Source organism: Lycium ferocissimum, chromosome 6 (assembly GCF_029784015.1).
Source record: "Lycium ferocissimum isolate CSIRO_LF1 chromosome 6, AGI_CSIRO_Lferr_CH_V1, whole genome shotgun sequence".
NCBI classification, from domain to species: Eukaryota; Viridiplantae; Streptophyta; class Magnoliopsida; order Solanales; family Solanaceae; genus Lycium; species Lycium ferocissimum.
This window is the reverse complement of record NC_081347.1, coordinates 63,587,390-63,651,782: the sequence shown is the minus strand read 5'-3', so window position 1 is coordinate 63,651,782 and position 64,393 is coordinate 63,587,390. Positions and strand designations below refer to the sequence as shown.

Sequence of the window (64,393 nt, the reverse complement as noted above, 5' to 3'; positions counted from 1 at the left end):
CTATCTTTCGTTTCCGTTGAATTACAAAACACTCCATAGACAAATATCATTAACTTCCATTAATATTACGTAATTATTCTCTTTGTCTATTTTTTATTTATTATGTATATTAAAAACAAATATTCATTTTTACATATTCAATTTAGAAAATCAAGAAATAAATCTACCATATCATACTTGTTGCCCTTATTATTAATTATTAAAATGAAAACTTCATGAAATTATTAGTAACTACACAACTTTTAAAGTATATTTAATTGAATTTAACTATTAAATAACTTAATAATAATTAGGGGTGATATCATGGAATTGTTATTCTATTTTTTGCTTACTTAAGAGGCATGCCAAGTCAATATAGAACAAGTTAAAATGGATGGTGGGAGTGTTTGTATAATTTTTTAACTCTTGTGGAGTATTTTATTAGGGTTGCTGGCTCGGGGACCACTCCCCAACATTCTTGAAACATAAAAATAAAAAATATTTTCTCCTTTTATTTTTATTTGTCCATTTTTTACTCTGCACGCGCCTTAAGAATTGATAAATGATGTATATATTTTACTGTAATACTCATATTAATTGGCATATGGTCTCCATAGACTTGAAAAATGATTTGAAAATGAGTAATTAATGTTAAGGAAGAAAAAAAGAGTACAAATTTACTCACACCGTATGTTTATACTAAACTAATAAATATATAACATGTGTTCAAATATGTATATAACTATAACCTGATCATGATTAATTAATGTATATATTCACTTCATTAAATCACTTAATCATGATAAATTGCATTTGAGTTGGTGTAAACACCTGCTGTAGGTAAGTATTTACCGGAAAAAAAAGTTTGTCTTTCCCTTAGGACCCGTTTGGCCATAATAATTATTCACTCTTTTCCGGATTTTTTTTCAAAAATTAGTGTTTGGCCATGAAAATTCAAAATACAACTTGAAGTTGAAAAAGTATATTTCAACAAAAAAAAAAAAAAAAAAAAAAAAACTATTTGCAAAAACTATCACCAAACACAACTCTAACTCCAAAATTTCAAAAAAGAGTGAAAAAGTTTTTGATTTCTATGGCCAAATGCCTATTTAATATGTTAAAGTGGACAAATAAAAGTGAAATGTTATTTTTAATATATTAGATAAGTAAAAGTGAACGGCGAGAGTGTTCTAAGTGTAGTTTTTTTTCTAGATTAAATAAAATAAAATATTCTAGTACATTCGTTTCTGTTGCTATCTTCCGTTTCCGTTTAATTAAAAAACACTCCACATTCAACATCATCAAACTTGCAATAATTTTTTTTATATTATGCTGCTGTTCCATTCCCTTCACAATTCTGCAATCCCAAATCCAAAAACACCATTTCTGTAACAAAAATGTCAAACCCAAATCCAAACCCATGTTAGAACAAGGATGATAATAATAAAAGAAATCCAAAATAAATTTGCTTGGCTTAGAGGCACGTTAAGACATTTCTTGAAGATAGTTGGAGTCTCTCCTACGAGCAAACGGAAGAATAAATAACAACTCTATCTTCGGGATTCAACGAAGCCACAACAAGTATTATTCAAGAAAGTTGTTCTTCTATTCTTGAATTGGTGATTTCACCTTTTGATCAATGTCTCTAAAGTTTTTAGGGGAAATTGTTTTCTTGAAGTGCTTGCCTTTTCCAAAAGAATGAAACACTATTTATAGGATAAAAATTACATAACATAAAAGTTTTCATTAAATAGGATTTAAAATAGGTTCATGAATACATGCAACTTTCATGTAACTTTCAAGAACCTAAAACGTAAAATACTAAATGAAGAATGTATCTTCAAATTCACATTCATTTAGTTTGAAAAACTTTTATCAGATGAAATGTTTCAAAATTAATTAAAACATTAACTTAACAATGCCCCACTTGTTTCAAGAAATTTTGAAAATATTTTGAGACATTAATCTAGTAATATGCATCAATAATGGTGTCTTTTGGACTTGAACCATTAGCTAGTGAATACATTCTAAATCATTGACTACTTAGTGAACGAATCTTGAACTGAGTAGATCATTAAATGAAGTAGAAAAATTTCCACGCACCTTACTATGTTCTGGTGAAAATCGTAATCCTTCGACACCTTACGGCCATGTGTCCTGAATCCTTTAAACTAAGTGCTTTAAGATTTCCCTGTTAAAAATCTTATTGAAGCGGCCTCCACTTCGCACTTAGCGCGGTGAATTCATCAAGAGTAACTTTGCATACTCCGACCAAACAGTCTATGAATTCATTAAGAGAATTTAATCTCATCCTCCTTTAAAGCAAAGTGTCGGTAAATCTATCAAGAGGGTTCCTACACACTCCAACCGATACCGGTTTATAGACTTATTAAGAGAATATAATCCCATCCTCCTCTACAGTAGGAATATTGGTAAATCTATCAAGAGTCGTCATACTAACTCCAACCGAGATCGGTCTTATAGATTTATTAAGAGAATAGAATCTCAACCTATGCACATTTACTCACTCTTTGAAGAAATGGAAGTTTTATTGATGTGCTCCACAATTGTAACTTTACTTATTTTTCCCTTTGAACCTAAGATTACATCATTAGGTAGGGTTACCATAAAGTACAATTAATTTACAATAGGCTTTATTCCCATCCCTTTATAAGTTTCCATTACTAACTCTTTGCCTAACCCTTTAGACTAAATCTGGACTTCACATATTGAAGCGATATTATGCCATCCTCCAATAGTCTTCTCACATGATTGTGTTTGAGACGAACTTGCCTCGATTTGCCATTGTAACAATCACTTGAAGCCCGAAAAATAACAGCTTTATTATCACAAGAGATAGTCAAAGGTGGCATTGGCTTACTCTACATAGGAATATCTATCAGCATACTTCAAAGCCAATCAACTTCTTCTCCAGTAGAAGACATAGCTATAAATTCTGACACCATGGTTGAGTGAGTAATACATGTCGCTTCTTTGATTTCCAAGAGATTGCTGCTCCAAAGTGAAAATCAAGCAGTAATAGATTTAGAGTCATTTGGATCGGAATTCCAAGTAGCATCACTATAGCCTTCAATAAGCTGCCGGAAAGGTAGAATAATGTAGGCCATTATTAATCGTGCCCTTTAGATACCTTAAAACACGAATTAAGGCATTCCAATGTTCAACTCCGGGGTTACTGGTAAACTTGCTCAAAGTTCCTACTGCATAACCAATATCTGGCCTGGTACAATGCATGGCATACATAAGACTCCCAACAATCTGAGAATACATCAATTGATCAAGAACGTCACTGTCACAACCCGAACTACGGGCCGCGACGGGTATCCGGGGCTAACCGCCGAACACCGCTCACTTTACTGCTTATCTGCTATCATTCATACTATGTGCTCATATCATATAAAAACTGTCATTTTCTGAAATACATTTACTTTTATAAACATAGGCCCTTCGGCTATCAAGATAATAATATACATGTACATACACAAGAGCCATGGGACCAGACTACCCACACTGCGTATCTACGAGCCTCTACTAGAACACTGAACATATGGACGGGACAGGACCCCGCCGTGCCCGAAATACATGTGCACAAAATAATGTCTCAAATAGCACCTCCGGAATAAGGGAGGGCTTCCGTAACTCTGCTGCTAGCTACTGTAGATCTGCACCGTCTCCTTGTCTACCTGTGGGCATGAACACAGCGTCCAAAGAAACGGACGTCAGTACGAATATTGTACTGAGTATGTAAGGCATGAGCAGTAATGATGGAGAAACATAACAGTAATATATGACATAACATAAAATGGGAGACATTAACCTTCTCTTCATAGCGCTTACCTGCTCTCCGTAGAGACGTTCCATGTTCTACTCCGTACTCGTATACATACATTCATATCTTTTACTTACTTACCTTTCGTATCTATTCAACTGTCATACTCATGCTCGTGTTACGTACTTTGCATATACATAGCCCTTACTCGGCACTTACATGGTATTAGCATATCCATACTCTAATCACTGTCATATACATAGCATAAGCGTACTCGTAAAATATCATATACTTATCTCATTCGTACTCACATAGACGTGATGCATATGGCATAATCATACATATAACATAATCATAATAATGAAAATATCATACATGTATCATAATCGTATTCATATACGTCGGTATCATTCGTACTCGTATTCATATAGATTAGTATCATTCGTACTCGGCCCTCTTAGGCTCGATGAGCTTACTAGTATTCGTACTCGGCCCTCTTGGCTCGATGGCATCACTGGTATACGTACTCGGCCCTCTTGGGCTCGATAGGCGTGGGATTATACGTGCTCGGCCCCCATGGGCTCGATAGGCTTAGTAGTATTCGTACTCGGCCTCATGGGCTCGATACACTTGGTAGCATTCGTACTCGGCCCTTCTGGGCTCGATACATACATATGTACATATACATCACATGTGGGTATCATGACCCTTACACACAACTAGTCATCATCCCGCATTCATCATAACATATACATATACTTACCATCATGTCATATTTACTTATACACATTTGATCATTATCCGTATTCGGCCACGAGGCTCGATCACATCACATATATCTCATATCGTACATGCATATATAGGTTCATTACTATTTCTCGTTTCATAGTCACGTAGTAGCTTTGTTTTACTCTAGCGTCATCATATGCTTATCATCATATCATATATATATGCATAACTGTAATAACTGTCCGACCATATAGGTGCGGTGTAATAGTCAATATCACCATATACTCATTACATCATGCTTATCATAACCTGCTCATCATAATATGCTTATCATAACTCATCGTGGTATGCTTGACATCATATACGTATTACAATACATGCATAGGGACTCTTAGCTATTCATACTTTATCGGGGTGACATAAGGTCGTGGACCCCCGATGTCATTATGAGCATTCTTACGTATTCTGCCTCACCTTGAAGGAACAAGCATAAGGTGAGTGGACAATTTGATCAATACCATTTGATTACATATATATAGCATCATTAGCTTCTTAGGAGCATCATGTCAAAGGCTATAATATTTCTAGACTTTAGCTCGCTATCATAGTCATCGTATGTCTTATCTCGTATAGCTATTCATGAATGAGGATCTTTACCTTCTTAGAGATAGGAACGTTTATAGTAAAAGAGGAAATTCATGTTATATGACTCATGCCTTGGAAAGAAAGGACTAGCCTCACATACCTTTGTCGTTTAGCTATTCTATCGCTTGCTCGTTCTCCTTTAATGCACTCGTTTACCTTCAATGGAATTCGCATCGACATTAGCTATATAATCGTGAAAACATACTTACTAAAGCTATAGAAATTTGGGCAGCGTTTCCTTTGTTTATACAACTTTCCGCCATATTTCATATCAACTCCCAACATCCATAATAATCACTACAATAACATTAACAATAATCGTAGTTCATTCACATGCTTCGCATTCCATAATTTCACCTCAATTTCCCATAATTATGACTAAAAATCCATCGTCGCATTCTTTCATATCCAATACTCATTTCATGCTCTATAGGTCATTTATAACGTATTTATATCATCAACAAACTCATTTCTATGATTCAATCCAACTATTAATCAATAATGACATTAATCATCCATTTAATGACCCATTTGTTGTACTCTTCTACAATCCATGAATCTTAACTCAATAATACTTCAAATAGCATGTAAAGTTCATGAAACTTACCTTAGATGATGGAGGAATAAGCTTGGAGTGGTGATTCACCCTTAGCACCAAAACCCTATTTTATCTCTCTTTGGATTTCTTGACTTGGATGACTTTTAATGGGTTTCCTTCACTTGATTCTCTTGATTTCTTGTTGTTGATCTTAGATTTCTATGGTTTTCTCATGGATGAAATGTTTGGAACACTCTAGAGGCTTCTTGTGTTGTGGAGGAATGAAATGGAAATGAATGGAATGAAAAATGGTCCCTTATACTTAACTTAAAAAGCTGGCCGATCAACCTTATACGGACCAACATACGGCCCGTACTATTTATACGAACCGTATGTGTGGCCGTATGTTTGGTCCAGTAGCTGGTTCCCTCCTTACGGTCCAACATACGGCTGGTACAATTTATACGGTCCGTAGGTTGGGCCGTATAATGCCCAGTGGTTCCATTTTCGTTCTCGACAACTCGTTTGATCTCCGATCCTTGTGGAACCTTCTTAACACTTGTTCAACACTTCAATATCATTCGAAGGGATGTTATAACTCTTCCTTGGGACATCATTAGGACATCATTAACTCAACGCTCATAATTCTCGTCCGATACACTAACTTAAGTCTCGCTTCTCTTAACAACTTTCTTTCCTCAAGTCTAATGCCTTTGAAATTCTTAATTAGCATCATCACATACTAGTTCTCACTTGTCCAAACCTCGTATACATCGTACCCCTCATTAGTCTATTCACTGTACGCTTAAGGGGAAATTTTCAAGGTGTAACAGTCACTAGAGTTTCGCACTAGTTTGATGCTAGGATCAAATGGTGTAGGAGCAGGCTTGTCATAGAAATGACCAAACCTCTCCAGAACTTTCTCAATATAACTTGCTTGAGTAAGAGTCAAACCATTAGCTTATCTCACAATTTTAATGCCCAAAATTACATCAGCTTCTCCAAGATCCTTCATTTCAAACCGAGAAGCAAGAAATGATTTTGTTTCTTTAACTCTTTCAATATCAGTTCCAAAGATCAACATGTCATCCACATAGAGACACATTATAAATCCAGAATTTTCTTGAAATTAATTTACTGAATATGCATGTATCGTCACCATTGATTGAGTAGCCATTAGAAATCATGGCCTTTCTAAATTTCTCATGACATTGCTTTGGAGCTTGTTTTAATCCATAAAGAGATTTACGAAGCTTACAAACTTTATGTTCCTTACCAGGAATGATAAACCCCTCTGGTTGTTTCATGTAAACTTCTTCATCTAGATCTCCATTCAAAAACGCGGTCTTCACATCCATTTGATGAATTATCATATTATGAATTGCTGCTAAAGCAATTAAGAGCCGAATAGATGTCATCCGAGCTACAGGTGCAAAGGTATCAAAATAATCAATATCTTTCATTTGAGTAAAACCTTTTGCTACCAACTGAGCTTTGTACTTATCTATAGTACCATCAGATTTTAATTTCTTCCTAAAAATCCATCTACAACCAATAGGTTTACACCCCAGAGGAAGATCTGACAAAATCCATGTATCATTTGACATGATAGAATGCATTTCATCATCAATAGCTTCACGCCAGAAAGGAGCATCATGGGAAGATCTTTGCTTCAAAGATAACTTTCAGATCTTTTTCAACCAAATAGACTTGAAAATCAGGTCTAAAGTTCTTTGGCTTCGTTGATCTTATACTGCACCCCAGATGGTTTTCTTCCACGGACTCAACTGTTTTCCTTTTAAGAGGAGATGTAAAAGAACTTGCATCTTGTTCTAAAGATTCTTTTTTCTTAGGAAATATATTCTCAAAAAAGTTAGCATGTAAGGATTCAATAATTGTGTGAGGACTTGAAGTCTCAAGATTTAAGAATCTATAAGCTTTCTGTCCGAGAATAACCAATAAACACACAATCTACTCCTCTATAGCCAACCTTAGCCAAATGTTGATCGGTAATCTAACATGAGCCAAACAACCCCATACTTTAAAATAATTTATATTTGGCCTTCGGTTCTTCCAAAGTTCATAAGGGGATGCCTCAAGTTTCTTGGAAGGTATTCGATTCAAAATATGACAGGCTGAAAATAAGGCTTCAGTCCACAAATTTCCAGGCATACCAGTTCTATAAAGCATAGAATTAACCATTTCTATGAAAGTTCTATTTTTCCTTTCTGCTACACCCTTTTGTTGTGGTGTAAAGATGTAGTCAATTGTTTTTCAATGCCTTCTTTCTCAACAAAATCAATAAAATCTGATTTTAAATATTCCCCACCTCTATCAGATCTAATTGATTTAATCTTCAAACTCAATTTATTTTCAACTTCTGCTTTATATGTTTTGAAAGACTCAAATGCTCATCTTTTGTTCTTAATGGAAAGACATATGTATATCTTGAGTAATCGTCAAGGAAAGTGATAAAATATCTCTTACCATGACGTGACAAACAATCCATCTCACAGATATCGGTGAGAATTAATTCCAAAAGTGTGGATGTCCTTTCAACCGTCTTAAAAGGTTTCTTTGTTATCTTGCATTTACTACAAGTAAGACACTTAGTAGTATGATCTTTTCCACTGTCCTTAATTAATCCATTTTTCACCATAAGTTGTATGGATCTAAAATTCACATGACCAAGACATTCATGCCATAAATCTAGAGACTCCATAATATAAGGAGAAATATTTTCATTATCAATATTGAGTTTGAACATTCCATTTGTAGCATAGCCTTTTCCAACAAATATGCCATTTTTAGACAAAGATAAATTTATCGCCTCAAAAATCATTCTAAAACCATGCTTCGAAAGAAGCGTACCTGACACCAAGTTCTTCTTAATTTCAGGAACATGCAATACATCCATCAGCGTGACTATCTTTTCGGAAGTAAACTTCAATTCAACAGTTCCTTTTCCCACAACCTTAGCAGAGGATGAGTTTCCCATATACAAAGCTTTATCGTCCCCCACTAAATCATAGGTCTTGAAAGCATTTCGATCGCCTGATATATGACGAGTTGCGCCAGTGTCTATCCACCATTCCACTTGATTTCCTGCTACAAATGCTTCTGTAACCATTGCTACAAATTCATCTTTTCCATGGTTATTTGCCTTTTCTTTCTTCTTTTCAGCTTTAAGAATTTTACAATCACGCGCATAGTGACCAAATTTGTGACAGTGGTAACATTCAACTGACTTAGAACTGGTACTAGTACGCTTGAAATTGGTACCTCTCTTTGCCTTCGGAATTTTCTTATTAACAGATTCCTTCTTGGTTGATTTTTCTTCAATCACATGAGCTTTCATGACGGGTTCCTTCAAAATATTATTGTCACGATATCGAGTCTCTTGTTCAATTTGCAAATGTTGCAACAATTGCTCAAGAGTCAAATCTTCTTTCTTGTGTAAGAGTTTGCTTCGTATTCTTTCCAAGAGGAAGGAAGTTTCGAGACAATAGCACCAACATGAAAATTTTCATCAAGAGCAATTCCAGAGATAGCAATTTTATTAGCTATAAGTTGGAATTCTTGCACTTGTTCAGTGATTGACTTATCATCAACCATTTTGAACTCCATATAGTTTGAAACAAGAAATTTCTTTGAACTCGCCTCTTCCGCCAAATAGTTATTTTGGAGAGTGTCCCAAATATCCTTAGCAAATTGCACTTGGTATAATATTGATCATAAAATTTGTTGGCCATTCCTCCAAGAATATAATTCTTACATAAATAATCATCATCTTTCCACTTGGCAATTTGTTTTTTATTCAAAGTAGCCTCGTCAGTTGCTACCTCGGACCAGGAGCATTAGGAAAAGGTTGTTCAAGAACATATGCCAACTTCAATCGTCTTAAAAAGAATTCCATCTTTCCACGCCATCTAGGAAAGTCTTTGCCATCGAATATTTCAAAATTAGGATTAGGCAGAGATGGAACACCATTCAATGTTGATGTAGTAGCTATAGAGACAACTATCTTCAAATTGTTAGAACAAGGATGATAATAATAAAAGAAATCCAAAATAAACTTGCTTGGTTTAGAGGCACGTTAAGACGTTTCTTGAAGATAGTTGGAGTCTCTCCCACGAGCAAACGGAAGAATAAATAACAACTCTATCTTCGGGATTCAACTAAGCCACAACAAGTATTATTCAAGAAAGTTGCTCTTCTATTCTTGAATTGGTGATTTCACCTTTTGATCAATGTCTCTAAAGTTTTAGGGGAAATTGTTTTCTTGAAGTGCTTGCCTTTTCCAAAAGAATGAAACACTATTTATAGGATAAAAATTACATAACATAAAAGTTTTCATTAAATAGGATTTAAAATAGGTTCATGAATACATGCAACTTTCATGTAACTTTCAAGAACCTAAAACGTAAAATACTAAATGAAGAATGTATCTTCAAATTCACATTCATTTAGTTTGAAAAACTTTTATCAGATGAAATGTTTCAAAATTAATTAAAACATTAACTTAACAACCCAAACCAAGTTCCGAACCCAAACTGTCTGAAAGAACTAAAAGAATTCGACGAATCAAAAATCGGAGTAAAGCCTAGTCGACAAAGGCCTTACAACCATACCCACTTTCTTCATCCACCCATCAGAACCCGACCCGAAACCCACAACCTGACCCGATTACAAAAAACACTCAATCCCCGTCGTTGACTTTTCTCTCCCTTGACCAAATTCACAGTGCGTCAACGACGCTTGGATTTTTCCAGATTATTAATCACCCTGTTAATGTGGAGGCAATAAATAAAATTGTGGGTTCGGTTAAGTCGTTTAATGAATTGCCTGATGAAGTGAAGATGAAGTATTATAGTAGAGATATGACACGTGGAGCTGCGTATTCTACAAATTTTGATTTGTATAATTCTAAAGCTGCCAGCTGGAGGGACACGTTGCAGATGAGGTTGTGAAAGAATGCAAAATTTCTGTGAATCTTTGAATGCTTTCTATAATTCCCGCAATATGAAAATAGCTAGTAGTATCTCTATTGATTAAAAATTGAATAACCTAGGGTGTGTTTGGTATGGCGATAAATGTTTTTCACTCGGAAAAGAAGTGATTTTTCTACTCATTTTCTTGTTTTTGGTACGCAAGCTGAAAAATGTCATTTTGAGAGCATTTGCATATATTCAAAGCAAAATACTATCAGTCTTTTGAAATCGGAAGGTAACTTTTGGTGGTGGGTAGGCGGGGTGGGAGGTGGGAGATGGCGTAGGCAAGGGGTAGGTGGGATGGGGGTGGTTAGGCGGAGTTGGGGGTAGGTGGGGTTGGAGGGGGTGTTGGTGGGAGGTGGGGTTTTAGGGGGTGTGGGGGTGGGTAGGAGGAGTTGGGGGTAGGTGGGGTGGGTAGCTTTGGGTTGCAGGTGGGGTTGGAGGGGGTGTGGGGGTATTGGTGTGTTCTTATTGATCCAGAAAATATTCTACCAAACATTTTCCTAGATATTAGTGCAACCAACAAAGGAAAAATAGGAAAACATTTTCCGTCATTCCAAACACACCCCTATTCCTATATAATTTTGAATATGAATACTATTTAGACATAATTCTAATATTCCTAACAACTTTGATTTATTTTTTCTAACAGGTTGGGTCCCACTCCGCTAGAGTGGGAGTACGTGTCGGAGGTATGTAGGGAGGCGGCGGTTGAGTGGGACAAAGAAGTGGTGAAAATTGGGGAAGAATTGATGGATTTGTTATGTGAAGGCTTAGGGGTAAATAAGGAGAGATTGAAGGAATTGTCATGTTTAGATGCAAGAATAATGGCTGCACATTACTACCCTTATTGTCCGTATGATTGTATACATTACTACCTTTATTGTCCACATCGAGTTGACGAAAGTGGTTGAACGCGATTGACAATGACAAAGGTAACTTAACATCTACTTTAGTTGCAATGTGCAAATTTATTCAAGGTGACTCCAAATTCTTTAATTCTTTTAAGTTTTCCCCGATTTTATTAGAGTTCCTAGCTGTGTTCTTACAAAAATGGACAAAGGTTGGTGCGATTTAGAGATATATATATATATGTTAAAAAGGTGGTGCATGGGGTTACAAAGCAAATTAAATTTGACAAATGTGAAGATTTGGGTTGATTTGGAGCCAATTTTTTTCCTCGTGGGTTGTCTATTCGTTTTGAAGGCTATTGTCATTTTAACTACGATTGACAATGACAAAGATAACTAACACGTAACTCTCTCTCTCTCTCTCTCTAACGTTTTCTCTCTTCCCTCACTTTTACTCTCATTCATATCCTCTTTCCCACCCTTCTGTCTTCCTCTCCATCTTCTCTGGCGAGTTAAGCCGCCACCATCGAACCACCCTTAAACACTGTTGAAACACCGCCGCCCCCCAACATTCTTGAAACATAAAAATCAAAAATATTTTTTCCGTTTATTTTTACTTGTCCATTTTTTACTCTGCATGCGCCTTAAGAATTGATAAATGATGTATATATTTTATTGTAATACTCATATTAATTGGCATATGGTCTCCATAGACTTGAAAAATGATTTGAAAATGAGCAATTAATGTTAAGGAAGAAAAAAGGAGTACAAATTTACTCACACCGGATGTTTATACTAAACTAATAAATATATAACATGTGTTCAAATATGTATATAACTATAACTATAACCTGATCATGATTAATTAATGTATATATTCACTTCATTAAATCACTTAATCATGATAAATTGCATTTGAGTTGGTGTAAACACCCGCTGTGGGTAAGTATTTACCCAAAAAAAAAAGTTTGTCTTTCCCTTAGGACCCGTTTGGCCATAATAATTATTCACTCTTTTCTGGATTTTTTTTCCCACTTTTTTCAAAAATTAGTGTTTGGCCATGAAAATTCAAAATACAACTTGAAGTGTAAAAAGTACATTTCAACAAAAAAATACTATTTGCAAAAACTATGGCCAAACACAACTCCAACTCCAAAATTTCAAAAAAGAGTGAAAAAGTTTTTGATTTCTATGGCCAAACGCCTATTTAATATGCTAAAGTGAACAAATAAAAGTGAAACATTATTTTTAATATATTAGACAAGTAAAAGTGAACGGCAGGAGTGTTCTAAGTAGGGCTGTTCACGGTTTTGGTTAAAACCAAAACCAAACCGAATAAAAAAACTGACATTTGGTTTGATTTGGTTTTAAATTTTAAAAATCGATAATATTTGGTTTGGTTATGGTTCTATTAAAAAATAACCGAATAAATAACCGAACCAAAACCGATAAATTATATAAATAAATTTTATAATTTATATGTATAACATTAGTTTTTCATAAATAATTATAAATATTTTATACCTTTTAATCATTAATTTGATTCTTGGTCTATTTATTTCACATGATTTGTTTAAGGGCCATGTTTTAAGAATATGTCCAAGCCCATGTCTTTAAGGCTTTTAACTCTTTTAAGTCTTAAGTGTAAACCTACTAACAGAAGCTCACGTTAGAGTCTAATGCCTTTAACTTAAATTTTTAGCCTTTCTTTGTCAGCCATTTGATTTTAGGTCGTTTCTTATTTATTTTTTTTCGAATTTATACCTTTCTTTTTTCTTGTCTGAATGAGTCCTAAACTTCTAATATTTTTCATATGAAAAGGACAGAGGTTGTAGATTTGGAGGTTCCTGTAGAAGATACTTTAGTAACATCGATAGCATTTGTCGCAACTCAAGCACGTGGTAATGCCCTACTACTTCTTCCGTGGGTAATCCTCCTAAAAGCGTAAAAGAACAACTCCTCGTAGTTGAGACCCTAGCCTGGGGATAATGATAGAAAAACATTTGAAGTTTGGGATCATTACACAAAGTTTTTTTAATAAAATGGGAGAATTGAGAGCAAAATGCAAGTACTGCCCCAAAGTTTGGGATCATTACACAAAGTTTTTTTATTTCATATATTTTCATTTTAATTTTATGTAGTCTTTATGTTTAATTAATATGTATGTTTGTAACAACAATTAAAAGTTCCTATGCTCTACTTTATTTCCAGGTATGTGTATTAAGATGACAAAAACTATAAATAATTTTTAGCTCTATATGTAATAGGTTAAATAATAATAAAAAAAACATGTCTTTTTTCTTAAACTATAAATAAAATTATCGTTTGAACAAGTCTTTTTAATATTTTCATAAGGTATCGTTAATCATAAATCGAAAAATCGAACCAAACCGACAATAACAAAACCGGTGGTTATTATTTTATTTGGTTTGGTTATGGTTTTAGACATTTAAAAACCTACTAAATTGGTTTGGTTATGGTTTTAATCAATAACCGACCCAAACCGGTTATTAAAAATAACGTTTCACTTTTACTTGTCCACTTTAGCATAATAACATTTAACTTTTACTTGTCCACGGAGGAAATATTTTTTATTTTTATGTTTCAATAATGTTGGGGAGTGGTTCCCGAGCCAGCAACACTAATAAAATACTCCACAAGGGTTAAAAAATTAAACAAATACTCCCACCATCCATTTTGACATATCCTTTATTGACTTGATACACCTCTTAAGGAAGCAAAAAAATAGAATAACAATTCTATGATATCACCCATAATTATTATTAAGTTATTTAATAGTTGAACTCAATTAAATATATTTTAAAAGTTGTGTAGTTACTAACAATTTCATGAAGTTTTCATTTTAATAATTAACAATAAGGGTAACAAGTATGATATAGTAGATTTATCTCTTGATTTTCTAAATTGAATAAGTAAAAATGAATATTTGTTTTTAATATACATAATAAATAAAAAATAGACAAAGAGAATAATTACGTAAAATTAATGGATGTTAATGATATTTGAGTATGGAGTGTTTTGTAATTCAACGGAAACGAAAGATAGCCACAGAATCGAGTATAGAATATTTTATTTTATCTAGAAATGAACCACTCTAGTACGTAAAATACAATATCTTCATGTTTGAAGAATGTTCTGTTGCTATCTTTCGTTTCCGTTTAATTAAAAAACACTCCACAGTCAACATCATCAAACTTGTAATAATTTTTTTATATTATGCTGCTGTGCCATTCTCTTCACAATTCTCCAATCCCAAACCCAAATACACCATTTCTGTAACAAAAATGTCAAACCTAAACCCAAACCAAGTTCCGAACCCAAACCCAAACCAAGTTCCGAACCCAAACCGTGTGAAAGAGCTAAAAGAATTCGACGAATCAAAAATCGGAGTAAAAGGCCTAGTCGACAAAGGCCTTACAACCATACCCACTTTCTTCATCCACCCATCAGAACCCGACCCGGAACCCACAACCCGACCCGGTTACAAAAAACACTCCATCCCCGTCGTTGACTTTTCTCTCCCTCGGTCAACGCTGGTTGACCAAATTCACAGTGCATCAACGACGCTTGGATTTTTCCAGATTATTAATCACTCTGTTAAGGTGGAGGCAATAAATAAAATTGTTGGTTCGGTTAAGTCGTTTAATGAATTGCCTGATGAAGTGAAGATGAAGTATTATAGTAGAGATATGACACGTGGAGCTGCGTATTCTACGAATTTTGATTTGTATAATTCTAAAGCTGCCAGCTGGAGGGACACGTTGCAGATGAGGTTGTGAAAGGAAATTATTTTTTGAATGCTTTCTATAATTTCCGCAGTATGAAAATAGCCTAGTAGTATCTCTATTGACTAAAAAAAAATTGAATAACCTAGGGTGTGTTTGGTATGGCAAAAAATGTTTTCCACTCGGAAAAAAAGTGATTTTTCTATTGGTTTTCTTTTTTTTGGTACGCTAAGTTGAAAAATGTCACTTTAAGAGCATTTGCATATATTCAAAGCAAAATACTATCAGTCTTTTGAAATTGGAGGGTGACTTTTGGTGGTGGGTAGCAGGGGCGGATTTAGCTAATTATATGGGGGTTTCCGGGAACCCCGATGTATTTGTGCGGATCCTGTATTTGTATTGAAAAATTCAGCAAAGATATAAAAAATACTATTTGGGAACCCATTAATAAAGTGTGTTGTTAGTCCAGTGGCAACAAAGAACTCTTAAAGCTTTGCTTCTTTTGGTCAAGGGTTCGAATCCCTTGGTCACCTGTAGGTCTTTGCTTTGTCTCTTTATTTTTTTAAGTTTGAAATGGGTTGGAACCCACAAGTATCAAATCCTGGATCCGCCTCTGGTGGGTAGGCGGGGTGGGAGGTGGGAGATGGGGTAGGCAAGGGGTAGGTGGCGTGGGGGTGGGTAGGCGGAGTTGGGGGTAGGTGGGGTGGGAGGTGGGGTTGGAGGGGGTGTGGGGGTATTGGTGTGTTCTTATTGATCCGGAAAATGTTCTACAAAACATTTTCCTAGATATTAGTGCAACCAAAAAAGGAAAAAAGGAAAATATCTTCCGTCATTCCAAACACACCCATATTCCTATATAATTTTGAATATGAATACTATTTAGACATAATTCTAATATTCCTAACAACTTTGAATTATTTTTTCCAACAGGTTGGGTCCCACTCCGCCAGAGTGGGAGTACGTGCCGGAGGTATGTAGGGAGGCGGCGGTTGAGTGGGACAAAGAAGTGGTAAAAATTGGGGAAGAATTGATGGGTTTGTTATGTGAAGGGTTAGGGGTAAATAAGGAGAGATTGAAGGAATTGTCTTGTTTGGATGCAAGAGTTATGGCTGCACATTACTACCCTTATTGTCCACAGCCAGAGTTGACGAAAGGGCTAACGCCACATACTGATCCGGGTGTGTTGACAGTGTTGGTGCAGAATGAGGTGATGGGATTGCAAGTAAAATTTGGTGATGATTGGGTTGATTTGGAGCCGATTCTGGGAGCTATTGTGATTAATATTGGTGATATTCTCCAGGTATGCTCTCTTTATTTGCTCATGAATGTGATTAAACTTGTATAATTTGTATTCTTGGAGGACATTATGGTTTGTGTCGTTTTTTGATAATCGAGAAATGTGTTCCCAATTAGGTGTATAATGGGCGCGGTTCACTTAAAAAGGAGGATTGAGTTGACAGCAGGGTTCAATGTGTTTCATGGTGTAACTTAAATCCTATAGTCATATAAATTATTTATAGTGGCTCAAACATAGAGATTAGCGGCAAACATCAATTTGAAGTAACTAATAAGTAGATAACTTTTTAATCCTTTGTTGTTCACCATGCAATCTTGGTAATTAAAGTCCAGTAGGATGAAGTTAATGAGAGAAAAACAAAATCAATAGATAGGTAAAAGAAATAGGAAATAAAAAGGATCAATTTGAGGAAGTTCAAGAACTGTGGTCTGATAAAGTTAAGGAAAAGAAAACGAAAAAGAAAGAAACAAGGAATTGTCCTGGGATTGCATTGAGGAATGTAGGTCTGATGAAGTGGAGAGAAGGGAAAAGATAGAATGGGAAAAGGAAAAGAAAAAGAAATTAGCAAATGGTTTCATCCTGTACAGTTGAAAGATCTACGAAATTAAGGCAATGAGGCACCCAGTGTCTGCTTTTAACAAAGGGTGCACACTGCAATGCAGAACCTACTTTTCAAAAAATTTAAAATATAAAATTCATTCCTGAATTAAACTGGATGGGTGAACGTGCACCATAAGCTCAAAGGTGGATCCACCACTGTGTTTGAGAGATGAATTTAATTGAACCCATGAACTTATAAGATGTCATTAGTGATTGGATCAAAGTTGATCAAAAGATGCAAACTTTTAAGATTATTTATGTTTGGCATCAAATTTTTTAAGACAATACCTAGACCAATTCCTTAACTTTGACGTTCAGGTCAAAAACTTGTCCTATGTGGTTAGTATTGAGGAATAAATTTAATCTAGGTTGTGAACCTACGGGATGAATTTGGTGATGTTCTCATTTGGTCGCATTAAACTCAAAGCAGCTTTAGCTGTTGGACTAGGATTGGTCCAAGAAATGCAATTTTGGAGACTTATTTAAGTTCAGATTCAATTTATTTAGGATGAAGTTAAGATCAGTTCGTAAATTCAAAAGACCATTTAGGTCAAAAGCGCGTCCAAGGTCTATACTGTTCTTTTTTCAGGATATAAGTATGTTTGACTCGTTTTGTTTGTGCATGATTGATAATTTTCTTTCAGTGTGGTTTTTGGCTTCTCATGATAAAACATAAGGATGCATGTTGTACCAAGAACAGTAGAATATGTAGCTGAAGTATGGTGCATTAGGTACTTAATAGCTGGAGTTTTAGGTTGCATTGCTGTGGCAAATGATTTTCCAATTCCGATACTTTGTGAGATGAGTTTAGGATGGAGTTCTTCTTCTTGTTCGAGAATTGTCGTTTCTCATCGAAGAAATCTGTCATGTTTGCATTATTCTCATTTTGACTCTTGTGAGAAAAGCAGGCCTACATGGTCTCCAAGTTTAGGCATCCAAGACTAGCATGTTTGTAGGATTCAATAGATAAAATTTTCAATTTCCATTGCTATTGATCCAGAATTTTAATGTCAATTGCTTAATGTTGACATACATGTTGGTTGACTAGGAAGTGCATTCGCAAGTGAATTTGTTCTTTTTGTAATGTTTTGGTATGGCATTCAGAATTGCTTTAGAACTTCGTCTCTTTCACCTAAAGCACTCCAATACTTCTTCCTTGAATGCATTAATGTGAAATGCCTTCCTGTTTTTTCCACTTGTTCACCTTAAACAATTCTTCAATCCAACCTTCTCGTTTCATCGACCGTTTCCACTTAAAATAACTCTTCAACACTTCTTGTATGTCTGCAAAGTTAAGAGCCATTTTTAGTTCTTCTGCCTTTTTTCCGACTGCCCTAATTATTCCCTTTATGATATGCTAATTTATCCAAACTTAAACATGCAATCTCCAAATTGTGAATCGATTGTTGATCGGGATTCTTTACTTCAATGGAAAGTTCTTGTACCGATCTTGCTCCAGTCCTATCTAAGTATAACTCAATTGTTAAGATCTTCTGCTACGTCCAGTCATCTATGGATTTTAGGCACGAATCTTTCCCTATCTCTCAAGGCTTCCCTATATATTTCTCAAATTAAAAAAAGAAAAAAAAAAGAAAGAAAAAACATATTCCAGATGTCTGAAATTAAAATTTCTAAGACTCTTTTTCACTCGACAATTTCTAGTTACCAGAATATAAAAATTCACTTTTCATACTATATTTCACTTTTGAATTAGAGATACATAGTTCATAGATGTAATATTCTGCAGTAAATTAGCTAATTAATTGTTTAAGAACACCCCTGTAGGAAGAATATAAAAGCATATCTAGGAGATTCACATGCAATAGAGGGTCCAATTATGCTTCAAACTGATTTTCTCTTCACAATGATGCTAACATTTGCTTGAGTATTGTTTGAGCCTTGTTTTTTATTGCAACCGCCTGCGTGTAAACTTGAGTCTGAGTCAAGGTTGAGTGAAATTTGTTTGATTCTCCATGTAACTGCATGTTTGACTTTAGAAGGAAAATACAGATTGAGATAAATAGACGTACAAAGACTAGTTGCAAAAAATATGTCACTAGACAGTTAGAGATTAAACCTCAAAAGTTTATCCCCTGGACTCATGTGTATTTGTGATATTAAAAATGATCGTGTGCCTGTAGTCACTTCCATGGTACACAAGGATTGTTGTGCATGGGGTAGTCCTTTTCCTTCTTTGCTCAATTTTCGGCTTCGATTTCCAGTATCCTTTTCCCTTCTCTTTTTTTTTTTGCCCCCCTCTTAATTGGATCCAGAATCTGACTCTTACGGCCTAGAAAGGATCAATACTTGTGACTGAACCTATACTCATCTTTATCATGACTTTCTACGTATAACTCACTTTGGAGTTCAGTAATCTCAACTGTTGCTTGATACAAATACTTTCTAGCAATCCTTGAAGTTGACGTCATTTACAGCTAAAATCATAACGATAAATGGCTCTCCCATCAACCCATTTAAGCGAATTGCCATAGAGGGGGCAAAAACTTATAAGTAGGGACAAATAAACGAGTACGTGTTTTATTTTTGCTCTTGTGAAGGACAAAGCTGATAAGATTTCCCCTTGTTAAGAAAGGAAGTGACAAAGGTTAGAATATCGATGTGATTTTTTGACTTGTTTAAAATTCAAAATTTTCAAAGTGGGGCATGAAAATTTGTGAATTTCATGACGTGCATAACCATCCCATTATAGAAGACTATTTGAGATATTTCAAAACTATTCGGTCAATAACTAACCAGTGCTACTAAATACATCCTTGGTTATAGGGTTGAGCTGGTATTCATACGAAAATAGTTGTTCGGTACCTTGAGAATGAAACTTGTGGAATTGAAAATGCAGGGTTTACTAAACAAGATGCTTATAATTTCATAGAAAAATGATAGCAGTGAAGATGCTCAAACTTTGGTAGATCATTTGCAACCAAAATCATAACAACAAATGCCTTTTTCATTAATCCATTTAGCGAACTATCATAGAGAATTTTGATGTTTCCAACTTATTGATCTACTCCTCAAATCATGCTTAGCATTCTTGTCTATCTTTTCAAAATGTATTGCTTCAAGAATACCAAAAAAATTCAACACAAAGAACAAAACTCTTAGTGCCACCTTCTCCAAATCCCACTTGTGGAATTACACTGGGTATGTTGTTGTTCTCAACTACAAGTTATGGAATTATTAAGAGAATTAAGCTGGACAACTTACAATTTGCCCATTTTACTATTTAAATTGTGTGTTTATTATAGGCCTTATTAGTTTCAACTTTGATCCCTTTTTTAGTTATCCCTTCCGAAAATTCATGGTAAACCCCTATATAATTTCTTCTTGTGTAAACACTAGTGTATGCTATAACATCCCACAATCTTCTATTGGAAGTTCAGGTTTTCCTCGATATTTGTAATCCTCAGTTGCCTCAATATCACACATTTCATATGTTCATTGCTCATAATGCTTTACAAATTCAGTTATACTATTATCTTGCATGTCATTTCTATAAAGACCCTATTCGTGCTCTCACTTCTTTGAGTTGATTTGATGTCTGCCGTGAAAATAGAACAACTAAATGCAGGTCCCGCTTTTTATTCAAATCATATAGCTTTTGAAGCCAAGGATTACTCCCATAGTCCCAGTCATTGATCATCTTTTTTTTTTTTTTTTTGATGAAACCCAGTCATTGATCATCTTCTACCGTATTAACTTTAATTCTGACTTTGACTTGCACCTACATAAGAGTTTATCAAAAATCAAAATAGTATCTAAATCCCAATTTCCAATAAAGCTGTAGTATGTTCGTTTGGGCATTTCTATCAATTTCTCATTCACATAAACAATGACATGTATTCAAAAAAACATCTTTAATGGAAACGCTATGCATGAGCTTGATTAGTAAAAATAGTTCTGGGTGCTCTTCCTCCCGTTGCCTTCAAAACGCAATTGGTTCGTTTATTTGGTTATTTCAAACATTTTCAAGGCAATCGAATGAAGAGCAGCGAGAACTATTTGTACAGATCAAGCTCATCTATAGCATTTACCATTGTAGAAGTTTTTCCTAACATGATACATGTCATCATTTATGTGAATGGCACATTGATAGAAATACCCGAAAAAACCATATCACAACTTTACTGGAGATTAGAATTTAGGGACTATTTTGATATAATCTTGTAGAGGTGCAAATAAGAGTAAAATTCGAGTTAATACGGCAGAGAATGAGCAGAGGATTGTGAGAGTAGTACTTGGCTTCAAAAGCTATATAATTTGAGGGGAGAGTTGGTCATTCTATTTTCTCTGCTAGACATCAACTTAAACAAGTAAGCACAATGAGTCTTCACATGCAAGACAATGAGTATAACTGAATTTGTAAAGCACTATGAGCAATGGGCTGATGAAATGCGTGATGTTGAGGCAACTGCGGATTACAAATGTCGAGGAAAACCTTAACTTCTCTGTAGAAGATTGCGGGATGTTAAAGAATGCAGCCAACGCTTACCCAAAAAGAATTTATACTAGAGTTCATCAAATTTTTTTTTTGCAAGTGGCAGCCAAAAAAGTGATCAATATTGAAGCTAATAGGTGAAAGTGGGAAAACTAATAGCCTGTTTGGCCAAAGCTTATTTTTCCCCCAAAAATATTTATTTTTTCAATAAGTGCGTATTTTAAAAAATTCTTTTTAGCCAAGGGTCTATCGGAAACAGCCTTTCTACCCTATAAAGGTAGAGGTAAGGTCTAAGTACATCTTACCCTCCCCAGATCCACTATGCGGGACTACACTGGGTATGTGGTTGTTGTTGTTTGCTTATTTTAAAAAAGTGAGGTGTTTGGCCTTGGGAGAAAATAAGTGCTTTTAAGGAGTAGCAAAAGCAGTTTTTCAGAAGCTAAAAAAATAGCTTTTGCCCAAAAGCACTTTTTTGAAAAGTACTTTTGAGAAAAATACACTTAGAAGCACTTTTTAAAAGTTTGGCCAAAATACTAATTGTTGCTCAAAAGTCCTTTTTAAATTAATTGGCTAATCATAAATTGCTTTTCGCCAAAAGTACTTTTTAAAATAAGCTGATTTTGGAAGCTTAGCCAAACAAACTATAAAACTGTCCAACTTAATTTCATTACTGGTAGATCTATATGTTTGAATTCATAGGTAAGCTATGTTATCATGCGCTAAGAGTTTTGTTCTTTGACTAAAATTTTTCTTGTATCCTTGAGCAATACGTTCTGAAAAGCTGGACTAAGAATGCTAAACATGCAAATGGATTTGATGAATAAAAAAGGAAACATCAAAATACGCTATGGTAGTTTTGCTTAAATGGGTTAATGAAAAGAGTCTTTGGTATGACTTTAGTTGCAAATGATCTACCAAAGTTTGAGCATCTTCAGTGCTAATCACGTTTCTCTTTTGTGCTTGTAGGAAGTTATATATGAGCATATTGTTTAATAAACCCTGTATTTTCAATTCCACCGGCTTCATTCTGAAGGTACCGAATAATTGTATTTGCACGAATAACAACTCAACCATAGAACCGATGATGTTTTCAGTAGCACTTGTAAGTTTTTGATCGGATAGCATGAAATGTCTCAAATTGTCATCTATCATGGGATGATTGTGAACATCACATATTTTCCTTGTCCTACTTGCGAATATTTCAGTTTTTAATTTTTTATATTTGATGAAATAAATAGATTCATTGCTGGCATCAAGAAGATGCTAAGTGAACAAAAGAGATACTGTCAGCTTCATGACAATTGTCTATGCTATAGCAGGAAGCTGACAAGCTACAAAACAGGCTATATACTAGAACTATTTAGAATGTTAGCCCTAGGAGGCAAAAAAACTATGTGTATGTGAATGGAGCTAACAAAATCCAAAAACTGTTCAGGGAAGATAACAGGGGATGGTTTGTCCCAGCTTAATAAAAGTAGGAGACATTTGACTTTGAGGGAATGGTTTGGAGTTGATAAACCATCTAAACATCTGCGATTCCTTTCATTCCATATTACCCAAATATGCTGGCTGGTATCATAGTCCAGGCTCTTCTGATGACTTTATCAACTTGCCATTCCAACTTACCACTGCATCTTTCAGATTCAGTGGCATGACCCACCTAAGGCCAAAAATAGTGTAAAACATACACCATAGGTCCTTTGCAACTGTACACTGGAGCAATAACTGGCTAATAGATTCTGCTGAATTTTGGCACATGTAGCATCTGTTTGCAATCTGGAATTTTCTTCTCATGAGGTTGTCTTGAGTCAAACATACTCCGTGTAGCTAGCCAGCTGTAGCATTTAACCTTCACCGGGAACATTGACTTCCAAATCAGTTTCCAGGGCCAATAATCTGCCATACCAGTGTGGGAACAAAAATGATGGTAGCCTTCTCTGTGTATCTCCTCTCCTTTAAGTGACCCCATGTCAAGCTATCTGCAGCATCACGAATCACTGGGGTGTCCTCCAATTTTGAATAGAGGCCAATTTTCAGTTTTAAACGAGTCAAGCAACCATATCTATATTCCGATCTTCGTCGCTTCCTTCACAAGAAATAAACACCTAGTCATTTTTTTGTTCCTGGTATTAGTTTTTCCTCCTCTATGACAGTTTGCTTAAATGAGTTAACGAAAAAGTTATTTGTTGTTATGACTTTAGTTGTACATGATGTCGACTCCGTGCAAATTGCGAGGAAGTATTTGTATCAAACAAAAGTTGAGATTACTAAACTCCAAAGTGAGTTATATGTAAAAGGTTGTATTATACGCAGATACAAATTTCAACTATTAATCCTTTTCTAGGTAGTGTTATTACACATTCTATCCCATATGAAATAATCCGTAGATTGTCGCATAACTTAAAGCAGGTAATTTTTAATAATGTCAGAGTTATGCAGCAATTATGTTTTCTAATGCGGTTAACTAAATACTGTATTATCTTATACTAGGATTAATTCTAACACCTTCAACCAAACGACCCCTTATGGTGTGGATTTACTTCTCCAGATAGTAATGGTAGAGTCAACTGATACCAAAATGCTCTGTCAAGAGCAGCTATTTGTATGTTTAATTTTCGCTTTTGCTGGTGCTATTTTCCTGAACATAGTCTTGTCCAATGCTCATCTTTTGTGGTTCTCATTTTTCCTCAGAACAATTTGTATCATGATTAATCGACTTCCCTTTTATAGATCATATCGAATGATGAATACAAGAGCGTGGAGCACCGAGTTCTAGCCAACCCTTATCAAGAACCACGCGTATCAGTTGCTGTCTTCTTTAACCCAGGCCAAAGAGAGAACTCATTTGGACCTCTACCCGAACTAATATCGGATGAAAAACCAGCAGTTTACCGGGAATTCTTATTCATGGACTATATGACAAGATTCTTTTCGAAAGAGTTGGATGGGAAGAGCTTGACAAATTACTACAGGGTTTCAAATCAAGTATAAAAGCTTACAGAAAGGTAGCAATCTGTTAGTACATCAAAATTTGTAGCTCGTGTAAATGATACTGTCCCTATAGATGTGTTGTGGAAATAATAATAATGTAAAGTAGAAAATTTCATCAAATATACGCTTGTTAAAGTTCTGTACATACCTGCATTATTTTGTTCAATATTAGATAAGTTCAGATATATTGCTTGCTGCGCTTGTTTAAAGTTGATATGGGGTGTGTTTGGTACGGATGAATATATTTTCTTTTTGGAAATGTCTTACAATTTGTCCATGTTTGGTTGGTCGAACAGGTTCTTCCAAAATTGTGAAAATGATTTTTCTAATGGGATTAGGGAAAATAAATTTCATGCGCAGCATTCGAAGCTCATTGTCTTCTTTTCATCCTTTGACCTCCCACCCCCACCACCCTCGACCTCCGCTCCCCCCCCCCCCCCCGGAACCACCTTACTCCCATAGGGCTTAGTGCTTTCCTAAATTACATACAAATGCATTATGTTTTGGCTTACTTACTTAACAAATACCAAAAATAAGTAAGGAAGTTATAATTATTTTCCAAGACAGGAAAACAACCATCATACCCAACACACCCATAATTTATTTTTGTGGTTTAGAAAAATGTTTGGCTTGAAGAAAGGTATTAAACTTAATAAAGCGGATTGAAAAGATATTAAGATATAAAAATGCATTTGTTTTCGGCTAATTAAAATGGCAAGACAGAAATAATTCATCGTCTTTAACATGAATAAATTAAAGGACAACTTACATAAATAACTATCTTTTAACGCTTGCTTTCAATCCGTAGTTATCTTTTTGCTATTTACAATTCGTAGCTACATTTAGGCATTTTCGTTGTATTTGACTATATTTCAGTGTATTTGAATCAACTGTTCAGTTGTATCCAACATTATTTGAAGCCAAATGTACTTGGTTGTATTTGGATACATGCAACCTTAATTTCTCTGAATACATGTGTATTCAAAATGATGTATTTAAGTTCATTTAAATACACGACGGGGGCTGTGTATTTTAGTGTGTTTAAATTTTGATGTATTCTTTTGTTTTGGGTGCAGTTGAATGTATTTGCACAAAATTTCAGATGCAAAATTTCAAATACACTATATTTACTTGAAAATTTGTATACACACACACACACACACACACACATATATATACAATTTTTCAAGTAAATATAGTGTATTTGAAATTTTGCATCTGAAATTTTGTAGAAGTACATTCAAATACAGTCAAATACATTCAACTGCACCGAAAACAAAAGGATACATCAATATATATATTCATTCAAACAACACATAAAGTCAAATACATCTAGTTTGCGCCCAAAATACAATCAGCCAACGACTGTATTTGAACAAAATTTCAGATGCAAAATTTTAAATACAATGTATTTACTCGAAAAATTGTATACAAATATATGTATATAGATCATTCAACCAACATATACAGTTAAATACATCTTGTTTTCCCCTCAAAATAGAATCAGCCAACGACTCTATTTGACTGTATTTCAACAAAATTTCAGACACAAAATTTCAGATACACTCAGATCTAAGATACAAAAAGGAGAAAAAGTCATGAGTTCCGGTATCTGTTAGATCTGAGAAGCGTAATGACAGTGGAGGAAGCGCGATGGCGTTTCTCAGATCTGGTAGTGTCGCTTTGGAGGAGGAAGAGGCGGAGGGGGAGGTGTGCCACCATTAAAGCAACAATATGTGAGAAAGCTAACTTGGTCGCAGAGACTAAGGAGACGGCGTCGGCTGAGGGAGAAGAGAGAGGGAAAAAGGAGAGAGGCACTAGAGAGAGGGAAAGGTATTTGGCCAGAGAGAGGAACAAAGAGAGAGAGGGAGGGAGAAATATAAGTCCTAAACCTAATGTATTTTGGTGTAGCTATGAATGATAATTTGCAAAATCACTGTAGCTACTAAATATAAATAAATTAAAAGGTAACTATCATCAATCAATAATTACCTCTTAAAGTTTGTTATGCCAAGTAATTATTCCTAAATTGTAAAACTCAAAACATATATAGGCTACAAGCTGTTATAATGAAGGACTAGGGCTGAAGAGTTAAAATAAATAAATAAATAAATAAATAAAGAGTAGTGATACACTAGCAGTAAAACTCATTTAAGTAAAGATTAAATAGTTTGTTTGAATCATAGAAAAATTTATAATTGGATGCATTTAAATACATTTGAATTCATTTATAAAATGCTCGCCAATTTCAATTTATTTGTCATGTATTTCATTTTGTGGTAGAACTTTAATAGCTTTTCACTTCACATGTAAGTCAAAATGTTAAAGTTGACGCATAATAATGTTAGTTTAGTAGAATATTTTTGACACGTCCTAGAATAGAAAACAATATCTTAGGTATCAAAATGATTACAAGTATACAAAACAAGAGATGTGTCAATTTTCATCTCCATAAACATAAACAACAAAACAATGCCGTCTTGAGTTTGACATTACCATCAATCACTTAACTCCAAGAATTAAGATAAAGAAAGTATCACAACAGAGAAAAAAATCAAGTGTAATAGAGAAAAAAATCAAGTGTAATAATTGCAACTAATTCTCTATTCGTAATTGTTAGTGCATCAACATCATTAGCTTTTTTGATTTTGAAGAAAGAAACTATAATTGCAAATCAACCAAACATTTTCTAATCATGGTCTCTTTTTTATTTTACTTGCATATATTTCTTTCAATTAATTTATATCTAAAATGACAAAGTAACATAAACGTGCCATTTTCCCTTTTCACGGTACCTTGATTAGGACTAATTAATAAAGTTTTCTGACTTGATGCTCCTATTGCATCAAGCTAAATATACACGGAATTGGTGAAAAGCATTTTACGTACTTAAAAATTTGTTTCATATGTTTCAATCCTATAAATATCTTTGTTTGTCTCGAAAAATTATTGATACAACACGATAAAGTGAAATGAATAATGGATGTTATGTCCACAAAGGACCCACCTCAAAGCCAAATTATTGTGACATTTGCCACATGTATGGCGCAATTTCGCACAAAAGACTTTTACATGCCTAAGTATGAAACATTACTATCTAAGAAAGGCCAAAGTCATAGATGGTACGGCTGATCACCGATTTTCCATCTGCAGGCCCAACCGAAATGTTGATCATCTCAACCAAACATAAGATAAAATGTCCATTTGAACCACTAAATGCACGGTGAAGCGCTGCGTTGATTTGGCGACGTGGAAAAATAGACATGTGACATGGATAGATATGTCATGTATTACCTGTTTTTTTTTTTAAATAAGTCATGCCGTAACAAAAACAATTAGTTTTAACAAAAACTCTATTTTAAAATCTATTTAAATAATTAAAAAAAATTGAAAAAAATCCAACCCATCCTCTCCAATAGCCCGTCTACGCCATGGCGAATTTCTTTTTTTAAATTTTTAATCATTAAAAATTAATTTTAACAAAAAATCTATTTTAAAATCTATTTAAATAATTAAAAAAATTTGAAAAACCCAACCCATCCTCTCCGATAGCTCACCTCGCCTCCGCCACTGCCGCCGCTCCTCCGTCGTCGCTTTCTTTTTTTAAATTTTTAATCATTAAAAATTAATTTTAACAAAACTCTATTTTAAAATCTATTTAAATAATTAAAAAATTTGAAAACCCAACTCATCCTCTCCGATAGCCCACTTCCACCGCCGGCCATGCCCCCCGCCCCGCTTCAAAATCTATTTAAATAAGCGTTTTTTGTTAAAATTAATTTTTAATGATTAAAAATTTAAAAAAAAGCGGCGACGGCGGAGGAGCGGTGAGGGAAAAGGCGATGTAACATGCGGTATGTGGCGGCGGTGAAAGTGGGCTATCGGAGAGGATGGGTTGGGTTTTCAATTTTTTTTAAATTATTTAAATAGATTTTAAAATAAGTTTTTTGTTAAAATTAATTTTTAATGATTAAAAATTCAAAAAAGAAAAAAATTGGTCTCTCACGCTGTTTAAAGCGATGAAGCTTCACGCGTGTCTTAAATTTGCGTAGGGGAATCTAAATGGCGTTGTTTATCTTATGTTCGGGTTGGATGGTCAACGTTTGATTGAAGTGCTAGATGGAAAATCAAGACAAGTTAGGATCCATCATGTTTACTATCTAAGAAATGGGAATAGCAGCCAGCACACCATCAACATGCTTGCCTGTTATTCCCGGGGTTATTTACGTAATTTGACTGAATAATTTGTTCTCATATGTTTATTCATATATTTATTTACAACAGCTTTTTGAAGTAACCATTTTGCCCCTCCTTTTGCACTTTATTACGATATATGCACTTTGGTAAATCTAAAAGAAAGTTTGAGCCTTTTTTTAGTGCCTAAAAAGGTAAGTATTACAGTTGTTGATGTCACATGAAGGTGACAATGTTTTCACACATTTAAAAGTGTCAATGCGTAAAATCATGTTTACTTTGATGTTTCTTGACTATCAAAGTATCGTCATTGAAGTGATTACATTAATCAAAGTTTCTGAAGTAATTACATTAATCACAAGATAGCCCATTATATATGTGTTTCAACTTGAAGACAATTATCTCAAAAGTACTTCATGAATACAATTTCAGTAAAAATAAGAAAAAGGAAATTGTTGAAAAGAAAAGAATATTTTAAGAGAAAACTATTTAATTTTCTTCAACTTTCCGATTCCTTTTTGGTAAGTTGAAGGGTAAATAAGTTTATGCACATTATTTTATAGTAGTAAGGTTTTAATTTTTCCAGTTTAGTTAAATACTCTTGTTAAATTATTGATTAGCCAAGTTTTTCTATCATCACTATTTATATGTATATTTTTAAAGCAATTTGAGTACAATTACAATTTTTTTTGCTAAACGGTATTATTGCACTTTACGTTTGATAAGTATGATTTATAGTTTATCCTTTACAAATATATTGGGCCCGTGCACAAATTGAGTCTATCATTACTAGTATATATAGACTAGATGATGAAAGCCTGTCTTTTTAACACGGGCCCAACACAAAAAATAGTATCACACTTTTTTTTATTTTTTTGCGCGGATTGTCCTTCTTTTGGGGTGGTCTTTAAATTTTGCCCCTTATAGTTGTGGTCTTTAAATTTTGCTCCCCATGTTGTTGGTCTTTAATTTTTGTCCTTCGCGTTGCAACCTTGAGCTTCGCGTAGAAATCATGAGGTTCTGAGTTCGAACCCCCGCTCAAGCATAAATTAAAAAAAAAAAAAAAAATCGCAAGGCAAGGTTTGGGTCGCGTGTATGCCGAACCCGGCATACTCATGCCTTATGGGCAGACTTGGCATAAGTATGCTATATAAATTAGGACAGAGAGAGTACCTTTTAGTAATATAATTATGAAATTTTTATTATAAAAAGTATTATAATTCAATTAATTGAAAATATCTATAAATTATTTTACTTAGCCCGCTTCTTCCATGTATGACTTTCCTGGTTTGGTTCTCCAATTGAAAGATTTGAAATACACTTTCTCCTTCCGAGTTTCATGCCATCATCTCTTTCTACTAAACAACACTGAAAAACGCTTTCATGCGTTAGCATTTGTTGTAGTCTTAAATTTTTAAGCATAGACCAACTTCATCATTTTAAGAAAATATGTGTATACGTTTCTTGACCGTTTATATTTCGTCTTCTTGATGTTATTCCTCATTATTTGTGTGAGACGTATGTATCTAAAATTAGTGCATTTTTATCCTTACCCAATGGTATAAGTTTTAAATCTTTTGGTTTTATGACTTCTTTAGCGGTTTTTGTGTTCAATTTAAATCGTTATTTCTTTTTTTTCGAATTTCTCTTCTTTAAATTTTCTCTAAGCGTACCTTTACCATTTTCTGGACTTATTATCACTATTTAAATGTCCTATTTTTTTATTTTTTATTTTTGCAATTGTCTCCTATTTCTTCACGTGGACTCACCTTCATTTTTTTAAAAAAAAAAAATTAATTGTTATAGAAGAGTGGGTGGACGACGATTCCATTCCCAACCCACTCTTCTATAATAGTAGAATAATATATATAGTAGAAATATGAGGTGAGCCTATTCATGCTTTTGTAACAAAGCTCAAAGTAGTTGCAAAATTTCATAAAAACCAATGGCAGTTAAAGTAATAAAGGCTATAACTATAAGTAAAGGGTATAGCTTAAGGGTGCTGCTAAATGTAAAAACCCCCTTTGTCAAAACTGTTAAAACTGGGCCTGGCCCACAGTAAAATGACCAGAATACCCTAACCTCCAACAGCCAACCTCTCTCCTTTAATGTAGTGTAATGATTAAAGTAGGTCACACTAGAATATAAATGACAATTTTTAAATGAGATACATACACCTATATTATACGGTAGGCCAACCTAACAATATACACAATTTTATTTATCTTTTTTTAATTATACGGTGGGCCAATCTAAACAATATACACAACTTTATTTATTTTTTATTTCATTATACGGTGGACCAGCCTAAACAATATACATAGATTTATTTATTTTTTCTTTCATTATACGGTGGGTCAACCTAAACAATATACAAAAGCCTTAATTCTTTTTTCCTTTTTAGAGACATTTACCCCCTAAACCAATTAGTAACAAATTATATACAAGAAAAACATTTCTTTTTAAAAGTAACATATATAGCACATTGAATAGAAAAAAATATAAATACATTAATAAACTCCGATTAAAGACAACCCTCTCCATTAATTAATGAAATCTATTTTCATTAATACAATTTTACTCATTTACTCTTTTCTCTCACTTCCACAATGAGCTCTCTCCCCACCTTAATTTGATGATTTTTTTTCTTCAAACTTTATTTTTATGATGACATTCTTAAAAGAAACATTTAGTATATTTTGAATATATTATACTGTAACTATTTTATATTATGTTAATATTTCATCAATATATTACCTATATTAAGTTCATACATTTATTATTCAAAATATATAAAATTGTATATATATACAATATTCTATACAATTTTAATGTTCATCAATAATATATATATTGTTCATACATTTATTTTTCCAAATATACGGATTGTATTTACAGAAATAATTTGCATTAATCAAATTCTAATTCTAAGAAAAGAAAATAAATATGGTCCCAATTAGTCCACACCTTTTCTTTGGAAATAAAACAAATTGACTTTGCCCTTAAAATTAGCATGTATTTAATTCATACGTTTTAGACATGGAATATGGGATTTGTTCTAAGTGTTGTCGTGCTTAGTTTTAGGAGATCTTTTTAAAGGTTTATGCTATTTAGGTAGTTTGCTTTGACTGTTTCCTTTACTGAAAATTTAAAATGGAATATTTCTCTAAAAAAAACATTTGATCCAATATTCAATTGCAAAAAATATAGTGTTGCAGAAATTCAATGTTTCAATTAAAATCAATCATAGTGTTAACTACTTGTTAAATCTACTAATTTTGTTTAAACTAATTGAATTAGATATAAACTTGCTGAATATTATTCAGTTATATTTAATACTTAACTAATTGAGATACTTTCATATTTCAATTAAAGTCAACCATAGTATTGACTACATGTTGCATCTAACTTTTTAAAAAAAAAATATTAAATTAAATTGAAAGTTGTTAATAGTTACTCAATCTTATGTAATACTTAGCTAAATTAAAGAAATTCAATGTTTCAATTAAAGTCAACCATAGTGTTGACTATTTGTTATATCCACATTTAATACTAGATAATTTCATGTTTTAATTAAATTCAACCATAGTATTGACTACTTGTTGCATATATATTTTTTTAAAATTTATTGAATTAAATCAAAAGTTGCTAATTATTATTCAATCCTATATAATACTTAGCTAAATTGCAGCAATTTAATGTTTCAATTAAAATCAACCATAGTGTTGACTATTTGTTAAATCTACTATTTTTGTGTAAACTGATTGAATTAGATCTAAATTTGCTTAATACTACTCAATTATATTTGATACTTAACTAATTGAGAGAATTTCATGTTTCAATTAAAGTCAACCATAGTATTGACTTCTTGTTACATCTACTTAAAAAAATTAAATCAAAAGTTACTAATTGTTACTCAATCCTATATAATACTTAGCTAAATTGAAAGAATTCAAGTGTTTCAATTAAAGTCAACCATAGTGTTGACTATTTGTTACATTCACTATTTTTGTTTATGTTGAATGAATTAGATTTAAACTTGCGAAATGCAACTCAATTCTATTTAGTACTTAACTAATTCAGATAATTTTATATTTCAATTAAAGTCAACCATAGTATTGACTACTTGTCACGTATTGTTTTTTAAAATTGATTGAATTAAATCAAATGTTGCTAATTGTTATTCAATCCTATGTAATACTTAGCTAAATTGAAGGAATTCAAATGTTTCAATTGAAGTCAACCATAGTGTTGATTATTTGGTACATTCACTATTGTTGTTTATATTGATTGAATTAGATCTAAACTTGGTAAGTGCAACTTAATTCTATTTAATACTTAATTAATTGAGATAATTCCATGTTTCAATTAAAATCAACCATAGTATTGACTACTTTTCACATATATTTTTTTAAAAATTGAGTGAATTAAATCAAACGTTGCTAATTGTTATTCAATCTTATATAATACTTAGCTGAATTGCAGCAGTTCAATGTTTCAATTAAAATCAATGATAGTATTGACTACTTGTTAAATCTACTATTTTTGTTTAAACTGATTGAATTAGATCTAATTGCTGAATACTCTCTCTGTTATATTTAATACTTAACTAATTGAGATACTTTTATGTTTCAATTGAAGTCAACCATAGTATTGACTACATATTGCATCTACCTTTTTTTTTAAAAAAAAAATGATAAATTAAATTGAAGGTTGCTAGCAGTTACTCAATCTTATATAATACTTAGCTAAATTAAAAGAATTCAATGTTTCAATTAAAGTCAACCATAGTGTTGACTATTTGTTATATCCACTATTTTTGTTTAAATTGGTTAAATTAGATCTAAACTTGCTAAATGTTACTCAATTCTATTTAATACTTAACTAATTGAGATAATTTCATATTTTAATTAAAATAAATCATAGTATTGACTACTTGTTGCATATGTTTTTTTTTTTTTTTTATTGAATTAAATCAAAAGTTGCTAATTATTATTCAATCCTATATAATACTTAGCTAAATTGCAGCAATTCAATGTTTCAATTAAAATCAATCATAGTGTTGACTACTTGTTAAATCTACTATTTTTATTTAAAATAATTGAATTAGATCTAAACTTCTTTTGAATACTACTCAATTATATTTAATACTTAACTAATTGAGATACTTTCATATTTCAATTAAAGTCAACTATAGTATTGACTGCATGTTGCATCTATCTTTTTTATATAAATAAAATGATTAAATTAAATTGAAAGTTGTTAATAGTTACTCAATCTTATATAATACTTAGCTAAATGGTAGAACAAATGACTTTTCAATATTTAATAGGAAACTCAATGCAAAACAGTGTTACCATAGTTACATTCACATATTTATATAAAAATTTGATGAAACTGAATCAGCACTTAGCAGACCTTTTACTAAATCTTAACTAATACTTAGGTAAATTGATTGAATTAGATTTAAACTTGCTAACTGCTTCTCAATACTATTTAATACTTAATTAATTGAAGCAATTCAGGTTAAATTCACTATTTTCGTTTATATTGACCGAATTAGATTTAAAATTACTAATTGCTTCTCAATTATATCTAATTAGTGTTCACTTAGATAAATTGAGACAATTCAATGTCTCATTTAAAGTCAACCATAAAGCTGACTACCTATTAAACACACTATTTTCGTTTAAATTGATTGAATTAGATCTAAACTTACCTGTTAAAAATATACCCTTCTCCGTTTCTTAGTAATTTTGTATGAATATAGCCATTATAACTTTATTTTAGTTAGTTCACTGCTGTTTAACATAATAAATTTGTTTTTATTTATTTAAAACTACACAAGAAAAACATAAATTGTTGTGTCGAGCTATTTGCATCACATATTTCAATTTGGGCAATTAGCAGTAATATCCTTATTTCGGGGTGGTCTAAATTACACCATAGGTCACTATACAAGAATTAAGAACATAAATAGCACAACTTTTTATATTTTACAAAAAGAACACTATTTATTACATTTATAACATTTAAAAATAAATATGTGACAATGGGAATGTCCCATAAATTAGAGAATGATATCTTGTTTTCTTTATTTTCATTTATCCATCATTTAATAGATAAACCATCATTTATCTCTCTGATTTAATGATAAACATCTACCAACTTATCTATTTTCTTCAACCAATATATTCCATCTCCTGTTACTCATTCCTCCATTCTTTCATTTTATTTATAAAAAATATATCCGAAAAATAATTGTTATATGAGGTATTACTGCATACAATATTATTTAGTTCACACAAAAAATTATACGAGGTATATAAAATTAACTATACAAGGTATATAAAATTATTATACAAGGTATAGCAAAACTTTACGAATATTATTCTATGTATAATAATGTATATTATTAATTATACTAGTAATATTATTGATTATATCAATAATATTATGAGTATAATTATAATAATATATATTATAATTATACCAGTAATATTTATGATTATAATAATCTATCTTACTAAGTATACCACTAATATTATGAGCATAATAATAATGATTGAAAAAAAAATGAATATATATTAAAGAGAGAGAAGGTTGAAAGAACAGAAAGAAGGTAAAATTACAATTGTAAATAAAAATAATCATTTTTGTACAAGATTCTTTAGAAGAGAGAGAAAGATAATTCCATTGTGCACAAAATCTGGGACAAACGAGGAAATTGGAGTCATTGCAATTTGTTTACAACAGAACTCTTATTTAATGTGTCATTTGTTAATCACATTTTCCTTCTAACAATATGTAAATATTATCATAATTTTGTCTACTTAAGTTTTTTTCCCTTTAAATTTTGCCCATCAAAATGAAAGTATTTAACTTTTGCCCTTCGCCTAAAACATCAAGATCCCAGGTTCGAACCCCTGCTCAAGTGAAAATTAAAACAAAATCGCCAGGCAGAAGTTGGGTTCGCAAGGCAGAGTTTTGAAAGCAAAACTCTACCTTAAAGGCAGAAGTTGCAAATTCTGCCCCTAATTTGCAAGGGCAGAAGTTGCAAATTCTGCCCCTAATTTGTAATTTGCAAACTACAGCACGCGAAAACCCAAACATCTGCCTTGCAATTTTTTTTTTTACTTAGTTGGGGTTCGAACCCAAAATCTCAGGATGTTAGGCGAAGGGCAATACTTAAAGACCACCAATTTGAAGGACAAAAATTAAAGACCACCCCAAATGAAGGACAATCCGCGCAATTTTTTATTTCAATTTCGACCACCTTAAAAAATCTATAAAAGGTAATATTACATTCCATGACCTTTTCTGACTTAGAAAGTCAGCTAAAAGAAAGGGAATGTCGCTTGGATTCAAATAATGAAATTATCACAATAGCAATCAGCAAATTTAGATCTAATTCAATTAATTTAAACAAAATTATTAAATTTAACAAGTAGTCAACACTATGGTTGACATTAATTGAAACATTGAATTCCTTCAATTTAGCTAAGTACTATATAGGATTGAGTAACAGTTAGTAACTTTTATTTAATTTAATCATTTTTAAAAGAAAAATAGATGTATCCAGTAGTTAATATTATTGTTGACTTTAATTGAAACATTGAATTATCTCAATAGTAACATTTACCAAGTTTAGATCTAATTCTATCAATTTAAATAAAAATCGTAAATTTAACAAGCAATCAACCCATGGTTAATTATAATTGAAACATTAAATTGGTGCAATTTATCTAAGTTTTATACAGGATTGAGTAACAATTAGCATCTTTTGATTTAATTCAAAAAAAAAATTAACATATGTAACAAGTAGTCAATACTATGGTTGACTTTAATTGAAACATGAAATTAGCTTAACTGTATTAAATATAATTGAGTAGCACTTAGCAAGTTTTGATCCAATTTAATCAGTTTAAACAAAAATATTAGATTTAACAAGCAGTTAACACTATGGTTGATTTTAATTGAAGCATTGAATTGCTGCAATTTAGTTAAGTATTATATAGGATTGAATAATAATTAGCAACTTTTGATTTAATTCAATCAATTAAAAAAAATGCAACAAGTAGTCAATACTATTGTTGATTTTAATTAAAACATGAAATTATCTCAATTAGTTAAGTATTAAAGAATTGAGTAACATTTAGCAAGTTTAGATCTAATTTAATCAATTTAAATAAAAACAGTGGATATAACAAATAGTCAACGCTATGGTTGACTTAATTGAAACATTGAATTCCTTTAATTTAGCTAAGTATTATATAAGATTGAGTAACTATTAACAACTTTCAATTTAATTTAATCATTTTATTTATAAAAAAAAATAAAAAATAAAAAAAGATAGATGCAACATGTAGTCAATAGTTTCGCATTTAGAACCCTTAGGTCCGGAGTTCAATTCTAGGTGCGCGCATTTAGTCTAAATTTTTTTTTTTTCATTTTTTTTCTTTCACTTACATGATCATCATTTTTTTTCTTTCACTTACATGATCACCAAACTCAAATAGATCAAGTATCAATGTAATTTATACAATTTATTCCAAATTTTGTTGCCTACCCTATAATTAATTGCATTCCCTCAGAATGTAATTAAAAGTGAGTTGTCCTTGTTGATCAAGTATATTTGATGCAATGTTGGGGAATTTTTTATATTGGGCTGCATTAGATATTGTTGAATATATGGGTTGTGGTTGTTTGGGCCTAACTTCTTTGAGCAGCCCAATGCCCATGCAACTTTATGTTCACAACAAACAGTCCAAAGTTAGGAAGTATTGTCATATAACTTGTACTCCAAATATATGTGATTAAGATATTTCCATTTAGTCCTATTAACATACGACTATTTAATTAAGATATTTTTTAAGAAAATAACACAAAATGTAAAATGAAATATGACGTTGTACTAATATATTCAACAAAAAAGAAAGTAATAAGATCGCATAAAAATGATCATAATCAAAAAGCATTAAGTCATGCTATAATAAATACGACTAATTTATAAGACATGGTATTGAGTATTGACTATTTGTGTCACACACACACGCACACATATATAGAGAGAGAATTGATTGAATTAAATCAACCGTTGCTCATTGTTACTCAATCCTATATAATAGTTAGCTAAATTGCAGCTATTTAATATTTCAATTAAAACAAACTATAGTGTTGACCACTTGTTAAATCTACTATTTCTATTTAAACTAATTGAATTAGATCTAAAATTGCTTAATACTACTCAATTATATTTAACCCTTGCTAATTGAGATAATTTCGTGTTTCAATTAAGGTCAACTATAGTATTGACTACTTGTTACATCTACTTAAAAAAATAAATCAAAAGTTGTTAATTGTTACTCAATCCTATATAATACTTAGCTAAATTGAAATAATTTAAATATTTCAATTAAAGTCAATTATAGTATTGACTATTTGTTACATTTACTATTTTTGTTTATGTTGATTGAATTAGATCTAAACTTGCTAAATGCAACTCAATTCTATTTATTACTTAACTAATTCAGATAATTTCATGTTTCGATTAAAGTCAACCATAGTATTGACTACTTGTCACGTATTGTTTTTTAAAATTGATTGAATTAAATCAAATGTTGTTAATTGTTACTCAATCCTATGTAATACTTAGATAAATTAAAGGAATTCAAATGTTTCAATTAAAGTCAACCATAGGGTTGACTATTTGTTACTTTCACTATTTTTGTTTATGTTGATTGAATTAGATCTAAACTTGCTAAATGAAACTCAATTCTATTTAATACTTAACTAATTCAGATAATTTTATGTTTCAATTAAAGTCAACCATAGTATTGACTACTTGTCACGTATTGTTTTTTAAAATTGATTGAATTAAATCAAATGTTATTAATTATTACTCAATCATCTGTAATACTTAGCAAAATTGAAGGAATTCAAATGTTTCAATAAATTCAAACATAGTATTGACTACATGTTGCATCAAAATCATTTTTTTAATGATTAAATTAAATTGAAAGTTGCTAATAGTTACTTAATCTTATATAATACTTAGCTAAATTAAAAGAATTCAATGTTGACTTTGTGTTGACTATTTGTTATATCCACTATTTTTGTTTAAATTGATTAAATTAGATCTAAACTTGCTAAATGTTACTCAATTCTATTTAATACTTCACTAATTTAGATAATTTCATGTTTTACTTAAAATCAATCATAGTATTGACTACTTGTTGCATATATTTTTTTAAAAAAATTGATTGAATTAAATCAAAAGTTGCTAATTATTATTCAATCCTATATAGTACTTAGCTAAATTGCAACAATTCAATGTTTCAATTAAAATCAACCATAGTGTTGACTACATGTTAAATCTACTATTTTTGTGTAAACTAATTGAATTAGATCTAAATTTGCTTAATACTACTCAATTATGTTTAATACTTAACTAATCGAGATAATTTCATGTTTCAATTAAATTCAACCATACTATTGACTACTTGTTACATCTACTTAAAAAAATTAAATCAAATGTTGCTAATTGTTACTCAATGCTATATAATATTTAGCTAAATTGAAAGAATTCAAATGTTTCAATTAAAGTCAACCACAGTGTTGACTATTTGTTAAATTCACTATTTTTGTTTATGTTGATTGAATTAGATCTAAACTTGTTAAATGCAACTCAATTCTATTTAATACTTAACTAATTCAGATAATTTCATGTTTCAATTAAAGTCAACCATATTATTGACTATTTTCACGTATTGTTTTTTAAAATTGATTGAATTAAATCAAATATTGCTAACTGTTACTCAACCCCATGTAATACTTAGCTAAATTGAAGGAATTCAAATGTTTCAATTAAAGTCAACCATTGTGTTGACTATATGTTACATTCACTATTGTTGTTTACATTGATTGAATTAGATCTAAACTTTCTAAATGCAACTTAATTCTATTTAATACTTAATTAATTGAGATAATTCCATGTTTCGATTAAAATCAACCATAGTATTGACTAGTTGTCACATATTTTTTTTTAAAAAAAATTGATTGAATTCAATCAAATGTTGCTACCATTTGTTCTACCATTTTGCTCTATTCAAAAGATAATACTTTAGGAAAAAAAAAACTTTTCACTGTATGCGGGACCTAAGGGTTCTAAACGCGGACCTTGATCAATTTCACTGCAATAGCATTCGACATTTCTTGGAACGGAAATTTACTTACCTCCATGTTTTAATAGAGCAAAATGGTAAAATAAATGACTTTTCAATATTTAATAGGAAATTCAATGCAAAATATTCGTTTATTGCACTCTCATAAAATTAGTTATAGGCTAGTAAATATAATTTGGACAAAATTTTTATAGGATTAAATATTATTCTTTTATTTCTAAGCATAGGTGCTCTTCTCTTTCAATGAAATACATAGAAATTCGCGATCTCAATATCTCTCAATTTCTACATATAGATGAGGTAGTTTTTTCTCTCTAAATAATCGTCGTTAATTTCTCGAAACCCGGTCTTAGACATTATTGGTTATTTATTTATTTAAATAACCTCCCAGAAATCACATTGTATGTGTGGACTTCTATTAAAAAAAAAAAAATTATAATTGTTATAGCATTTTTCTCTTTTGATAAATGTTAAAAGTATATATGACTAAAATTGATTAGAATTATAGATAAGGACGTTTACATGATCAATGGCCAACACTGGTTTATAACCACATAGCTAAATCTAATTGTCTACGATGATTGCTATAGTTATATTTTTTGCAATTGAATGTTGGATCAAATGTTTTTTTCAGAGAAATATTCTATTTCTCTAAAAAAGTTATAATGGTTATATTCATATTTTCAAAACAAAATTACTAAGAAACGGAGAAGGGTATATTTTTAACAGTTAAGTTTAGATCTAATTCAATCAATTTAAATGAAAATAGTATATTTAACAGGTAGTCAACTTTATGGTTGACTTTAAATGAGACATTGAATTGTCTCAATTTAGCTAAGTGAACGCTAATTAGATATAATTGAGAAGCAATTAGTAATTTTAAATCTAATACAGTCAATATAAACGAAAATAGTGAATTTAACCTGAATTGCTTCAATTAATGAAGTATTAAATAGTATTGAGAAGCAGTTAGCAAGTTCATATCTAATTCAATCATTTTACCTAAGTTAAGATTTAGTAAAAGGTCTGCTAAGTCTTTGATTCAGTTTCATCAAATTTTTATATAAATATGTGAATGTAACTATGGTAACACTATTTTGCATTGAGTTTTCTATTAAATATTGAAAAGTCATTTGTTCTACCATTTTGCTCTATTCAAAAGATAGTACTTAGCTAAATTGAAGGAATTAGATTAAACTTGTCAATTTAATATGTTTTGATTCCATTAAATTTATTTTTTTAAATAGTGGATTTAACAAGTAATTAACACTATAGTTGATTTATTTCTACAAAATCTGGTCATTTCTGCAATTTATGTGCAAAATTATGAAAAACAGCAAATCAGCGGCTATTTATACAAAAAACTGCACTTTTATCATCTTCTTCACCACCTTTATATTGTTCTTCAAAATTGCTTCAAATTTTTTTTGTCATAAATTCTTCAAATCAAGTTAAATCAACCCCAAGCTCGAAACAAAGCTCCTCTATACCACCTAGAACAATCCCCACTCATCAATTTTGTCAAACAAATAAGAAATCAATTAAATCCATTTGTTAGTTTCTAAACTTTTCTAAGAACACATATGAAGATCTTCAAGAATACCATGAACTTGAAATTTGTAATTTCTTCAAATTAAGTCCAATTACTCCAAATTTTATATCTAGCTCTCCCTCAACATAGAGAACAAAACTCAATACAAATTTAAATCAATCAACCCTCAAATCAACAAACCCAAATTTCTAGTTCTTCAAACCAAACAATGGTGAACTCTTCAAATCAACTTGAAATTCTTCCAAACTTCGGATTCTTTACCTCTTTCACTAGAAAAACAAAGACCAATAGGTTTGAGCCTTCAATTTTGACCTAATCTTCGAAACCCATCAACTTGTTTTCAAGCTTTGAAGGTCAACAATGGTGAAACTATCTAAAACTTCACCAAATGACTTGAAACTTTAGATCTAAATAGATTTGACCTCTAGGAACTCAAATCTACACTCAAATCAAACAACAACACCATTTTTTTTTTTTTTTTTGAGATTTTCAAAATATGAACAACCTAGGATTAAAAATTGTAGAAACAATCCTGTACCTAAAGATTCTAAATGTGGACCTTGACCAATTTCGCTGCAATAGCATTCGACATTTCTTGGAACGGAAAATTACTTATCTGCATTTTTTAGTAGAGCAAAATGATAAAATAAATGACTTTTCAATATTTAATAGAAAATTCAATGCAAAATAATTGTTTGTTGCATTTTCATAATCAAATTGGCGGCATTTTATAACAAGGTCATACCTAATTTTAGTTCATAGTTATTTCAACATTAATAGTGACTTGATTCGTTATGTTACAAATAAATAATGATTTGACACTGCATTCACAAGAAATAGCAATATTGAGCTCAGCAAAAAATAATACAAAATTAAACCGCATGAACAAAAATAAAACAAAATTAAACAACAGAAATTAATCATTCACTCAAATTATTCCACTCTTCAATATATAAAAACAAGAAAAAGAGTTAGAAAAAGAAGAAAAAAATACACTCCAGGCCAAATACCGTATGTATATAGCCAATATATAATAAATTTACAGGAAAAAAAAACTTTCAGATACCAAAACAAAAGGAAAAGAAGAAAAAAATACACTCTAGGCTAAATATCGTATGTATATAGCCAATAAATAACACTTTATTTACAAGAAAAAATAAATTTCAGATGCCAAAACAAAAAGAAAAAAAGAAAAAAGGAAATGAGTACACCCTAGGCCCACTGTATGCATACACAATAAGTAAACAAAAAGAAAAAAAGAAAAAAGAAAAAAGGAAATACACACTGTGCCCACCGTATGCATACACAATAAGTGAACAAAAAAAAAAGAAAAAAAAAGAAAAAAAGAAATACATCCTAGTCCTACCTTATGTATACACAATACAGCTAATGTAAAAATAATAATAATAAAAAAAAGATACATTAAAAAATGGAAAAGAGCATGGGAAACATAACCCATGATTAACCTATATGAGAGAGAGTCTCATTTTATCAGGAAGGACAGTGATGTAAAAGCAGATGACAATAAAAGCGTAATAGCTCACTGATCGAGCGCTCTCCCCAAGATTCCCTATGAAATGACTAATATACCCCCATTTTTGACAGTTTTGCTCAAAAGTGGTTTTGCCAAATAAATTTTTCCATAGTTTAAATGAGTCCGACAATTGCAGAAAAGTTGTACACGTTTTTTTTAAGCAGTAATTAGATTAAAGTGGACTAGGCTTTTTGTCCGATAGAAGAAACGTGCAAGTATAAAACAGTTAGCTACAATATCCTTAAAACATGAAAATCCTGAAAATCAGAAAATACCCTTGGTCGACGACGATCCCTAAGTCCCCACCCATGCTTCTATTATAGTACTAGATGATGAACACAAAAAATAGTACCATATTCTTTTTTTTAGTCTGTCTAAAAAAGAATGATATATTTTTATGTTTAGAAATCATTTAACTTGAAACTTCTCCTTTTACCTTTAATGAAATGATTTAAATCCACACAAATATCTATAACTTATTTTGAGGCCATAAGTTTCAAAGATCTCTCTTTCTTTTTTAAACTTCCAACCAAAATATGTCACGTAAATTAGGACAGAGAAGTACCTTTTAGTAATATAATTATGAAATTTTTATTATAAAAAGTATTATAATTCAATTAATGAAAATACCAACAAATTATTTTATTTAGTCCGCTTCTCCCATATATGACTTTTCGGTTTGGTTCTCCAATTGAAAGATTTGAAATACACCTTCTCCTACAGAGTTTAAATGTCATGCCATCATCTCTTTCTACTCAACAACTTTGAAAAGCGCTTTCATGTGTCAAACATATCTTGTAGTCTTAAATTTTTAAGTATAGACTAACTTCATCATTTAAAAAATATGTGTATACGTTTAACCGTTTATATTTCGCCTTCTTAATGTTATTATCATTATTTGTGTGAGACATGTGTGTATGTGTCTAAACTTATACCCAAAGGTATAAGTTTTAAATCTTTGGTTTTATGACTTCTTTAGTGGTTTATGTGTTCAATTTAAATTGTTATTTTTTTCCAATTTCTCTTTTTAAATTTTTACAAAAACTTTACCATTTTCCAACTTATTATCATTATTTAAATATATTTTTTTTTGTTGCAATTTTCTCCTCTTTTCACGTGAACCCCACCTTAATTTTTTTTGGCAATTGTCTTCTACATCTTCATGTGGGCCCCACTCCTTTTTTTGCAATTGTCTCCTAATTCTTCACGTAGACCCCACATTAATTTTTTCATAATTCTTCACGGGACCCCACCTTAATTTTCTCCTACTTCTTCACGTGGAGCCCACCTTATTTTTTTTTTGTGGCAATTGTCTTCTACATCTTCATGTTCCACCTTTTTTTTTCTTTGCAATTGTCTCCTAATTCTTCGCGTGCACCCCACCTTAATTTTTTTATCTCTACTACTATAGAAGAGTGGGCCCCACCTTAAATTTTTTTTAATTTTCTACTATTATAGAAGAGTGGGCCCCACCTTAATTTATTTTATTTTATAATTTACTATACTATTATAGAAGATCGTTTATATTTTGTCTTCCTGATCGTTTATATTTTGTCTTCCTGATGTTATTCCTCATTATTTGTGTGAGACGTATGTGTCTAAACTTATACCCGAAGGTATAAGTTTTAAATGTTTTGATTTTATGACTTCTTTAGCGGTTTTTGTGTTCAATTTAAATCGTTATTTTTTTTTTCCTGAATTTCTCTTCTTTAAATTTTCTCTAAGCGCACCTTTACCCTTTTCTGAACTTATTATCATTATTTAAATGTCCTTTTTTTTTTGTTGCAATTGTCTCGTACTTCTTCACATGGACCACAATTTCTCTTCTTTAAATTTTCTCTAAGCGTACCTTTACCATTTTCTAAACTTATTATCATTATTTAAATGTCCTTTTTTTTGTTGCAAATGTCTCGTATTTCTTCACGTGGACCCCACCTTAATTTTTTTTATATTTTTATTTCTACTATAATAGAAAAGTGAGCCCTTAATTTTATTTTATTTTTAAATTATAAAAGGACGGGCCATTAATTTTTTTTAAAAAAATTTCTACTATATAGGAAGTGGGTCCCCCGGGGGGACGACGATCCTATATAGAAACATGAGTTTCTATATATATATATATAGAAATTATGCAACTGCAACCAACTATTGGTGTTTAACTTTTGACTAGTTAGATTGCCCTAGGCAACTTCATGTAATTCAATTAAAAATGGTGTCTAATTATAAGTATACACTCTATTTCGAAATAAGTGTCACTTTTGCAAAAATAATTTGTCCTAAAATAAATGTCACCTTAAGAATTTAATGTAAAAATTGACAGGTGTTTTCAACTATGCCCTTAACATTAAACATAAAATTTTCTTTAATATTGTTTAATTCTCAAAAATCATCTAATAAATAGGAATAATTTAGTAAATTTCACATTATATTTATTAATTTCTCCATATACGTGATTTTTATTAAGATAACACTTATTCTGAGATGGATGGACTAACAAAGATATGATCACCTTTTGGTGCATTTGATTTTTAAAGCCAAATCTGACAAAGATTTTAATTGTTGGCAACTTGGTATAAAATCCCCAAAAGTGGATTTGCCACAATAGGTGAACTACCAAATTTTAACCATACACACATCTATAAAACACCACAAACAACAGCGCCACGTGGCAAGCACCCAAATGTTCAATCTGAAGCTGACGGCCGCCGACCGCCTGCAACCTTAACCGCGTTATGATGCCACCTGAGCCACGTGGCAAGCACAAAATTTCTGAAAATATTCTCTGTGCTGTAGTTGTCTAGAAATTTTGATTATTTTCAGAAAAATATCAGATATGCTTTTGCCGATATTTTGTTCAGTCATTATCTACATTAAAATTGGGATGCGAGAGACAAGAATAATTTGCATTTTATTTTATGTTATTTTTTACAAAATTAAATTGTTAAAAGGGAATTAATATGTAGTACTCCCTCCGTTTCATAATAAATATCGCCTTAATCAAAAACACGCATATTACGAAACTAATAGTGCAATGTGAAGTTTATCAAATTATCCCTATTTAATAAAAATAAATTATTTTTACCTTTTGATTGACGTACGTTAAGTAAACCTTTGCGCATTGAGAATCCAACAATACCAAGTTACTATGTGACTTTTGCAATCATCATTAAATGTTACTTTATTGTCTAAGGGTAGAATTGAAGAAAAAAATTAATTAATTTATGTCTTGATTTCCTAAGGTGACGACTTCTCCTTTCCCTAAATGATAAGGTTCAATGGACTTCTCGCCACGTCATGAGACAAAAAAATTTGACTAAAGTGACACTTATTATAGGACGGAGGGAGTAGTATTTAATAGTCGGTTAAGCTCTTGTTTGGTCATAGGTTTTTGAAGTTGAAACTTGAAATTTGAAAATTTGAGTTTTTGAAATTGTGTTTGCATTGCATTTTACTTGAAAAAAATTTGAAGTTTGTGAATAGAAGTCCGCAAAACCAAAAAGCTGATATGAACTAGTTTTTGGAACTTGAAATTTTTTTAAAGAAAGATTTTAAAAACCTGATCCAAAATCTATGGCCATTTGAAGATAAATTTTCAAGATCTGTTTCACAATCTACGGTCAAACGCTAACTAAGTATAGGATACTGGAAAATTTATGCCATAATTAGTTATGTATCAATGTATTAAGAATATTTCCCAATACTTCATTCAACTTACTCTTTTTATGATATGAGTTGCAAAGTTTTTGCTGATGGAAAAACTTGTCATGAACATATGTGCTACCCAATAAATCCTAATTTAATTTGCTTGCTCGTTAAACTTTCAAGATGAAGATATACGCATCGTTGTCAAAACCATAATTCTTAAGGAATGAAAAGAAAATCCTACCTATTGAATCCGAATTTGAGCCGGTTTAATACTTTATTGTATTTTTTTTCCTTTTAGTTTGGGAGTGGGTTAGGTCGGGATACAAAAATTAAATAACGAACCGATTTCCTCTCCTTTTCTACTATTGGTTCTTAACCAACAAAGTGGACAATTATTATAGAATAAGGAAATAAAACATTAACAAATTAAGAGTTGAAATAGTCAAAAAAAGCTGAAAAGAACAATCTTAAGATAATTATCAATTTATGAGTCATTCAGTTGAAAGTTAAGATATGAATTATTCATGTATTAAATTAATATAGGTAATATCATAGTCAGTATCATTTAAATGTTTTTCATAAGAGTCAGTACAACAAATATGGTGTTTGATTATTATTTTAGAATCTCACATAAATACAATATGAATAAGTTATGAATCAATTTATATATTATATTATGCGGGATAAAAAATTAAATAATTAGTATGTGAATAAATAAGCCTCGCATGATTAACTCTATATAATCAACTTTTACATGACTAATCCCTATGCAGCCAATCAAATTTTGAAACATCCTTTGCAGATGTCAGGCTTCTTAAGGGGTATTTGACATCCCCAATTACTCAACTGAAAAGCCGTTAATACCGCAAAATTAAATCTCCTCATCATACGGTCAATTTAGCAATTATCATGAGGATCTTAAAAATATTTATCCTCAATTATATTACAATTGTTCAATTATATTACAATTGTACTTTAATTTGTTGTAATAATTTTTTTCTTACTCATTTATCAATATCATATATGTATTTTTAAAAGTTGAACTTGCAACCGCATTCAAAGACGGATTCAAAATTTAAATCTTATGTATTCGACTTAAATTTTTGGGGTTGAACTTATCACATCTTTAAAATTATGAGTTAAAATATATTTTACTTATTGCTAACTGATAACACATAAATTTAAGCGCCGCCTTAAAAATATTGAGTTCGAAATAAATGTATGGATGGGTAAGTTTTTTTGGATAATTTCAATAATATATAAGCCAACATAAAATGTTACATTCACGTAGTTGTGTTTTTAAATTACATCTGCATAACCAACTTTTTCTACAACAGTGTTTATACGAACGATATACATCATTATACAATTAATGTACATAATGTATTAACCTTATATAAAAGTATATATAAAAGGATAATTTTGAGTACTATTAGAAATATGGATCATTTCGGATAAATATTTTCTCCAAATAAAGTATTATTTCCCAAGTTTTTATCCCTTGAGTTGCGTGAATCGTTAATACGGTCGACGTAATAATGAAGATACCCAACTTTTGTGCAAATTGCCGTATAAGACAAACTGACAAAGATTTTCTTCTAAATTTGAAGATGAGAATGTTGGCAACTTGGTATAAAATAATTTATAAAATCCCAAAGTGGATATGGAATAGCTAAACTACCAAATTATAACCGTACACATTAATTGAACACAGTGCCACGTGGAGAGCACTGAGATGCTCAATCTGAAACTGCCAGCCGCCCACCGCCAACAAACTTAACTGCCTAAGATGCCCTTTGACTTTGAGCCACGTCATTTGCAGAATTCTCCTGGTTCTTTTTATTTTTCTAAATGTACAATTTAATGTCGATATAACGTTAATTTCTTAGAATATTCTCGGTACTGTGTAATATTTTAGATATGATTATTTTCTTTTCAGAAAAGAAATCTGGTCTGCTTTGCCGATTATTTGTTCACTCGTTATCTGCATTGATCTTTTATCAATACAGGTGGACATGGGATTGTAGATATCGATTATCATATCCAAAATCAAACTTCTTGATACAATGATTTTGGCATTATGAAATTTGGTACAATATTTAGTATGTATTTTTAGAAAATTTGGTATTTGATACGATATTTATAAAAACAATACCAAAATACGGAACACTATATTGAAGTATATAAAATAACAACATACCGAGTGAAATCTCACAAAGTGGGGCGGGGGGGTGGGGGGGGGGGGTGGGGGGGGGGGGGCGAGTAGAATGTCTGTGACCTTATATCTATCATGGTAGAGAGGCTGTTTCCGGTAGACCCTTGGTATAAGAACAAGCAATTCAATGCAAGACGAAAAAGGAATAACGAACAAACCATGAAAACAGAGTAATACAATAGTCAAAGTACAAGAAATAATAAATAGTAACAGAAATCGACGAGCTAGAAACTACAAGAGTAATACTACGACTACTAGCATGAAAGGATAAGTGTGACAATACTCAACTGCCTACTAATCTTCTACTCTAATTTGAGCCCTCCAAAATCGCTTATTTAAGGTCATGTCCTCGGTAGTACAGGACTATACCGAAGTATCTACTAACAAATATTTAAACTAGTATTAGTACAACACTAATTGTTTAGACATTAAAACTCTGACTACTCTTGATTGAAATGCTTTTCTTTGTTTAAATGGTTAACGAAAGCAATTACTTGCACTTTCTTTTGAATATTTTTTACATGTATAAGGTGTTAGTGTAGTATAATTGAGGCGTTTCTTGAATAGCCGAAGCCATAATTTTCTATTATATGAGCATATATAAGTCGAAGTCGAACAAACTTTGGTTACCGATATACCGCACCACAAAATGCCAAATCGAACTTAAAAATACCGAATTATACCGATTTTAATGTTAATATAACTCTAATTTCTTAGCACATTCTTGGTATTCTGCAGTAATATTTCATAAAAAATTAATTGTTTTTTTCAGAAAAACAATCTGATCCTCTTTTGCCTATTTTATGAAGAGGCGATCCTTGCAATCTAAATTTAGTGCTCCCCACTGATTGATAAAGTCCACTACTGATTCATCTTTTCTTTGCTTTTCCCTTGTTATCTGCATTTATTCAGTTGCCATTTATATTCAACTAAACATTGCGTTTTGAGAAATAAGAATTCTCTTTTCTTATGCTATTTTAAGAAATTAATTTGCTTAAGGAAATTGATGTGCAATATTTAAATGGCCTTTTAAGTATTGGATCCTGGTATTTCATAAAATAATTACTTTTTGCATCACTTTATATCCTAACAACTTCGTTTTAACTTATTTTTATGATAAAAGTAAAAATGTTTTATTGATAATAAAACCCGATAGGAAGTAATCGTCAATTCACCATAGTAATATAATTATGTAAGTAAAATGTGATCTTTCTAATAGTTTGAGCCTTTAAATGAGATGATTAAACTCCTCAATATTATATCAGAGCATGTAGAAGTTTTGATTTCAAATTTCTCCATCATTTATGATAAAATAAAAATCACATGCGTGGTTTATAAAAAGGAACCCAAATCCTACGTGAGTGACGTGTTAAAAATATTATTAGATAAATAAAAATATACTGTTTATAACAACTTAAGCTTTTAGATGAGATATCACATACTTTAATATAGTTTAAAGCAAAATAAAGGAAATTGGTAGCCATTGCATTTGAATTTAAGCATAAAAAATTAGAAAACCATATGATTTCCTTCCTTTTTCTATTATAGTTTCTTAAACAACCAAACAACCAAGTCGACAATTATAGAAATAAACGAATAATAAATAAATAAAACGTGAACAAACAGTTGAAATAGTCAAGAGAAGTCTTAAGATAATTATCCAAGCAAGAAACATGAGGCACCTAAAACCTTTTAATTTAACTATTACAATAATCATCCAACCTCACATGAGAAAACATATTTAATTGACAAGGGAAGCGAGAAGCAAATTTTTCATAACAGCAATAGGTAACTAAACTTAGTAATGAAACATAATTATCACATGTTAGCCAAGTCATAAGCAAATATGTTTAAACGGAGTATCAGAGAAGAAACAATTAAATAGAACTTATCATCTTTCTCCCATCCCTAAAAGTAATCTAAAGATTTAAGGGAATTTTAATGTTACTTCTAAAAGGGTAAATGTGGTGGTAATTGAAGGATATATCAATGGTTGGGACATAGTATAAATGGTGTAAAAGAGAAACATCTCAATTTTATTAATAAAAGTTTGAATAGGTTATCTCTTGCTTGGGAATATTCTCTACCAAATGCAATTAGACTAGGCTAATTGTTATTGTTAGGAGTTATTTTCAAAGATCAAAACTTTATCTTAATCTATTTCAAGTCTAGGCACTTTCTTGAATTAATTCTATTTTCTTTTAAAAAAATTATTATTTTCGTTTTAGTTTTTCACATATTTTAAAAGAGTTCTTAATTTCTTTGTTAGAATTTTGAATCTCTAGGTGTGATTCTTATGAAGTGGCATTTTCATATGTCTTTTCTTTACTGAAAGTGGTGTTTACACGTGGATGACTTTAGTCTCTCACGCATTGAGAAAATTGTTTTTGAACAACTAATTGAACAACTAATAATAGTGACGTTACATGTTACACGCAAATTATTAATTTGGTATTATCAAAATATCTCATGTACCAACGGAAAACGAGGGCAAAATATCTCGATTACAAAAATATCTCATTTACCAAAATATCTCCTGTGCCAGCTAAATGAGCTTGAATTTTGCATATTCCGATGTTTAGGTAGTCTGATATTAGGGAAAAAGGTCAAAAAAGCCTTTCTATTTTTGAAAAAAGAGCTAAAATTATATTCAATTATAAAATTGAATTTCGTCATTAAAGTTTTCAAATATACCCCTGACTTAACAAAAATCCCCAACATAATCCAATTTTATTTTTTAAACCCGATCCAACGACACAAAAAACTCTTACATCTAGAGCCACTAGACACAAGAGCGGGTAACCCATATGCGTTTTTTATTTAGTTGAGTCGGGTTTAAATGAAGCGAATTTAAAAATGAAATCTGGTTATGTTGGGGATTTTCGTTAAGATAAGGGTATATTTGAAAATTTTAATAGCGGGAGGAATATTTCTAACCCAAATTTAAAATGGATGATGTTTTTAGCCCTTTTCCCAAAGTACAGGGGCATGTTTTACCCTTTTCCCCTGATTTTAACTTGTACGTAATATATATGTGTAAAAACTTATATATCTTGTGGATTGAGGACGTTCAATCTCATTTAACTTACAAACTCATAATCTCAGTCTAAAGTGATTATCAACCATCTAACATGATTATAAATGAATTAATTTATAATACTCGTAGCATTTAGATTTCATGAATTTCGCTAATTTGTTGAAAACCTCCTATTTCCCCCAACCGTTAGATTCCATCCCATTGAATTTATCAATCACTTCTCTCAATTTTTAAATATCTATATCACTACTAGAAATAGAGGTTTTTCCCCACCGATATTCAGTGAAAAATTTATCTTTATAAAATAGAATATTTCATCTCATTCCCACCGAACCAGCTCACTTGGAAAACACATGGTGAAAAACAGGTTCCTATTGATACGCTCAGAACTTCCTAATTTTTCGGTATAAAAACACTACTATTTAGATTTTTCCTAGCGACATTCAGTAAGAAAAGTGACTTTTTAGTAGTGTATTATTATCTAGTCTAGAATTTATAATCGTCCCCAAGACTTTAGCCTAGTGGTACAAACACATGCCTAAATTAAACATATAAAGCATAAAAATGCATGCCACAAAGCTACATAGCTAATGAGTAATGATTTAGCCTCCATATTAAAATGTTTCAACAATTCAATTTTGACTAGTTTTAAGTTTGACTTAGACCTCTTAGAACAGTTTATGTAAATTGTACACATGGATAAAAATTAAGAGCGGTCTCTACTCTCTAGCAGATGAGTCAAATTAAGGACTCATCTAGAATTACAATTTGGAAAAGAGCCATCCATTTCACTTCTACTCCTTTCTTTCCTTTTTACTTGTTTAATTTGCATTTATCATTAAGTGTATATCTTACCAAATTATTCGTATTAATGACTTTTTTGAAATCCTAATTTAATTACTAGTAGTATAATTAGTTTTAAAATAGTTATTTACTAATAAGGATGAAATTAAAAATAATATTAATTCCTTCATGATTTGTTAAAGTGAAAAAATAAAAAGGAAAATATATGTTTAATGAACTGAACAAATAACAGAGAATGAAGGGCGTCATATTGACTGGAGCTCCTCAATTTTGAAACAGCCTTCGGGAAGATGTCAAGTGTCTTTAGGGCATTTGACTTTCCCACTAATCCAACTGAATCCTAACACATATACAGCTTAATTCTTCAAATGATAAGAGTAAAATTAAAAATAATTATAATTTCTTTATTTGTTAGAGTGATCATGTCGCCACACTGAGAATATGGAGATGTAAAAAAATGATCCAATCTACTTGTTTTGACCTAGTATAATAATCTGATAAGCTTGGTCTTAGTAGGTTTGGACATGCGGTTTGAAACCATGATTTGAAATCATGAGATGAAACTAGCGTTTGGACATGCATTTCATCTTATGATTTCAAACTATGGTTTGAAACCCTAAATGATCCAAAAAGGCATGATTTGGGATTTGAAACTATGGTTTCAAAAAATTTAAATATAAAATTTGACCTATAAGTTTATATTTATAAAAAAAGACTCATAAGTTGGTAAGTATTTTTAACAATTACTCCCACCAACCATTTATCAATCTCATTAACTTCCACCAACCTTTATTTATGTCTACCATGTGAGAGGATTATATTAAAGAGTAATTACATTACTATTCATGTTAAATTTTCGTTTTTACTGAACTAAAGTTTAATCAATTGATGTTGTATTTTTTAGAAAGGCCTTCTAGTAGCGTATTAATTTTGTTATGAACTATGACTTGCTCATTTGGTAAGATTGTATAAGAATTGGGAATGTTTTGATAGTTTTCACAACTTGTGGATTTTTTATGTCTATAAGAAAAAATACAACTTAAGATATCCAAATTGCATGTTCAAACATGGTTTCAAACCACGATTTCAAACCATGGTTTCAAACCATGTCCAAATGGCTCCTTACTTTACTGTCAAAAAAGGAAAGAAGACGTTCATATGATGTAGTTACCTTTTTTTGGAGGGTATGAAGTAATGTCAAACCAAAATACCCAATAATCATTAGCTCTCTCTCTCTGAAAATAAGGTGATTCAGAGCCCGTTTGGATTAGGCGCTTTTATAAATAAAGTTTTAGCCTATAAAAAAAAAAATAAGTCGGTAGTCTAACTTATTTTTTTTGGCTTTATAAGTTCGTTTTAGACCTTTATGTTCGCTTTAGATAAACTAAGTTAAATGAGTCTAATTATTTTTTTGAGCTTATTTTAAGACAAAACGATTTTTGTAAAACTACCCAAACACTCAAAATAAAAACGAACTAAAAATGCCAACTTATAAGCCAATCCAAACGGGCTCTCAGCCGCATCTTCCAATAGAACTATCATGTTACAATTTCACTCTCGTCACTAGCACAACCTTTGGTATCCTGCTTCTGACGGTTAAGGTGATAACTTCGGACATTGCCAACTTCGACCGATGGTGTTTACAAGGTCCAAAAATGAATTCACCGTTGGCTGGCTAGTGGTTACTAGATAAATAAATAAAAAATATTTTTAATATAATGAACAAGTAAAAGAGAACTAGTGAAATGACATAATGAAAAAAATTATGAAACGTACAAGTTTTGAAGCATATTGTACCAAACTGACCAAATGTTCTACTCCTTGATCCAGTTTTACTTGTCACGTATTGATGACAGACTCCTTGAGGAGCCATAAATAGAATAACAATTTTACTATATTGCTCCTAATTATTACTAAGTCATCCTATGATTGAAATCAATAAAACATATTTTAAAAGTTGCGCAGGCACTAAGAATTCCTTGAACTTCCTACCGAATAAAAATTTGGGTAAAATAGCTATGAAATTATAAATTATCTCTTGATTTTTCAAACCGGACAAGTAAAAAATGGACAACTATTTTTAGCCTACAGAACAAGTTAAAATGGAGGGAGAGTAATAATTCACACTAATCGGAGTAGGAGAAGATTTGAATTCTAAGATATTCATAAACATTTTCGATGTTTTTTTCATTAATGAACAAGTATATCAACATAAAGTACCGGACGTTAAAGTATGAAAATATAAGGAGTATTATTTTTCTAGCAACGATCTCTAGCAATTTATTAGCAGTAAGAAGACAAAGATAAATTTGTAACGGATTTCAAAAGAGAAAAGTTCTTCAATGATAAAATAAAATCAGCAAATTTTGATTAATTTGACTTGATTGAAGGGTTTTGGTCTTCCTTTTTTGGTAATCATTTACATTTAATTTTCATCTTTGTCATTTTATACCAAAACAAAGTTAGTTTTAATTAAAAAAAATAACAAAAAAGTTAATAAAAATATTATTTTTAATTTTACAGCAGCACGGGCCAACACTACCTAGTTTGTTTTATAAATATTGAAATTCTCCACAAACTGACTGTAAAAATCTACATTTCAATTTCAGGCTTTGTTATATCATGATAAAAGATTATCTCTAATTTCCTAATGAATATACAAGGGATATCTCCTAAAATATGTGATCTTTCACACCTTAATGTCTTTCTTCGTTATTCGATTATACTATTTTTTCTAACATTAAGGGGTTGTTTGATTGCCAGTCAGGAAGAGAGTTATTCATGTATTAAAATTAGCGTAGCTAATATCATATTTGGTAGAATTTTTAATTTACTCTACTTATGAGATTACACTGAGAATGTTGTTGTGGTTTTTTTTTTTTTTTGGGTAGAATTTTAAGTGCTTTGTAAAAAATATAAATGAAGTACCATTTTTGGTTATTATTTACAATTTCCCATAAATAAAATGTGTATAAATTATAGTTAATACTGTTGAAAAGAGCCAGGTGTTTCTCTTCTAACATATTTGACTTCCCAACTAACTCAACTGAATCCTAACACATACCAAGCCGTTTAAACCGCAAACTTCCTCATCATATGGTCAATAGAGCAATCTTCATGAGGATCTTAAAAATATTTATCCTCAATTATATTACAATTGTACTTTAATGTATTTTTAAAATTTGTACTGGAAACCTTTTTAGCATTGTAAGCGGATTCAAAATTTAAGTCTAATGCATTCAACATTAATTTTTAGTGTTGAACTACTCATTAAATCTTTAAAAATTATGAGTTCACGTATATCACTTATTGTTATATTAGTGAATTAACACATGGCTTTAAGCGCCGCCTTCAAAATACTGCTTCCATCTCAAATTATTTTTCGTTTTACACGTCCTTTAAGAAATATTAATTAGGAAGGCTATTTGACTATTTTTATCCTTATTTATGTCTAAGTTAAAATCTCTCTTCATTAAATGTTTACTCTATTTATGTGTCATCTACATTGATGACAAAGATTTACTAGAAATAAAATGAGAAAGAAATAATTAATTGTGTCTTGAAATTCTAAAACAATAAATAATTTGAGATAATTATTTTTAATAATCACAATAATAATTTGATACGGAGCAATATTGAGTTCGAAATAAATGTATCAAATGGGTAAGTTTTTATTCCTTGATTTGTGTGAATCGTCAATATGGTCGACGTAATAACGAAGATGTCCAACTTTTGTGCAAATTGTCTTATGAGACAAACTTAGACAAAGATTTTCTCCTAAATTTGAAAATGAGAATTGTTGGCAACTTGGTATAAAATGACGTATAAAATCCCCAGAGTGGATATGCCAATAGCTCTCTTTTTTTTTTTTTTTAAAAAAAAGTCAATAGCTCAATTACCAAATTATAACCATACACATCAATGAACAACAGTGCCACGTGGAGAGCACTGAGATGCTCAATCTGAAAACTGCCGGCCGCCCACCGCCAACAAACTTAACCGCCTAAGATGCCCTTTGAGGCACGTCAGCAGTTAGCTCACGATTTTTCTGGTCCTTTTTATTTCTCTAAATATCTATAAAGTGATATATTTTCATGTTAATATGACCCTTTCTTAGCATATTCTCGGTGCTGAGTAATATTCTAGAAAAATCTCCATCAATTTGCTTTATGTGAAACTGCGCTTTTATTTTTTTTTAATTCGCGCTAAAATGAATGATCTCTTTCCTAATTTGAAAACAAATTCACTTTATGAAATGATTTACAAAACACACAAATATTCAACACTTATTTTGAACCACAAGTTTCAAAAGTCTTTACTCTTTTCTAAACGTCTTAAATATGTAAATGCGTCGAATGGGTATAAATTGAAACGGAGGGAGTATGATTTTTTCCCCAATTCCCACGAGGCAGGGGTAAGATATGTGCATATGCTATCCTCGCCAGATAAACTGGATATATTATTGTAGTTGTTGTAAGAAAAATCTGGTCGTAAGAAAAATCTGGTCTACTTTTACCCAACTTTTATTCACTCGTTATGTGCATTAATTCAGTTGTCAATCATATTCAACTAAAAATCTAGTTTTGAGAAATAAGAGTTTTTCTTTTTTATGTTATTCTAAAAAATTAATTTGCTTAAGGAATTTAATGTGTTATATTTAAATGTCCAGAGGTACTTCATATAATAATTAGTTTTTGCATCACGTTATTATCAAATATTTCTAAAAACTTTGTTTTGACTCATTTTTATGATAAAAGTTATTATAATAGTAAAGCCTAACATGAAGTAATTGTCAATTCACTATATTAGCACAATTACCTAAGTAAAATGTGCTTTTTCTTTGAGCCTTTAAATGAGATGACGAAGCACCTCCATAGGCACAGAGATTTTTGGATTCAAATCTTATGATTGTGATTTATTATAAAAAAAATAAAAAAATCTACATGTTTAACTTTAAAAAAGAAACCCAAATCGTACGTGAGGAATCTGTGTAAAAATATATTCTCTTTAACCATTTAAACTTTTAAACGAGATATCACATACTTCAATATAGACAATCATATATAATTCTAGATGAATATTTTAAAGCAAAAATAAAGGAAATTGATGGCTAGCCATTGCATTTGAATTTAAGCATCCTTCCTTTTGCTAGTAGGGTTCGTTTGGTTGGAAACAAGTTATCCCAGAATTACTTATTCTGGGATTAGTTATCTCGGAATTAGTTATTTCACTCTCCCATAGAGATAAAATAACACTACAACCTCAGGATAACTAATCCCAGAATTAGTTATACCGTGATTTTATTCCAACCAAACGTGAAATAAATTCATCTCAAATTTAATCCCTGAATTATTTATTCCTTATCCCTCATACCAAACGAGCCCTTATAGTTTCTTAAACAACCAAGTCGACAATTATAGAAACAAATAAATCAAACGTGAACAAAGAGTTGAAATGGTCAAGAGAAGTTGAAAAGAGAAGTCTTAAGATAATTATCAAAGCAAGAAACATGAGCCACCTAATACCTTTTAATTCAACTATTATAATAATCATCCAACCACACATGAGAAAACAAGTATAATTGACAATGGAAGCGAGAAGCAAAACTTTCATAACAGTAATAGGGGCGTGTACAACGATTAAAATTCACTAAACTAAACTTAGTAAAGAAACATAACTTTCACATATTAGTCAAGCCATAAGCAATGTTTAAACGGATTATCAAACAACAACAATTAAATAGAATTTACGGAAAAAGGTCAAAAATACCCCTAAACTATCAGAAATGGATCACATATACCCTCCGTTTGCATTTGGTATCAAATATATCCTCGCCATTACTCGAAGGAACCACTTATACCCCCTCGTGTATCGACCTCGTTAGATGCTTGATGGCGGTGCACGTGATAAAAATTATCCACGTGGACGGCCACGTCAGCCCCTCTCCCTCTATAGTTCAGGGGTGTTTTTGACCCCTTTTTTTGGTTGTTTTTAATTATTTTTTTTTCTGGATTTTCTACACCACCACATACCCCCCCCCCCACACACACACCCCAACCCCCAATTTTTTTTTTTTGTAGTTTTTAATTTATTTCTGAATTTTCTACACAGCCACATACCCCCCCACCCCCATCCCCACCCCCACCCCAACACCACATACCCCCCACCCTAAAAATTTTCTTAAAAAAAGGTTTTAAAAGTTACTTTTTTGAATTTTTACACCACCCACCCCCATGACCCCCTCCCACACCCCACCAACCCCTCCAAAAATTTTAATTTTTAACCACGCAAACTTTCAATTTTTATAATTTTTTTATAAAAGGTAAATTAAATAGTATAAAGTAGAATAAAAAAAAAATTATTTTCACACCAGCACCTCCACGACCCCCCCCCCCCCCAAAAAAAAAAAACGACCGACACCCCACCACGCCTCCAAAAAAAAAGTTTTAAAAAGTTTTCTTTTTTGATTCTCTACACGCACCCCCTACCCCCTCCCGAATTTTCTACTTCATATTTAATTTACCTTTATAAGAAAAAATTAGGGGATTGGGGGTGTTTGGGGGGGGGGGGGTATGTGGTGGTGTAGAAAATCCAGAAAAAAATTAAAACAACAAAAAAAAAGGGGTCAAAAATACCCCTGAACTATAGAGGAAGAGGGAGGGGGCTGACGTGGCCGTTCATGTGGATAATTTTTTCCACGTGGCACTGCCACGTCAGCATCTAACAGGGTCTGTTAACATGAGGGGTATAAGTGGTCCCTTCGAGTAACGGCGAGGATATATTTGATACCAAATGTAAACGGAGGGTATATGTGATCCATTTTTGGTAGTTCAGGGGTATTTTTGACCCTTTTCTGTAGAATTTATCATCTTTCTCCCATCCCTATAAGTAATTTAAATTTAAGAGAATATTAATGTTACTTTCTAAAAAAGTAAGATTTGAAAATTGAAGGATAAATCAATGGTTGGGACAAATAAATGGTGTAAAAGAGAAACATCTCAATTTTATTAATAATAGTTTGAATAGTTTATCTCTTGGGGCTATTCTCTAGCAAATGCAATTAGACTAGGCTAATTGTTATTGTTAAGAGTTATTTTCAAGATCTAAACTTATCTTGAAATTGCTAATTTTCAACATTTTTTTTAATAGTTATTTTCACATATTTTAAAAGAGTTCTTAATTTCTTTGTTAGAATGTTGAATCTCTAGGGTGATTCTTATGAAGTGGCATTTTCACATGTCTATTCTTTACTGAAAAGTGGTGTTTACACGTGGATGATTTTAATCTCTCACGCATTGTGAAAATTGTTTTTGAACAACTAATAATAGTGACATTACATGTTATACCTATATTATTAATTTCGTATTACCAAAATATCTCATGTACCAATGAAAAGAGGGGGTGGTCAAAAAGGTTCAAAAGAGCAAAATATCTCGATTACAAAAATATCTCATTTACCAAAATATCTCTTGTACCAAATGTTTTGCATATTCCGAAATTCAGGTAGTCTGATTTTAACTTGTAATATGCTCCATTTGGAAAAACCTATTTATCTTGTAGACTGAGAACATATTTGTTCAATCTCATTTACCTACTTACAAACTCATAATCTCATTCTAAAGTGATTATTAACCATCTAACGTGATTATGAATTAACTCATTCATAATTTACCATACTCATAACATTTAGATTTCATGAATTTCACTAATTTGGTGAAAACCTCCTATTTCCCAACGGTTAGATTGTAACTCACGCCCATTGAATTTACCAATCACTTCTCTCAATTTTTAAGTATCTACATTATTTAAAATTTATAATCATCATAAAAATGCATGCCCCAAGCCACATAGTTAATGATTTAGCTTCCATATGAATAATTTAAAATGTTTCAACAATTCAATTTTGACTAGTTTTAAGTTTGACTACGACCTCTTGAACAGTTTATGTAAATTGTATAAATGAAGAAAAATTAAGAGCGGTCTCCACAGATGAGTCAAAATTAAGGAATCATCTAGAATTAAAATTTGAAAAACAAAACTTTGTCTTGGTTTGCAGGTTGAACATTTAGCAGACGGGATCTTTATCCATCAATCTGCTTATACCGAAAAAGTTTTAAAAGGATTTTACATGGTCAATGCGCATCCTTTAAGTACTTCAATAGTTGTTCGCTTACTTGAAGTGAGTAAAGATCCGTTCCGATCTCGAAGAAAATGAAAGCTTCTCGTCACGACCATATATCTTAGTGCAATTGGTGCCTATGTATCTCAACGCATTACAAGACCTGACATAGCATTCTCTCGTTAATTTGCTAGCAAGATATGGCTCTTTTCCGCGAAGACATTGGAATGGAGTTAAGCGTATATTGCGATATTTGAAGGGAACTAGCGATACGGGTGCATGCTTTATACTAACAAAGGTAGTACGAATCACATTGGTTATGCGGTGCAAAGATATTTATCGATCCACATAATGCTCGATCTCGAACGCGCTACTGTTTACGTACGGAGGTCTTTGCTATATCATGGCGATCTACAAAGTTAGCCCATTGTTACAACTTTTCCAAACTAAATGCTCGAGATAATCGCTATTCATGAAGCAAGTAGAGAATGTGTGTGGTTGAGATCAGTGATACATTTCATCAGAGAATGGCTTGAAGTGTGATACAAACATACCCACAGTATTATATGAAAATAATGTTGCATGCACAACTCAATTAAAAGGAGGTTTCATAAAAGGAGATAGAACGAAGCACATTTCACCAAAGTTATTCTTCACACATGATCCTGGTAAGAATGGTGATATTGATGTCTGCACAAATCCGTTCAGTGATAATCCGTGATTTGATCACCAAATCTTTGCCAACTTCAACCGAGGAGGTATTGATATTCAAATTGGAATGCGAAAACTCGACATCTAAATTTTGATCTTCGTCAGGGAGTGAAATACGTGTTGTCTCTTTTTCCTTAACAAATTTTGTCCGTCATTTTCTTGGTAAGGTTTTTAATGGCGTTTCTCAAATTGTATTACTAGATATGTGTACTTTTTCCTTCATTTAGGACTTTTTCCACGTGCTTTTTTTTCTTTCTAAATAAGGTTTTAACGGTAACGTATCATCTAATTAACGGACATTGTCCAGGGGAGTGTTGTAAATATTAATATGTTTGTCCATGAATTTACTTGTAAGTTGGATGCCCACCAAAATACTTGGGCACCAAGTATGTGTGGCCACCAAGTAACACACTATGGCCACCAAATAATTCACTTATTTCCTCCTATAAATAGGAGTTCATTTGTAGAAGTTGAATATACAATCAATTCCTCTCTATCTTCTCTCTTGTGTATTTACTTTATAGTCTTTTATAACTAGTGATATATTTTCATGAATATTCTCAGTGTTGATTAATATTCTAGAAAAATATGTTTTTTTCCCCAAATCCCACGAGGTAGAGGTAAGATCTATGCATATGCTATCCTTGCCATAGATACTAGATATATTATTGTAGTTGTTGTAAGAAAAATCTGGTCTACTTATATCGAATTTTTATTCACTCGTTATATGCATTTATTCAGTTGTCATTCATATTCAAATAAAAATCGAGTTTTGAGAAATAATAATTTCTCTTTTTTATGTTATTCTAAAAAATTAATTTGATTAAGGAATTAATGTGTAATATTTAAATGTCCATAGGTACTTCATACAATGATTAGTTTTTGCATCACGTTATTATCAAATATTTCTAAAAACTTTGTTTTGACTCATTTTTATGATAAAAGTTACTATAATGTTATGTTGATAGTAAAACCTTACATGAAGTAATTGTCAATTCACTATCTTAGCACAATTACCTAAGTAAAATGTGTTTTTTCTAATAGTTTGAGCCTTTAAATGAGATGACCAAGCACCTCAATATTGTATCAGAGCAGGTACAGAGATCTTGGGTTCAAATCTCATGATTTTCATCTATTATAAGAAAACATCTGCATGCTTGACTTATTAAAAGGAACCCAAATCGTACGTAAGGGGTGTTTTAAAAATATACTCTATGTAACCATTTAAGCTTTTAAATGAGATATCACATACTTCAATATATAAAATCACAATTCTAAATAAATAGTTTAAAGCAAAAATAAAGGAAATTGATAGCTAGCCATTGCATTTGAATTTAAGCATCCTTCCTTCCTTTTTCTATTATAGTTTCTTAATTAACCAAGTCGACAATTATAGAAATAAATAAATAAAACGTGAACAAAGAGTTGAAGTAGTCAAGAGAAGTTGAAAAGAGAAGGCTTAAAAGAATTATTAAAGCAAGAAACGTGAGCCACCTAATACCTTTTAATTCAACTATTATAATAATCGTCCAACCACACATGAGAAAACATGTATAATTGACAATGGAAGCGAGAAGCAAAACTTTCATAATAGTAATCGGGGTGTGTACAACGATTAAAATTCACTAAACTAAACTTAGTAATGAAACATAACTTTCACATATTAGTCACAACAATTAAATAGAATTTTTCGTCTTTCTCCCATCGCTATAAGTAATCTAAATTTAAGAGAATATTAATGTTACTTTCTAAAAAAGTAAGATTTGAAAATTGAAGTATAAATCAATGGTTGGGACATATAAATGGTGTAAAAGAGAAACATCTCAATTTTATTAATAATAGTTTGAATAGTTTATCTCTTGGGGTTATTCTCTAGCAAATTCAATTAGACTAGGCTAATTGTTATTGTTAAGAGTTATTTTCAAGATCTAAACTTATCTTGAAATTCCTAATTTTCAACATTTTTTTAATAGTATTTTCGTTTTAGTTTTTTACATATTTTTTAAAAGTTTCTAATTTTCTTTGTTGAATTTTTGAATCTCTAGGGTGATTCTTATGAAGTGGCATTTTCATATGTCTATTCTTTACTGAAAAGTGGTGTTTACACGTGGATGATTTTAATCTCTGACGCATTGAGAAAATTGTATTTGAACAACTAATGATAGTGACATTACATGTTCTACGCAATTATTTTAATTTCGTATTACCAAAATATCTCATGTACCAATGAAAAACAGGGGGTAGTCAAAAAGGTTCAAAAGAGCAAAATATCTCGATTACAAAAATATCACATTTACCAAAATATCTCATGTACCAACTAAATGAGCTTGGAGTATAATTTTGCATATTCCGATATTTAGGCAGTCTGATTTTAACTTGTAATATACTCCATTTGGAAAAACCTATTTATCTTGTAGACTGAGAACATATTTGTTCAATCTCATTTAACAAATTACAAACTCATAATCTCATTCTAAAGTGATTATTAACCATCTAACGTGATTATGAATTAACTCATTCATAATTTACCATACTCATAACATTTAGATTTCATGAATTTCGCTAATTTGGTGAAAACCTCCTATTTCCCAAAGGTTAGATTATAACTCACGGCTATTGAATTTACCAATCACTTCTCTCAATTTTTAAATATCTACATTATCTAAAATTTATAATCATCATAAAAATGCATGTCACAAGCCGCATAGTTAATGATTTAGCTTCCATATTAAAAATTTAAAATGCTTCAACAATTCAATTTTGACTAGTTTTAAGTTTGACTTAGACCT

General features: G+C 31.4%; 1 protein-coding gene and 1 pseudogene across 1 annotated transcript; both read left to right on the top strand.

Annotated features, from left to right (window-relative positions):
* The first annotated feature begins 10,061 nt into the window (after positions 1-10,061).
* On the top strand, positions 10,062-11,586 carry LOC132061525 (1-aminocyclopropane-1-carboxylate oxidase homolog 2-like; annotated as a pseudogene).
* Positions 11,587-14,822: 3,236 nt separating this feature from the next.
* Positions 14,823-24,795, top strand: LOC132060005 (1-aminocyclopropane-1-carboxylate oxidase homolog 4-like). Its single transcript, XM_059452851.1, has 3 exons — positions 14,823-15,316; positions 16,200-16,569; positions 24,350-24,795. The coding sequence occupies exons 1-3, from the start codon at positions 14,829-14,831 to the stop codon at positions 24,608-24,610; spliced, it is 1,119 nt and encodes a 372-aa protein (XP_059308834.1). The 5' UTR covers positions 14,823-14,828; the 3' UTR covers positions 24,611-24,795.
* The last annotated feature ends 39,598 nt before the right edge of the window (positions 24,796-64,393 follow it).

What these genes read in the sequence shown, in the direction of transcription:
- LOC132060005 (XM_059452851.1), top strand. Translation starts at nt 14,829, where the DNA reads ATGTCAAACCTAAACCCAAACCAAGTTCCGAACCCAAACCCAAACCAA. An exon ending in AGGGACACGTTGCAGATGAG is followed by an intron (nt 15,317 to 16,199) that starts GTTGTGAAAGGA and finishes TTTTTCCAACAG; the next exon opens with GTTGGGTCCCACTCCGCCAG. An exon ending in ATATTGGTGATATTCTCCAG is followed by an intron (nt 16,570 to 24,349) that starts GTATGCTCTCTT and finishes TCCCTTTTATAG; the next exon opens with ATCATATCGAATGATGAATA.